This window comes from Saccopteryx bilineata, chromosome 1 (assembly GCF_036850765.1).
Source record: "Saccopteryx bilineata isolate mSacBil1 chromosome 1, mSacBil1_pri_phased_curated, whole genome shotgun sequence".
In the NCBI taxonomy this organism is placed as follows: Eukaryota; Metazoa; Chordata; class Mammalia; order Chiroptera; family Emballonuridae; genus Saccopteryx; species Saccopteryx bilineata.
In genome coordinates, this window is record NC_089490.1 from 294,747,770 (window position 1) to 294,819,858 (window position 72,089).

A 72,089-nucleotide genomic window follows, 5' to 3' on the forward strand; every position below is an offset into this window, starting at 1 on the left:
AGTGTTGGAGAGGTTGGAGAGAAAAAGAAATTTGTTCATTGCTGGTGGGAAGGTAAACTGGTATTGCCGCTATAGAAAACAGTATGAGGCTCCTCAAAAACATTAAGAATAGAGCTACTATATGACTCAGCATGCTCTTTTCTGGGTATGTACCTGAAAAATTTGAAAACTTTTATTTATAAAGATATATGTACTTTTATGTCCAGTACAGCATTATTCACAGAGGGTAAGACGTGGAAACAACCAAGGTGTCCTTTGCTAGATGACTGAATAAGGAAGATGTGTGCATATATATAATGGACTACTCAACCATAGGAAAAGGTAAAATACTGATATTTGTGACAACATGTATGATATTCTTGAGAATATTATCATGCTAATTGAAGTAAGTCAGAAAAAATCAAGAACCCTATGATTTCACTCATATTTGTTGAATATAAAACTGAAAGCAACAAATGAACAAATAAGAAAAAGCAAACAAAAAGCTCAGAGACGCAGACAACAAACAGTATACTGGTTATTGGAGGGAAGGGAGTGGGGGAGAAAGGTAGTAAAGGGTGTCAAATATATGCTGACAGAAAGAGGTTGGACTTTGAGCAGTGAACACACAATGCCGTTTATAGATAATGTATCACAGAATGGTACACTTGAAGCCTATGTAAGCTTATTAACCAAGGTCACTCCAATAAATTTAATTAAGATAAAATAACCAAAAATGAGACTGCCGAAAATTTTAAAACATGACTTGTGTTGGTAAAACTGACACCTATGCTCACGTGGCGCTGTGAGCTTGTTTAAGTCTTCGTCACTTTTATCATGGGAGGCTTACAAACAAAGGGAGAGGGGCATCACCTGCTGCCCATGTGGAGTACAAAACAACACACACAAGGAAGGGGAAGTAAACACAGTAATAGAGGAAGATAGAGGTTGAAGAAAACTTTTGTGTGTGTGGGTGGGTAGTGAATGAAATGGGATTCTTTAAGTTTTAAGAGAAGTAAACTGAAGTAATAACTTATGTATAAAAGTTTTCATTAAGAAATTATACAAATGTGGGAAAATAAGGTATTATTTATCACTATTTACTTAACTGATATTAAATATATATTTCTTATTTCTTTCTGACCAAAATCACAGAAGTCTGAAAAGCAAAACCAATTCTTTCATTGCTAATTTGAAATTCCTAACAATGCTAATGGAGAGTTTCTATTTGATTGAAACACCTAAATTCTGGGAATTGCATAACAACATAATATGTTCTCCAATAGTATTTTCTAACATAGTGTGTGTGTGTGTGTCTGTGTGGGTGTGCCCTTGATGTATATAAATCACTCCACCTTTTGGACGCAGAAAATTGTACCCCTTCATCCCATTTCAGTGTGCCGAGCACTGATTTTGTACTTAGCCACAGCACACAAACAGAGAAAGTATTCCCTGGGCTGTATAAAGCCAGGAAATGTGTAGCTTAAACATCATCTGAATAGGCAAGCATGCAGTCATTCTTTTTCTTTTTATTTGACATCTAGGCTGTCATTGTAAATAACCAATTACTGTGATTTTATGGAAGACAATTCTAATAGTTCTGTGAAAAATAAAATTAATTGAAAAAGTTATTCAGCATTTTTTTTGGAGAACAAAATGGTGGTAGAGATACACTTAAATTTATATAGGAAGATTTTTATTCATGCAACATTTTTATTATCTTTTCTACTCTCTAAACAACTAAACAATTTATGGGTATATTTTATTCTGTCTAATCTTGTTTTGTTCTACTTTATCAGGGTATAGTTTTTGGTGTTTTTATGATATCTATACCATCTTCTAAATTCTCTCAAGAATTATCAAGAGGTAGAGTTGGTGTACCTGAACACTATGTGATTTTGTTGACCAGTGTCACCCCAATAAATTCAATAAAAGAGGGGGAAAAAGAATTGTCTAGATACTCGCTTCAAATCTATTGATTTAAAATTTTGTCTGGAGTGCAGAAATGTTATCCATTCTCTCAAAAATGAATTAAGTATAGTTACTGCCATGTCTCCATGCTCCACGGAACAATAAGGATTCAGAGTAGTGTGCCCTTTATGAAAGAATTGCTCCCCAATGCTAAAAAAGTGTTTTTCAATCACTGGAAACTGTTGATTTTTTTTTTAACTCAGTAGCAAGGCAGTATTTTGTCTCTGGCTTTCTTTATGTCACGGTAATAGCAGTGCTCATTCTCCTTGCTCTATATGAAGTTATCCAGACCAATAAAAAGAAATAATTAAAATTTAATACTACAGTTATGGCTTTTATTATTAAGCATCAAAATTCTGTCAAAACCAAACCCTATCCTTTTATCTTTAATACTTGATCTCAAGGTACAAACTCTGATGTCCTTCATAATCTCGAGAAAGGAACTTGCACTCACTGTCCCAAGGCTCAGTCATAGCAGAACTGAACCAAATAAAGGAAACAGATGCAAATTTGAAGTAAGATAGACCCGGTTCCAAATTCACTTATTGTGTGACAGGACAATTTTCTTACCTTCTCTAAACTACCACATCTTCTTTTTGTCTGAATTATTGCTATAGCTACTTCATAAATCTCTCTGCTGACACCTTTGCCTACCAATAGTGTGTTCTCTACATAGTAACCAGTATGATCCTGTAAAAATGCATAGATAAGTTCATATCAACTCTCTACTCAGAGGTGCGCATGAGGCTACAAGTTCCCACACTCCTTTCATTTCTGACCATGTCTGCTAATACATTTTCCATGTGCATTCCATTTTAGACACAGTCAATTCCAGGATGGTCTTTAAATATCAGGCAAGTTACCATCTTAAAAGCCTTTCTAGGGGTGATTCCTCTGCCTAGGATGATTGCTTTTCTTTGCCTCATTAAACTTTCTCTCAGAAGTCACCTCTTCCTTAAAACCAAACTAACTATAGTATTTAAGATATAGCCCTATCTTCACAGTCATCCTCTCTTATCTGTTACATGTTCTTCATAGCCCTAATCATCTTCTAATTTACTATAGAAATTAGCCATTTTAATCATTTCTTGTGTGTCTCTTCACAACAGAATGCAAACCACACAGAAGTAGGCATTTTTGAGTCTTCTGTTCCGTTTTGTACCGCAGTACCTGATACAGAGCATTCAATAAATATCTTATAAATAAATGAAGGAGCCTGAGTTTTCCTAACTAAACAAATTCAAACAATATTCTTTTTTTATCAGAAAAAAAGTTATGTTGAAAATTAGTTAAAATAGACTATATTTTAGCCCAGCACTGAGCACACAGAGAGTTGTGATGTTGAGCATTAATGTGCTGCTGTCCCTGATGCTGTTGTCATCAATGGAAGATTTACAGGCAGTGTTTGAGAAAATCAGCTGGGCAACCTGCTAACCAACACACATATCCATGACCAAATTCGCATACACACACTTCACACACACACACACACACACACACAACCTTCAAAAGGCATGATCAAGTTTAATTTTAAGGTGAAGTGGTTTATTCTGGTACTGTGCCAGGCCCTGGCAAACAAGATCACTTAATGATTAAAAACCTGTGAAGTGATAACTCTGAATAAATTATCATGCAGAATGTCACTTTAGGAAGCAATGCTCTAAAATCAGAAGCAAATTTCTCTGTCTGTCTGTCTGCTTCTCTCTCTCTCAAACACACACATACATGACAGCATCAGTAAAATATTTTTATACACCTCCAAGGCTGATACATTTTGGAAAAGCTTGCGTCTTTCTTTTGGGAGCCTCTTCTGAAGTGCCAATGAATATGTTTAAAGATGTCTTTTTTATATCTCTATGTAGTTATTATTTATTGGTTCATTCCTTATAAAATTCTTGAATGTTTTCTTCATTTTTCAGGTGATACTCATTGATGTATCCTGCTGCTTCACAAAAAAAAATACATATATTGTAAGAAAAAGTACAATTAAACCTAACCAGGCAGTGGCACAGTGGATAGAGCGTCACACTGGGATGTGGAGGATCCTGATTCGAGACCCTGAGGTTGCCAGCTTGAGCATGGGCTCATCTGGTTTGAGCAAGGCTCACCAGCTTAAGGCCAAGGTTGCTGGCTCAAGCAAGGGGTCACTTGGTCTGCTAGAGTCCCCCGGTCAAGGCACATATAAGAAATCAATCAATGAACAACTAAGGAAATGCAACGAAGAATTGATGTTTCTCATCTCTCCCCATTCCTATCTGTCTGTCCCTCTCTCTGACTCTGTCTCTGCCACAAAAAAAGTACAATTAAATTGTACTAGAAATGGCCATGTCTTTTAAATTACTATTTAGTCTACCTAAGCATTCAATTATTTAATTCAAATAGATTAATTTTACTTTCATTTTAGTATAGAAGATTCATTAATGACATAGAATTAAACTTTCATTTGGTTAATTACTTGAATAAGGATCATTCATATCTCTCATCAGAAGCAACTAGCCAGATTACCAAAGCTTTTAAGTTATGAAAATAAATTCATTCTCTGTGCATGTGAATCAGCTCAGAAGAGCTAGGTTTAAGTACTGGGATACATCAAAATGGAATGAAATACAGATCATGCATAGAACATGCGAGAGAGGATCCAAGCCTAGAAGTTCCCCATGTGACAGCGGGGACATTCAATGTTGTTTTAAAATGGAGAAGTAAGCAGTGGAAATGCCAAATTCATGGACTGAGAATCCTCTGTGATTGTAATTAATAACTTCAGCACAGGGAACATGGAGGTGCCCAGAATTTATTCCATGAATTCTGCAAACTGATATCCTTAATCATCCTTTACATGAAGACTCCTAACTCACTGCCAGGTATAAAGTTTCCCTGATTTGCTCAATTTGGATGGCACTGAGAATACTGTGTGTCTGAAAAGTCATGGTGCACTTTTGACTGGTCACAGGAAAGCAATAAAAGATGATAGAAATGTGAAATCTTCACCAAATTAAAGAAAAACTCTCCCAGTTTAATAACTATTCAGTGCAGTTCGATGTGGGCTCACGCACAGATTTTTTAGGGCTCCTTAGGTAGCTATCCCGTATAGCCTCTACAGACTCGTCACTGACTGATGGCCACCAGAACGGGGTTTTTCCACCAAACTGCCGGTTTCCTTCAACTACTTATCCCACCGAGTAATGTTATTCCTATGTGGTGGCTCTTCATTATAAACGCGCCAATATTCATGTTGCACTTTGGTCATGGATTCGAATTTATTGAGCCACAGAACACACTGAACTTTCCTCTGTACCATCCACATCTCGACTGACATGGCCATGGGATGCTCCGCTGTATACATGGTGTTATGTCATCATCAGCGCATGTGCACATGCTGCCACATCATCCTATAGAAACTGGGAGGGTTTTCCTTTTATTTGGTGCAGATTTCACATTTCTATCATCTTTTGTTGCTTTCCTGTGACCGGTCAAAAGTGCACCATTACTTTACGGACACACGGTAGTACCTCCAGAAAATTTCTGCTTTTGTGCTCCTATAACCAAACTAAAATCAGGAGTCCAAGAATGGGATCTTAGAGGTTATCAACATGAACAAATGCCTTTGAAAATCTAGGGGTAAGCTTTTCTTTTAGTAAAAAGATTATTCAGGTGAGTAAATTGTGTTTTAACCTATGCAGCTTTTGAGCCTACCTACATTTTGGTGGATCTATCAGAGGAAATTGTGCAAAGTATTGGGAGAACAGAGTCAGATGCTTTATTCTTTCTGATCAAAAGTAAGTACAGCAAATTAAAAGAAGTTCTTTTAATCCCAGTCTTAGAATATAATCAAACCCTCCTGTAATAATCACATCAAAGGTACTACATCTAAAACTGAAGGAGTAGCAAAACGAGTATATTGTGTTTTCTTTTGGTTTTTATTAAACTGTGCCAAGCTAAAGAGAAGAGAGGAGCAGGAACTACTTTCTGCATGGTTAAATATTTATTTATTTACCGACTCCGTGGAAAAATGAAGATATCTTGCAAAATGTAGGAGGGGAAATAATTCCCTTCTTAATAAGGATTTTAACTTTTAGGCTCAGAACTAAATCCTGTGGGCATTTGCCAAGCAGGTAATAAAAATAAGCTGGGTGTAAGAAAATCTCATTGCCAAATCATAATCACTATTTCCATTTCATTAAACTAAGGTATGAGCATATTACTATGCACAACTGTACATGGTATAAGGGATTATATTTTAAATTGGAAATCTTAAATAAAAACAATTGAAAATAAAAATACCTAGTTACATTCAAATTCTATGATACTTTCATTAGCAACAGAAAAATCTGATCTCTTTTTACATAGACACTAATGTGTTAAAGTCAGATCTTTTATTTTATGGTGTACAAAGTTTGACTTGAATCTTTCATCTTGTGGTGGCAATGTATATTTAAGGCTTAAAATAAAAAAAGTAAGCTCTTTACATAATAGAATTATTTGAGGGCTTGGAATAAAACTCTGAATGATATTTTTAGGTTATTTTTAGAATGCTGGCAACCCAACATCCTCACATGTAATTGTCAAGAGTCCTTCCTCAATCTTCACAGTAAATATCATTGTAATGTGTCATTTACCTAATCAATATTTATTGAAAAAGACAAACTGATCAATGTTATTTGATTATTTTATAAACTATCTGTGAAATTCAGATTTTTAACTCCATGCTTAAAAAATGCTGTTCAGATAATTCATTCATTCACCAAATCAATGTTGAACATGTGTTTTGTGCCAAACATTATCAGTGAAGGGATCATATGAAGATGAAAAAGTTCCTGCTCTCATAGAACTTAAATTCTAATAAAGAAAAAATATTAGGAATATGATTGTTAAAGGAAAGCCTTTATTAAGAAAACAATGCCAGGCTGAGGAGACACTGCTTCTGGTTACCAAAGTAGATCGGAAAAATCAAAATTTCATAATGAATTTCGCAATGAACCATAACACCCGGAAAGACCAACTCACAGCAGAGAATTAAGAAACAGTATTTATAAAGCCTTTAATTTCAACCTTAGACTTCAGTCCATTCTTTGCTGGTGAATTAAAGTGGGACTTCCCCCATTACTAACATTATTATGATAAATCCTAAATGCTGCTTTAGACATCTGGTACTGGCAGACAATTAACTTTTCCTACACTTTGTAATATTGTAATATATTATTGCCATTTTTTTTAAGCTAAGGTTTCACAGCACAATCTCTAGAAGGTAGTTTACAGGTGTATTATCAGAAAACCAAACCTTAAAATTAAGAAGTTTTTTTCACTTGTGGTTAGTTCATCTCTCTAGATAGGTAGGTTATAATCTTTTTAGCCAAATAAAGAAAATGAAGTTTTAATTGAATGTCAATATTGATCCATATTTTTTTCTGGAAAAAGTAATAAAATCTATCATAATACCTGGCCATTTGCAGAAAGTTACTCAGTTTGTTACATGTGCTTGTCAATAACACTAAATGCCCAGTGAGCTACCCCTGTTTAGTCTGAAGAGTCTTATACCTTCAGATAATAAAACTTCCTACCTTTAGATAAAGAACAGGAAGTAATGTGGGAATGTTTACCTATTATTGAGAGTTTCATTGGGATGTTCTATTTATGAATTCCTTCATTAATGTCCAGAGTGATCTTGTCTGATGTTGGATTTGGCAGAAGTAGGGAGGGACAGGTGTGATCAGGTAATTTTGTTGTTGTTATTGTCTTTATGTCTCTGAACTGAGAGGAGTCATATGCAGACCTTAGAGAAAGCCTGGACTTTACACAAGAGAATGTAAATGGATGGGACAGAGGTACCATCTTCCCTAAGAGGGAATTCAGTGAACTGTATTTAGTGGGGGGAAATTGTCCATTTTGAATCATTCTATATGAAGTTAAATTATTTAACTCTCTTTTTATTAATGTCATATTTTTTATATTCAGTAAAAAATTTATTTTCCTTCATACAGGTATTGGCTGCAACCAACTCCTGAAAATAAGGTGTCTCTCTTCTGCCTTCTAAATTTCTTGTTAGGTTTATTCTCAATTATTAATGTGTTGGTGATCATTGTAAATTTCAGCTTTTTATTCATAATCTTTTCTAAACTATGGTTGGTAAATAAGAAAGCTAATTATTTATTTCTGTTGAGAGAAACTATAATACAAAATTTACCATTTAGACCTTTATAAGGGTACATTTCTGTGATAGTAAGTACATTCATATTTTTGTGCAACCATTACCACTATTTTTAGAACTTCTTCATCTTCTCCAAATGAAACTGTTTCCATTAAACACTTACTCTACTTTGCTCCCTGCTCTCAGCCCCTGACTTTCTCTATGAATTTTATTATCCTAAGTATGGCATATAAATGATATAATATTTTTCTTCTGTGCTGTCTTCAAAGTTTATCCACAGCTCAGCATATGTCAGAACGTTCTTCCTTTTTAAGGATAATATTCTGTTGTTATATACTACATTTTTGTTACCCATTCACCCAAGAGTGGGTACTTGGGTTGCTTCTTTAAATTTTGGCTATTGAAAATAATGCTGCTATGAACACAAGTATACAGATATTTGTTCAAGTCCCTGATTTCAATTCTTTCTGGTTATAGCCCCAGTAGTAGAATTGGATCATATAGTAACATGGTCATTTTAAATTTTATTTTTAAGGAATCACCATACCATTTTCCACTGTGGCAGTACCATTTTAGATTTCTGTCAGCAGTTCACAAGGGTTCCAATTTCTTCACATCGTCTCACACACTTGTTTCTGTACTTTTGTTTTGTTTATAATAAACTTTCTAAAGGATGCAAAGTGGTAACTCATTGTGATTTGATTTGCAATTCCCTAATTATCAGTGATGTTGAGAATATTTAAATGTTCTTTTTGACTTTTGTATATCTTCCTTGGAGAAATGTTGTTTAGGTTCTTTGCCCATTTTAATTGGTTTGTTTGTTTTACTGTTGCTATTATTCAGTTGTACAATTTCGTTATATATTCTAGATATCAATCTCTTATCAGATAAGTGATTTGCAAGTTTCTTAATTCTGTGGTTGTCTTTTTACTCTATTAATAGTGTCCTTGAATTTACAAATTTTAATGTTAATGAAGTCCAATTTACCTATTTTTTTTCTTATGTTGCCAGTGCTTTTGGTGTCATACGTAAGAAATCATTACCAGAAAAGCTATTTATTTTTGCAAATGTTGCTCACTGAGTCCGCCTACTGAGTTATTTAATTTGTTCATAGTTTTGACTAAATTTTTTGGAGTTACTATATAAATGATGTCTTTGTTTACAACATTTATCACTCATTTCCTTTTTTTTTTGCATTGGATAATGTGAAGCCAGTATCCAAGGCCACCATCAAGCCGCCTGGCCCATGCAGGTTCGCATTGGATTCAGACAGATGGTAATGAAACAACGGAGCCGAAAACTGGTGGGCCATCATCTTTAATCCTAGTTTGCACCTGGCAGGCAAGTAAAAACACACACTGGGCTCCAAAACCCACTCGTTCAGTGCTCACAAAGCCGCAGACTTATCCGAGTTTCCTAGAATCAACGATTTCTAGCTCACCAGAATTACTCACCTCTGTTCCCCATCTCCTTCTCTCTGCACAAACTCTGCACAAACTGGCCTTTCCTTCAGCACTCTGCCATCTTGGCTGCCTCTCCTGGCCTCCTCCTCCACGTGGCCTTTTTCTGCTCTCTGCTCTCCTCTCTAATGCTAATCTCAGGAACCAAGAGAGAGCAAGCTCCCATTCTGCTCCACTTTATAGTGCAGAAATCAAAACCTTTTATCCAATACACAGAATAGGGAAATCTCTAATACAAAGTCACTTATCTGAGGCATGATGGAATTGTATCACCCCACATCAAAAAAGGGTGGGAAAGGCTTAGTCCTAAAACCATGCCCCAGGCTACAAGGATCCTGCCTGCCCACAGCCTGCCCCCAACACACATTAATATCACCTAGGCAATGGGCTTTCATGTGGGCAGTGCCATCTTTAACAAAGTGAGCATAATATATTTTATCTGCCCAACAGATAAAATCAAGTAATTTTCAAGCTAAAATGTGAAAAAACTTTTCTTAATGAATTTTGAAATTACATAGGTTGTGGCAGGTTTTGGGAAAAGCTAAAGGATATGAATCATCTGCCCATATATTTGATGAATAATTCTGAGGTGATTTCAGAAAGCTAGTAGACATATGTTGAAAAGGAAGAGAGAAAGGTTAGTTGGGTAATTCATCAGATAATAAGGGGCATGTAAACAAGGAACAAAAATTCAAAAGATAATGTATAGTTATGCAAATTAGGAAGATAGAAATGTTACTCTTACTGGAACATAATGGTTAATAAGAATAATAGGTGATAATATACTCATCTCAAGTATCTTTACAATTTATCATACAATTTATTATAACACCAAAATTGTCTGAAGTTTCCAGACAGTATCTGAATTTGTGAGAGTTGATAATGAATAGCAATTGTCTTTTGTATTTTTATGCTAGTGATTGTGGGAGGAGGCTGCCTTAGTTCTTTTGTTTTATAAATGATAGCAGGAAATCTACCTGGGCAGGGTCTTACACCCCTAGGTTCATGAATAATGTTTCAATAGTTGAAAGATATTTGAATATACTCAATGAAAAAAATGTGATCACAGAAAATTATATGGAATAAGTAAGAAAACACATTATAATGGACACAAAATCCAATCTGCACTGCCACAGTAATTCTACTTTCCTTTAAAGTTAGCAATACCAGGTTGTAATATATACTTCCAGAAGTTTGAAAATCCTATTTAAAATCCATGTATACATACACAGATGTTTTACCTTACTTTTTGTAATATATATGGAATTATGTTAGGCATATTGTTCAGAAAAATTCTTTTTAAATAATACATCACATGTATATTCTATTTCAAAGTGTATTATTAATTTGTGTTTTATTATATAAATAAAATCTGTTTTCTTCTTGATGGACACATATTTAGTTTCCATCTTTATATTTTTATATATGTGGGATAATTATATTTGTTAATAGATATACCTTTGGGCATTTAGTACATATAAAAATAGATATATTTAGAATTGGACATAATTTTATATATATATATATATATATATATATATATATATATATATATATATTTTTTTTTTTTTTTTTTTTTTTTTTTTTTTTTCTTTTCCAAGTGAGAGGAGAGGATAGAGCACCAGACTCCTGCATGCACCCCAACTGGGTGCAAATGTGGTAACTCATTGTGATTTGATTTGCAATTCCCTAATTATCAGTGATGTTGAGAATATTTAAATGTTCTCGGCAATCCCTGCCTAGAGCAGATGCTCTGTCCATTTCAGGCCAGGGTCTGCACCTGAGGCAGAGGCTCCACAGGCCATCTTCAGTGCAGTTGAGACAGATGTGCTGGAACCAATTAACCCATGGCTGCAGGAGGGAAGAGAGAGAGAAAGAGAGAGAGAAAGAGAGGAACACAGAGAGAAGGGGGATGGGGAGGGGTGGAGAAGCAAACCATCACTTCTTCTGTCTGTCCTGACCAGGAATAAAACCTGGGACATCCACACACTGGTCAATGCTCTACAACTGAGCCAATTGGCCAGAGCCAAATTGGGCATAATATTGAAAGAGTATTTCCAAAATTTTCTTTTTAGGTGAGAGGAGGGGAGATAGTGAGGCAAACTCCCACATGCATTCCAGCTGGGATCCACCCAGCAGTCCCATCAGGGGCCCATGCTTGAGTAATAATCTATTTTAAGCATCTGAGGCTGATGTACCCTCAGTGCCTGGGGCCATGCTCGAAGCAATTAAGCCCCTGACTGCAGGAAGAAAAGAGGAAGAGAAGAAGGAGAGAGAGGAGGAGAGATGCAGATGGCCACTTTTCCTTGTGCCTGATCGAGGATTGAACTCAGGATACCTATATGCTGGGCCAACGCTCTATTGACTGAGCCACTGGCCAGGGCCTGGATTTATATTTTAACATGACTTAAAACCTTCTAAATTGGCAAAAAGTTTGTGTAAATTCATAATCTGGCTTGCCTTTTGAAATTCAACTCATCCTTTAAAGCCAAAGTTAATGCCATGGCCTTTTAGACCACCTAAGATTACTTTTACCTCAATTAAACTTTCTGTGTGCTTTCCTTGCAATTTGTTTGTACTTTAAAAATTGCATTACCCTTTATCTTATACCAGAGTTTCTTATTAACATTACTATACTTACATTTTTTTCACATGAGGAAGGCAACATGAGTGGAAATCGCATGAACTTTAGAGTCAAATGGCTCTGTCTACATTCCAGACCCACTTCTACCATTGCCACTTGTGTATTTTGGGTAAATTCCTTAACCATACATAATAATAGCTTCTTTTTCTGTCAAAAAGAATTAATAACATCAACCTAGAATTTCATACCAGAATTCACCCTAAAAATAATTTAAAATTTTAAGTATACTTAAAATGGGTGATTGAAGTCACAAAGTTTACCTGATTAAAGAACATAAATTATTTGCAACATATTTTTTTATCTGGAAAATAATTTAAGATGGTTGAATTAAAGGGGAGTCTTCAGAAATATTAGATTTATTATTAAAATAAAAAAGTTCATAAGACAACTATTGAATTTTGAGCTTTAAGCAACAGGTTTATTGATATACTGTATAAGATATACTCAAATATATGTTCATGTGTATTTTCTTTTTTACCTATGGTTCTTTTAAATTGTGTCTACTGAAAAACAGGAAGCATAAAAATGATGAATATTAGTGAAATAATTGTTAATTTGTTTTGAACATCTAATAGTTTATGTCATTTTCTCATTATGTAAGAATAGCTTGTGGAAAAGGAAAAATGAAGAAAAATAATGTACAATTTGAATGGATAAATTTTGGTTAATGTTTTGATAAATTAAAAAATTATTTATTGAAGAGCTTACATTCCCTTTGTATTTAAGAATAAATCCATATAAATAAATCTTTATGTATTGTATTTTATCTGGCTAATATTTATGCCATAAGGATAAAAAAGAGTAATACAAAATAATGAAACAATAAGATGGAGCTACATAATTTGTAAAGGCGATAAGTAAATAAATATAAAACACGTCACCAGAGAGTTTTAGTCAGGTTAAATTATTCATATAAATATGTGGTTGTGAAGTGGATATAATTTGTGTTGCCTTTGCCAGTCCTAATAATAATTCTTCCTTATGAAGTAAAATCACATTATCCGTACTATGCACACATGCTCATATTTTTTTATTAATAGACATGGATTCACTGAGATCTTTGCAGAAAGATAGATCTTACAGTGTTTTGATTATGGCTTATAATTTAGAGGAACATTTCTCTTCAAACGTGTTAAATCACAGTATTTTAACAGCATGAATAGCGTCTAATGGTTTCCCTGGAGCGGACTGATACAAGGATTCCTATGGAAGTGATTTATTTTAAGAAATGCTCCAAGGAGAATCTGGTAAGGGACAGGGGTAATACAGGATGGAGAAGGAAAAAGAAGCCAATCAGGTAAAGTGCAAGTTTCTGCTGACAAAGCAGGGATCAAGACCAAAAAAATCACTGCAAAATTTGTTCTCATTTGAGCTGAGTGAGCTGGACGTTCACAGTCTTCTATCACCCAGTCAGTCGCTGGGGAAGTAGGGCTGCCATTCCAGGCACAGTTATTTCCTGGGGCATCTGGCCCACAGAACCAGTAAGGAGATGCCAGATGAGCTGAACAAGAGCACTGAATATAGCTGCTGGAATGACATTTCAAAAAAAAATTCTTTCTTGATCAGGAACATGAAAGAAATTAATGCATAACATTGCTAGTGATGAGGTCCTTTTGATATTATTTTTGATAATTATAGAATCACTAGCATAAAGAATTATACATTAATTGATAAAGTGAATAATCAATGAATAATAATTATGATCCCAATATTAAGTGAGTAGAAGCCATGGAGAAATGCATGGATCCATAAATGCATATGGAAATGGAGTTCCTCTCAAGAGGCCTGAACAGCGCTTTGTCATTGATGGAAAGTATGGTTGTATACAAGCATACTAAAATTTGTTTTCTGAAGAATTAATATACATGGGGCAACCAATGTATATCATGCATTTTATAACCCATATCTTTTTTCTTTTTCTTTTTCTTTCTTTTTTTTTTTACAGAGACAGAGAGTCAGAGAGAGGGATAGATAGGGACAGACAGGAATGGAGAGAGATGAGAAGCATCAATCATCAGTTTTTTGTTGTGACACCTAGCTGTTCATTGATTGCTTTTTTATATGTGCCTTGACCGTGGGCCTTCAGCAGACCGAGTAACCCCTTGCCAGCGACCTTGGGTCCAAGCTGGTGAGCTTTGTTCAAACCAGATGAGCCCGCGCTCAAGCTGGCAACCTCGGGATCTCGAACCTGGGTCCTCCGCATCCCAGACCGTGGCTCTATGCACTGTGCCACCGCCTGGTCAGGCCTCATTCTATTTTTACCATTATCTGTTGTAGATGTTATTTTTCTAGTTTGAATAGAGAAACTGAGGCTTTAGAAAATTAAATATTTTGTCCATGTTAACACAGTAATGGAGTGAATTTTGATTTCACATCTCTGAGTGCTAAGATCTGCATTATTTTCAATATTACTTTAGATATATTCTACAGATCTACTTTGGATTGCCAGAGCTTTTAGATTAGAATTAAAAACTAAATGAAGCTGATTTAATTTTCAGAATACAAACATTCCCTAGGAATTTTGATCATTTTCCTTAAATAATGGAGACTAATCAATTTTTAGTTTTTAGAATTTAAATAATAAATGAGTTAATAGTTGATATATCCTTCTGTCTTCTGCATGGTTCTTAAAAGAAAATAAGGAAATAAAAATTATGTCTTGTTAGCCTTCCCCATTTGGCTTCATATTCTTATTTTATAAAAATTCAAATTTAAAACAACAAATTGAGTTGGCCTTTGTGGATATAGATAAAATAGGGAAAAATATTGTCAAAAGCTATTGTTTCAATTAATCCATAGATATTTTTCAAGTGTCAAGTACTGTGTGTGTGTGTGTGTGTGTGTGTGAATTCTGTAGAGTTAATTCACTGCCTTAGAGAAAACATTCATCTACAACCTATACTTGAGCTAGGCATGTTCAATGTACCGAAAGATTATTTAGTGCTGCCTTTCAGCAGTACTTTGAAAAGGTTAAACAACAACAACAAAAGGTTGGGAATGTGTATGTCCACATTATCTTTTATCACCATCCTAGTTTCTTTATCTTGTTTTCAGAGGTTGCTTTTTAACTAGTTGTCATGAAGCCCTTTATCTGTGTTCCAGGGAATGGAAAGGAGAAGCATAGAATGGTCATGGGGGAGAGGGGGTGAAAGGGGGGTGGAAGTCAAGCATTTTAAAGAATATCAAGTTGTCCTAACTTTCAGGGATCCCTGAGAAATGTATTCTGGATGATCACAACTTTCAGGTCAACACTAAGAAGAGGGCTGTATTTCTGAAACGTGTTAGTTTCTTAGGGCTGCTGTTACTAATATCATAAACTCGGTGGCTAAAAACAACAGAAATGTATTGTTTCACAGTCCTGAACTGTGAAACAGTTCAAAACAAAGCTATTATCAAGGCCATGCTCACTCTGAAACCTGTAGCAGAAAATGCTTCATTGCTTCTTCTTAGCTTCTGATAGTGGTGAACAATCACTGGTATTCCTTAGTTTGTACATGTATCATTTTAATCTCTGCCTTTATGTACACATGGTGTTTCCCTGTGTGTCTCTGTCTTCACATGGAGATTCTTGATAGACACAAATCAGATTTGATTAAGGGCCCACGCTACTCCAGTATTACCAAATCTTATCTAGTAGCATCTATGACAACCTTATTTTCAAATAAGATTATATTTTGGAGGACTGGGCATTAGGACTTCAATATATCCTTTGTAAGGGACCTACAATTCAATCTACTACATAAAGGGAAGGTGGGAAAAAGACATACTGGTGGTAGATCATCACATTTCTTGTTGTCCTAATGAGGCCCAAAGAGACTAAAGAGACCATGTTTTCTTTCTTACTTTTTTTTTTAAATTAAAAGCAGATTTTAATTTTTGAAGAAGAAAAATATATGGTTGAAAATTAATTAAGCAAGATAGCTGAATCTTTTTTAAATATAAAGTGATATGTAACTTATAATCTTATATGTAATAAAATAATATATTATGCTCATTGAAATGTAGGTTATGAAAATAACATTTTTCATACTTCATTTATTCCAATAGGCTCCACATTAAAAACCAATATGTACTTATTGACTTCAAATTTATAAATTCTCAAGGGTAATAGATTATTTAATTAGGGATGGTTCTACTTCAGATTCATTAAGATAATTAGGACAATATGACACTTCAATAAATTGATTAATCATCAAAACTTTTGTGAAGCTAATAATTTAATTAATTTTTATTTGTCCAGTTTGGGAGGTAATTCTTTTATGTTTCTTCTGCTGACAAAGGCTTCTTTTTCTTATGAGAGACTATTTTAAAGTGTGATCTGAGAAACTTAAAAAAAAAGAACAGTTCTGCCTTGTCAAATATTAAGAAGAAAAAATGAAAAATGATTCATTTTTATGCAGTAGCACCAGTGACAATGATCTGTGAAAAGTTTTATTTTTGTAATAGAGCTAATTCAAGAAGTAACTATGGAAAGTTGAAACCCCATGAGCTTATAAAACATACTGCTGTAATTATCTGTGCTTTCTCCTCTTTCACAGAAACAAAATCATTTCAAACAAAACTATTTTAAAAAGAGACAAAGCCCCCACATATCTTCAAACTCAGGAAAAGTCAGTTATTTTAATGAATATAAAGTAAAGTCTAATGAAATGAATGACATTGAGTAGTATGAGCATAATTTCCATTTTTTCCATCTTTGAGGAAAATGTCTTAATGCTTCACTCTAAATAATAATCTAAAAGTAAAACAAGCTTTAACAATGGTTACTGGCACTGTGAGTAAACTGCTGATTTTTGTTCCCACATATGAAAATTATTTCTGCTTGTTCTGTAGGAAAACACACATAACATCATAAATGCAACACATTTCTAATATTTTGCTTGTAATCATCCAAAAGTTAACTTTTGAGAGTAACTAATACAGTCTTTAAATGTCATTCTGTTGCACTATAATTATCGACAATTTTTACCAAATATTTGTGAACTTGCTTAAAGCAAAAAGAACGTTTCTTACAATTAAAGCAAATAATATGGGGTCAAAAGAGAAAACTTGATGATTAAATTACATATATATTTAATAGGTTTATTGAGCTATAATGTACATATAGAAATGTTCACTTATTTTATATATAGCTTTATGCTTTGAAATTATATGCAATTGCATATTTATCACCATAATTAAAATGTAGAAAAAGTTCATTGCCCAAATGATTTCCTCATACTATCATTTCGCAGTTATTCCTTCCTTCTTCATTTAGCACCGTGCTACCACTGATAAGTTTCCTACCTATATACATTTACCTTATCTAGAATGTCATATAAATGGAATTATATAAAATGTAGCTTTTTTCTGTGACAGAGAGAGAGAGAGACAGAGATAGGGACAGATAAGGACAGACAGACAGACTGGGAGGGAGAGAGATGAGAACCATCAACTCTTTGTTGCAGCACCTTAGTTGTTCATTGACTGCTTTCTCATATGTGCCTTGACTGAGCGGGGGGGGCGCTACAACAGAGTGAGTGACTCCTTGCTTAAGCCAGCTACCTTTGGGCTCAAGCCAGTGACTATGGGTCATGTCTATGATCCCACACTCAGGCCAGCAATCCTGCGTTCAAACTGGTGAGCCTGCATTCAAGCCAGTGACCTCTGGGTTTTGAACCTGGGTCCTCTGCATCCCAGTCTGACACTCTATCCACAGCACCACTGCCTGGTCAGGCTAAAATGTAGCTTTTTGAGTAAAAATTCTTTTATTTGAGATTTATTCATATTATTGCACATTGTCAGTGGTTTAATCCGTTTCATTGTGGAACAGTGTTCCATTCTGAGACTGTACCACAGTTTGTCTGCCCGTTTACCAGATACACATTTGCATTGTATCCATTTTTTGGTCATTGGAAATAAAGTGACTTATAAATATTCATATACAAGCTTTTGTGTGAACATAGATTTTGGATTTTAAGGAGAGCTACCTGTGACTGGGATAGCCAGGTAATACAAATGCATAGTCAGCTTTATAAGAAACTACTAACCTGTTTTCTGAAGTAGCTGTGATACCAGGAATGTATGAGTCCCAGTTGGCCCGTATTTTGTGACAGAATTTGTAATTGCGACTTTAAATTTTTTAATATTCTACTAGGTTTATAGGATATACCTTTTTAAAACTAAAAAATCAAAAGAAAAAATCTATCATTAAAATGGAGCTATTTAGTTGAGCATAAATAATAATGTCTGGAAAAGTACCTGTCTTATATTCTTAAAAGTAAAGCTAGTCCCTCTATAATAAATTAATATTCTCATTATTCATTGTAAAGTAATAATTCAAGATACTTTACCATTATATGAACTGACAAATTTTGTTATCAGGGTATCAGAACAGATTAGAACAACTAGGTCACTGGGTATAACTATCTAAACACATCCATTGTCATTTCAGAAATATCACATCTGCCTAAAACAAGATTTGTTTTGATTTTTCAAGTGGAAAAATTTATTGAAAATCCATTTTTAATTGAATTTCCATAAGCAAGTTAAAGAGAATTAAATTGAAAAGAAGTTCATACACTTCTTAAGCATTGTAACATTTGAAATGATGAGTGAATAGTTTTACCCATACAGTAAGATTTAAATTATAAACAAAATTATTGCAAGTTTTCAACTACAATGTTTAAAAGCAAGCAAATGAAACAAAATCTCTCTAGAAACTAAGGTAAGTAAAAATTAGCCTGACCTACAGCTGTGTTTCTAATTTCAATTAGTAAGCAGAGGGCAACATTTCTGAAGAGTATTATCTAATTCTAATTTTTGGCAAAATTTTATCATCTTAATTTCATCAGGAATGGTGTCATTCCCATATCATGATTTCAGCAGATACTTCATGAATGTAGCACTCAGAGGAAGCATCAGCAATTCAAAGTTAGGAAACTGCTATCTCAAGTTTGTTCTAGAAATTCAGGAATCTGGAACTTTGCAAAAGTCCCCCCCCCCCCAATCTGATAATTCTGTTTTTCTAAGGTTTAGGTTTTGATTCCATGTATGAAAATTAGTTAATTGAACAAAGAAAAAGAAAAAATATATATATAATAGAGCTCTTTATTGGGAAACACATTTGAAAAGAGCTTCCATTGGACTCAGTTGCTCTTCTTGGGATTCATTAATTATTGTGTGAGCTTTTCACTAAAATTACATAGACATTTTTGAGACAAATGACAATAACAATGACAAAACTAATAATAGAGCTTGATCAACAATACTTAAGGTTAGTCTTAACTTTATGCTTTCTTTGATTAATTTCCACATAAAAATATTCTCTATATATAAAATATATATTTAAAATTTTAAATAATTAATTTAAATAATTCAGTTAATTAACATAATTTTATAGAAATATTAAAATACATTTATTACTGAAGATTACTTTTCAATTTTAAATAGTTATGTTCATACCCAGTCTATGCAAAGAGATGCACAGAAATGGGGTTTATATCTATACGTTTTCTTTCTTTTTATACTGCATGGCCATAAAGATAAAAGTATATAAGCATTATATTGAAATTATTAGAATATGTTTTCATGGAGTTAGTAGATTGTTCATGCAAAAATATTCAATGAAAAATTGATTAAATTTTCACATTTTCATTCTCTAAGTATCTTCTTAATGAAGGAGACTGTGACTGTCATGTTAGTCCTCCAGAGTGCCTTGAGTTTACCAGAGACATGGTAGAATGTTTTATGTTTTAAGACTAAAGTTAATGTGCCAGAATATAACAATGGCACAGAGATGAGATGCTGATACCTGTCAAACCGAACCAAGTTAATTAGGATAAATTGACATGCAGGAAGCTTGTTGTGTCAGATAAAATATCACACTTTAATTATGAATTTAAGAGAAGTAATACTAACTTCAACCCAATCATTTATTATTTTAAAAGTTCTAGCAATTTCCATATGTGGAATTTGAATTTATTCTTTGGATGTTTTAAAAAGAGGTATAAAATTTAAAAATTATATTTTGATAAATAAAACCACAAGTTTATGCCTTTGCTCATAGATTCATAAGCTAACAAACAAGGGTAATGTATATACTTCCAAAAATTAGCCCTCACCCCAATATTTACCTTAAAGAGAAAAAAAAATGAGAAATTGTTTATAATTATAACTGACATTAGAAATAATTAATATAAAAAAATAGAACAACAGTTTTGCCTTCAATGGGTATTCAATAATATTGTGTTAAATGTTATTTTATTATTTTCTTATTAAATCTGACATGAAACATGTAGCCACATAGTTAGTTTCATACAATTGAAACAGAATTCAAAATTAACTCGAAAGCAAATATCCACTGAGAATTCTTCATCAAAAATTATCAGAGATATATTCTCAGAGAAGAAATCTTCTCAATAAGCAAAAATGACTGAAGTTAGTTACGTTTTGCTGACATGGCTAACAATGTAGAAATAGTTAAGGCGTAAAAGAAAAACTGACATTAAAATTAATACTATTTCAACTTTTCAATGTTGTCATTAGCTTTGTCATTCCTTTTACCCAATAAACATATTGCTCTTGAAACAAGCAATTTTATAGAAAAAAAAAATAGAATTTGTGACTAGAAAGGTTAAATTAGTGAACTGAGATTGCATATTTATTGGGTTATAGAAGAATTAATATAGTTTAAACTAGATCTAAACCTGAAACCCGCTTTGCCGTCATATAGCTATACGCTATAGGACAAGTTACTAGACCATATTTCTCTCTCTAAAGTGTTAGCTCAAGCTTTATTATTAACTATTCCAGAATAGCAAGCAGAGATCAAGACTATACCAGAAAAACAGGATATTAATGATCTTCTCATTTATAACTTCTTGGCTTCACTTTCTTCATTGGTACAGTCACCATCTATTGGTTTGTCTACCTAATCAAAACAATTTATGGAAATAAAGGCTACTTCTAAAAGTTGTATCTACTACAGATCTTGTTCTTTCCATGTGTGGACATTAAAGAATTCAGAAAAGTCAAGATGCAAAATAGAATATTTACTTATAAGGGCTATAGTACCATCATGGAAAAGAAAGTCTGCTGTCAGCTGGCCAGTGGGAAAGTTCAGACATGGCTTTCAGTCGCACACACATCTCAGTGCCTTCTCTGCCTCTAGACACAATGAGGACCATGATCAGTATGTCAAAAACCTAAGCAAACAGAAGAATCAGATATTTTTGATATCCTATAATTTGTGTGTCATTTAGGAAACTGCAGCAGGGATAACTGTAGAGTAACATAATTAGGAAGCCTGATGCGGCCCTGGCTGGTTGGCTCAGTGGTAGAGCATCAGCCTGGCTGCAGGAGTCCCGGGTTCAATTCCTGGCCAGGGCACACAGGAGAAGCATCCATCTGCTTCTCCACCCCTCCCCCTTTCCTTCCTCTCTCTCTCTCTCTCTCTCTTCCCCTCCTGCAGCTGAGGCTTCATTGGAGCAAAGTTGGCCCAGGCACTGAGGATGGCTCCATGGCCTCTGCCTCAGGTGCTAGAATGGCTCTGTTTGCAACAAGCAACACCCCAGATGGGCAGAACATCGCCCTCTGATGGGCATGCTGGGTGGATCCCGGTCGGGCGCATGCGGGAGTCTGTCTGACTGCCTTCCCGTTTCCAACTTCAGAAAAAAAAAAGAAAAAAAAAAAGAAAGCCTGATCCTTCTGACCACTCACACATATTGTCTGCTAATGGTGTCTCAGTTGAATTGGCTCTGACCATCACGGTGAACTTGGTGGAAGATATTTTTAAAGAAAAATGCATTTGGTCCTCCTGTTACCTTTTTGTTACTTATTTCAAAATAAATATTTAAATTGCACTGCTAATTTGCCCGGCTTAGGGTAAGTGAATTACCATATTAGGATTCTTAATTAGTCCTATGGATACTCACTACCAATATTAACTCTCTGAGAAGATGGAGTAAGATATGTCAGGTCACTCAGATACCGCCAGCAATGAGTTTGTAAAATAGCCTTTGGGTCAAAATTACTTGGTGTATCTGCTGCAGCCTGTCTGGAAATGATAGCCTATCAAAACAATTAAAAGCTTTATTTTATTTTACTTTTTTTTACAAATAGCTAGCATATCCTTGGCAGAGCAAGATAGCCTGGCAGTTGGCTTTTCAGTCTTTTCTCTCAGTAGACATGCACAACATTGGATCAGGAAGTTATCTCCAAATGCCAACCATTCCATATTCCATTAGTGACAATCATCACGAACCCTGTGTTCATGCATCCACACTCACAGCCTCTTTTCTCTCTTATTTAAGTGAAAGGAGTGTCCCTGTGCCTCTGAAGACAAGGATTTATACTTGGATTGAGTAAACTTTTAACGGTGTGGCTTCTAGTCTTCACTTCTCTCTCCCACATCGTTATCTCTGCCAATTGGAAAATAAACACTGGAATAAAAATATAATCTGTTCTAGTGTCTTTTATTATTTTAAACAGAGATAGATATGTCTAAATTCCCTTGTGGCCTCTGTTACCTGTCTCTGTACCATTTCTCTGAAGGTTTGTTTGCAGGGATTGTCTCCCCATCTCTACCTGCATTCATTATTCCACACCCTTCATCATCTAGCTCCTACTAGTAGCAACATTCTCCTTGTTTTCTCCTTACTACCCCAAGTCTCTTTTCAACTACTAGCTATCGTGACCTAAATTTTTTTTTTTGTTAGAAAGTTGAGATTTTTAAAAATGAAATTTATTAGGGTGACATTGGTTAATAAGATTATATAGGTTTCAACTGTACATGTCCATAATATTATATATAATCTATATATTGTATTGTGTGCCCACCATCCAAAGTCAAATCATCTTCCATCACCATATATTTGATCCCTTTACCCTTTACTACTCCTATCTCACCCCTTTCCTTTACTGTTGTCTGTGTTTGTGAGTTTCAGTTTTATGTCCTACATATGAGTGAAATATGGTTCTTAGCTCTTTCTGACATTGTTAATTTTGCTTAACTTAATACTCTCAAGATCCATCCATGCTGTTGCACATGACAGTATTACATCTTTTCTTATGGCTGCATAATATTCTATAGTATATTTGTACCACATTTTATTCAATTATTTGCCAGAGGACATTTAGGTTGTTTCCATGTCTCGGCCACTGTGAATAATACTGCAATGAACATAGGGGTGCAATATCTTTGTGAATAAATGTTTCCAAACTTTTCAGATAGATATCAGAATTAGGATTGCTGGTTCATATGGTAACTCTATTTTCAATTTTTGAGGAATCTTCATACTGGTTTACATAGTGGCTATACCAGTTTAAATTTCAACCAACAGTGAGTATTCCCTTTTATCCACAACCTTTCCAAAATCGTAATTATTTGTCTTTTGATGATAGCCGTTCTAACAGGTGTGAGGTGTTATGTCATTGTAGTTTTGTCTTCTATTTCTCTAATAGCTATCGAAAATGGGGATCTTTCCATTCATCTATTGAACATTTGTATGTATTCTTGGGAGAAGTGTTTGTTCAAGTTCTCTGCTCATTTTTTAATTATATTTTTGTTTGGTATTGAATTATATCAGTTTTTATTTAGTTCAGATATTAAGCTTTTATCATTAATATTATTTGCAAATATCTTCTCTTACGCAGTTAGTGGACTTTTTGTTTTGTTGATGGTTTCTTTTGCTGTGCAGAAGCTCTTTAGTTTGATATAGTCCTATGCATTTATTATCACCTTTACTTTCCTTGCCTTTGGGTTCAAATTCATAAAATGTTCTCATGGCCAAGGTCCATATATTTAGTACCCATGTTTCTTCTATGTAATTTATTGTTTCAGATCTTATATATAGGTCTTTGATCCATTTTGAATTAATTTTTGTGCATGAAGACAAACTTTAGTCTAGTTTCATTCTTTTGCATGTGGCTTTCCAATTTTTTCAGCACCATTTATTGAAGAGGCTTTCTTTTCTACAATGTATGTTATTGGATTCTTTGTTAAAAGTTACTAGCACATTACATTTAGTTTGATTTCTAGGCTATCTGTTTTGTTCATTTGGTCTGTGTGACCATTTTTCTGCCAATATCATGTTGTTTTGATTATAATTTTTCTGTTGTATAATTTGAAGTCAGATCGTGCAATACCTCCAGCTTCACTCATTCTTCTGAAGATTGCCTTGGCTATCCAAGGTCTTTGGTGGTTCCACACAAACTTGATGCTTTTTTGTTTTATTTTTTTTAAAAATGTCATTGGGAATTTGATTGGGATTGCATTAAATTTGTATATTGCTTTGGGCATTTTAACTATGTTGATTCTTCCAATCCATGCACACAGTATATCTTTCCATTTCATTGTGTCTTTTTAAATATCTTTTAATAATGCTTTGTTGTTTTTAGTATACAGGTCTTTCCACAACTTTTGTTAAGATTATTTCTAGGTATTTTATTCTTTTTGCCATAATTACAAAAGAAATTTTCTATTGATTTTTATGAAATTTCAGTTTTAGTATATAGGGAGGAAAGCAGTAATTTTTTATACATTGAGTTGTATCCTGCAACATTACTGTATTTGTTGTTTTGTTTCAAATAGATTTGATGAGTCTTTAGAGTTTTCTATATAAAGAATTATGTCATCTGTAAAAAGTGACACCTTTACTTCTTTCTTCCCAATTTGGATACTTTTTATTTCTTCTTTTTGACTGATTGATCTTGTTAGCATTTCCAGTACTATGTTGAATAAGACTGGTGAGTGTGAGCACCCTCATCTCATCTTGTTCCTGATTTTAGAGGAAAAGCTTTCAGCTTTCACCATTGAGTATAATAATAACTGAGGGATTGTCATATATGGTGTTTATGGTTATTATTCTGAGGTACTTTCTATATCTATTTTATTGAGTGGATAAATCATAAGGAATGTTATATCTTATCAAATGCTTAATTCTGCATCAATTGATAACATTATATGATTTCTATCCTTTGTACTCTTAATATGCTTTATTGCATTGGTCAAATTGAAAAGGTTGAACCTTTGTTGTGCTTCTGGATTGAACCCCATTTGATCACAATGTATTATTTTTCAATGTATTATTGTATTTGATTTGTCAATATTTTGTTTAAGATTTTTACACACCTGTATTTATTTTACTTTATTTCTTTAGGGAAAGGAGATGAGGCAGAGAGACAAACTTCCACATGTGCTCCTACTGGGACCCACCCAGAAAGCCCACTAGGGGGCAATGCTGTGTCCATTGGGTGCTGTTGCTCTGTTGCTTAGCAACTGAGCCATTTTTTTAAAGGACACAAAGCCATACTCAGCGGCCAAGGCCAACTTGCTGGAATCAATTGAACCATAGCTGTGGGAGGGGAAGACAGAGGGGATAGGGTGGAGAAGCAGATCATCACATCTCCTATGTGCCCTGACTGGGAATCAAACCCAGGACATCCACATACCAGGACGACGCTATAACACTGAGTCAACTGGCTAGGGCTTTTTACAGCTGTATTTATCAAAATATTGGTCTGTAGTTTTTTTGTTTGTTTGTTTGTTTTGTTTGTGTGTGTGTGTATATATATGTGTATGTGTGTGTATGTTATTCTTATGAGGTTTTGGTATCAGGGTTATGTTAGCTTCATAAAATGTATTAGAAAGTATTGCCTCTTTTTCAGTTTTTTGGAAGAGTTTGAGAAGGATTGGTATCAAAACCATCTTTGAATGTTTGGTAGAATTGACTAGTGAAGCACTTTTAATCCCATTATTGCTTCCCTGCAATTGCTCTACTCAACACCTCCCATTAAGCTTTTAGTGGACCCCATGATTCTTTGTGATTCAAATCTGCTTTCTCCATCATTTTTTCCCTTTCTCATAATCCTCAAATACACTACTCTGTTTTTCCCTACAACATCTCACACTGCTAACATCAAAATGTTGCACTTGTTCTCTCTACTTAAGACTTCATAACTCTTAGCATCACCCTCTTTCACCAGTCAGATCTCAAATATTTCCTCTGAAAAAACTTGCTCACTTTAAAGAACTAAACACCTTCAGTTTCTATTATTTTACCTGTTTCAATTATTCATGCCATTTGCTACTGTTTTATATTATTATGCATACCCATTATTAATTTGCCTGCTCCTATGAAATAAGTTTCAAATAGAGAGGGGGGACTCTTATTTATTCTCACAATTGTCCCCCAAGTGTTTATAACAGAGCCTGACATCTTATCAATGCCAGTCAATATTTGTTTAAAGAAGCCATTGTTATGTATAACTATCAGTTAAATATTGCATTATTACTTTAAGATCATACCTGAAGATATCTGTCTAAATTAGGTATCTTTAAGGATTTTCCTTTGTCAAAATTAAACAATGGGAAAGAAATATCTTTTAAATTGTTAAATTTTAAATGTTATAGATTAATCAAGTGATTTCTCTCTACAACCTAAAACATATTTCATACTTTATCTCACATAATCTCCTAGGAAATGAAATCAAAGAAAAAACTAAAGAATACAAGGCTACTATTCCTTGATAATTAATGCACCATTTGCCTTCACTTTGTGACACACTGCCTATTGTATTTACCTAAACCCAAATAAATTATTATATATTTTGAGGTTGAATATGTTTTTTAGAAAGGATAGACCTATTCGGAGATGAACAGTGATGCAGATGTACTTCCCTGGCTGCAGACTTTGTAGATTGTTTTTAAAAGAAACTTTCAAAAGTCATGGAGTAAATGATAAAGTAAAGATAAATAAGTCTTCCAAAATGAGTATGGCTCTTTGGAGACATACTAAGTATTTTGCTTAGGAACATATGATGTATCCACAAATGTCCTTTTGATGACAGAAAGCAGACACATTTAACTCCCAAGCTGATGTGTGAATCAGTGTCAACCCTAACATTTTGGGTGAAATTAACTGAAATTAAATTCAGGAGGTGTTAGTGAAATGGAGAAGTTACAATGCCTCAAGTTAGCCATTTGGAATTGCACTGAAAACAAACAAAAACAAACCTAATGGCTGTTAAATAGCTAGTTGCATAGGGAGAAGAAACTATATTATCAAACAACAAGAGCATTTAACAGAGGATAATTTATAATAAAATATGTCAGTTTGTTATTTCAAAAGTACTCACAGAGATGAATAAACAATTAGTTATGAAACATGTTTCCATTTTTTAAGCACCCAGAGAAAATAATTTGAACTTCTGAACATGGAAGTTTTAAAACTGAATTTATTAACTGTAATGGAAACAAATGATTTAATATCCTGCTCTCTCTTGCCATCAAATGTTAGAATACAAAGTGAAAACATAATAATGGTATAGGAAGAGATGGAAATGTTTCAGTGATCAATAGAGACAGGGTTAATTTAATATTGGGCTATCCATCACATATATTAACAAATTTGTGCTGCCAATGTCAATTAATTGACAATGAAAATATTGAACATTTAACCATTTCATGATAGTAAGAATTTTCTTCTTTTGTCATTTATTGCCTTGAATTAATAGCACTGACATTTAAATTTACCAAGAAAAAGTTATCTCTCTGGCCTTCTACATATGGATCATGGGTGTTATTCATTAGTTGTTCCATGGAGGAGAAAGAGTCAATATCCTGGAATATTGATGTTTGCTATAGCAATGTTTGCTGGTTAGGCATTTATGACAGATGATGTAAATATGTGTTATACAAGGTTTACCAAAAGATAATTAAAAATGAAAAGATAACAATATGCCTGGCCTGTCATGGCGCAGTGGATCGAGCGTCGACCTGGAATGCTGAGGTCACCGGTTCAAATCCCTGGGCTTGCCTGGTCAAGGCACATATGGGAGTTGATGGTTCCTGCTCCTCCCCCTTCTCTCTCTCTCTCTCTCTCTCTTTCTCTCTCTCTCTCACACCTCTAAAATGAATAATTAAAAAAAGATAACAATGTTTTTGTTTACGTTGTTTATGGAAGGGGAAAGGAAGGGAGGTAACACTAAATGACCAGCCACCACATTACTGTTGCCTGGCAACATGTTAGGCCTGTTATCTTATTAAATTTTCTTCACAACTATGTGCATTATATGTTATCTCTATCTTATGGTTGATAAAAAGTTCAAAAGACTATGTAATTTGTCTGAAGCCACACTACTGGTTAATGCCCCAGTTATGGTTTCTATGCAGTTTGTCCCAAGTGAGAAGTACACAGTACAACATCACAAAAGCTGGTGATCTTACTCTGGGACTAGCAGGGAGGTGAGGTTGTACTACTCTACATTCCCACCCACAGTGAATGAGGATTCCTTTTTCTCCACAGCCTCTCCAACATTTGCTATTACCTGTCTTGTTAATAATAGCTAATCTAACAGGTGTGAGGTGGTATCTCATTGCAGTTTTGATTTGCATTTCTCTAGTAACTAATGAAGATGATCATCTTTTCATATATTTGTTGGCCATTTGTATTTCTTCCTGGGAGAAGTGTCTGTTCATGTCCTCTGCCCATTTTTTTATTGGATTGTTTGTTTGTCTGTTGTTGAGTTTTATGAGTTCTTTATATATTTTGGATATTAGGCCCCTATCGGGGCTGTTGTTTGAAAATATCATCTCCCATTTAGTTGGCTGTCTGTTTATTTTGTTGTCAGTTTCTCTTGCTGAGCAAAAACTTCTTAGTCTGATGTAGTCCCATTCATTTATTTTTGCCTTCACTTCCCTTGTCTTTGGAGTCAAATTCATAAAATGCTCTTTAAAACCAAGGTCCATGAGTTTAGAACCTATGTCTTCTTCCATGTACTTTATTATTTCAGGTCTTATATTTAGTTCTTTGATCCATTTTGAATTAATTTTAGTATAAGGGGACAAACTGTAGTCCAGTTTCATTCTTTTGCATGAAAAAAAAGCTTTCCAGTTTTCCCAGCACCATTGTTGAAGAGGATATCTTTTCTCCATTGTGTGTTGTTGGCCCCTTTATCAAAAATTATTTGACCATACATATGTGGCTTTATTTCTGGACTTTCTATTCTGTTCCATTGGCCTGAGTGTCTATTTTTCTGCCAATACCATGCTGTTTTGATTGTTGTGGCTCTATAATATATAATAGTTTGAAGTCAGGTGTAGTAATGCCCCCAGCTTTGTTCTTTTTCTTTAGGATTACTTTGGCTATTCGGGGTTTTTTATAGTTCCATATAAATCTGATTTTTTGTTCCATTTCCTTAAAAAATGTCATTGGAATTTTGATGGGAATTGCATTAAATTTGTATCTTGCTTTGGGTAATATGACCATTTTGAATATATTTATTCTTCCTATCCAAAAGCAAGGAATATTCTTCCATCTCATTGTATCTTTTTCGATTTCCCTTAACAATGCTTTGTAGTTTTCATTATATAGGTCCTTTACATTTTTTGTTATGTTTATTCGTAGGTATTTTGTTGTTGTTGTTGCAATCATGAAGGGGATTATTTTTTTAAGTTTGTTCTCAAATGTTTTATTGTTGGCATATAGAAAGGCTATGCCCTTTGTATGTTAATTTTATATCCTGCAACCTTACTGTATTGGCTTATTGTTTCTAGTAGTCTTTTTGTAGATTCTTTGGAGTTTTCGATGTATAGGATCATATCATCTGCAAAAAGTGATACCTTTACTTCTTCTTTTCTGATATGGATGCCATTTATTTTTTTGTCTTGTGTGATTGCTCTGGCTGGAACCTCTAGCAATTAAATAAGAGTGGAGAGAGTGGATAACCCTGTCTTGCTCCTGATTTAAGAGGGAAAGCCTTCAGTTTTGTGCCATTAATATGATGTTAGCTGATGTTTTATTATATATGGCCTTTATCATGTTGAGATATTTTCCTTCTATACCCATTTTGTTGAGAGGTTAAACATAAAATTGTGTTGTATTTTATCGAATGCCTTTTCTGCATCTACTGATAAAATCATGTGGTTTTTGTTCTTTGTTTTGTTGATATGGTGTATTATGTTAACTGTTTTACGTATGTTGAACCATCCTTGAGATTCTGGGATGAATCCCACTTGATCATGATGTATTATTTTTTTAATATGTTGTTGTATTCGATTTGCTAATATTTTGTTTAGTATTTTAGCATCTGTATTCATTAGAGATATTGGTCTGTAGTTTTCTTTTCTTGTGCTGTTCTTGCATGGTTTTGGTATGAGGGTTATGTTGGCCTCATAAAATGTGTTTGAAAGTATTGCTTCTTCTTCAATTTTTTGGAAGACTTTGAGTAGAATAGGAACCAAGTCTTTGAATGTTTGATAGAATTCACTAGTATAACCGTTTGGGCCCAGACTTTTATTTTTGGGGAGATTTTTAATAGTTTTTTCTATTTCTTCCCTACTAATTGGTCTGTTTAGGCTTTCTGCTTCTTCTTGACTCAGTCTAGGAAGGTTGTATTGTTCTAGGAATTTATCCATTTCTTCTAGATTGTTGAATTTAGTGGCATATAGTTTTCCATAGTATTCTATAATAATTCTTTGTATATCTATAATATCCATGGTGATTTCTCCTCTTTCATTTTGGATTTTGTTTATGAGTTATTTCTCTTTTTCCCTTGGTAAGTCTTGCCAAGGGTTTGTCAATTTTGTTGATCTTTTCAAAGAACCAGCTCTTTGTTCTATTAATTTTTTCTATAGTTTTTCTGTTCTCTATTTCATTTATTTCTGTTCTGATTTCTATTATTTCCTTTCTTCGGCTAGTTTTGGGTTGTCTTTGTTCTTCTTCTTCTAGTTCTTTAAGGTGTGAATTTAAGTGTTTCACTTGGGCTCTCTCTTGTTTGTTCATATAGGCCTGAAGTGATATGAACTTCCCTCTTATCTCTGCTTTTGCTGCATCCCATAGATTCTGATATGTCGTATTGTCATTTTCATTTGTCTGTACATATCTTTTGATATCTGTGCTTATTTCTACTTTGACCCATTCATTTTTTAAAAGTATGTTGTTTAGTTTCTACATTTTTGTGGGGTTTTTTTTCCTCTTTTTTTTCAGTTGAATTCTAGTTTCAAGGCTTTATGATCAGAAAATATGCTAGGTACAACTTTGATTTTTCTAAATTTGCTGATGTTATTTTTGTGGCCCAACATATGGTCAATTCTTGAGAATGATCCATGTACACTGGAGAAAAATGTATACTCTGTCACTTTGGGATGAAATGTCCTGTTGATGTCTGTCATATCCAGGTGCTCTAGTGTTTTAAGGCCAATATATCTTTATTGATTCTCTGTTTGGATGACCGATCTAGAGCTGTCAGCGGTGTACTGAGGTCTCCAAGTATGATTGTATTTTTGTCGGTTTTTGTTTTAAGGTCAATAAGTAGCTGTCTCCTATTTATTTTTCTTGTTATACATATAGATACTTGATGTGTAATTCATTCCATCATTTTAAACATGTGTTGACTTATTTCAGAAGCCACTCTTATGCAAATTTTATAATAAGACTCTATACATGTATTTAAATATGTTTGTCTTTCTCTTTGGATTCATTCTTTTTGGAGAATTTTCAAGTTATTCTAAGTTTGATAATAGAAACCTTATTTAAATTGATTTATGTCTAATAGAAAATAGAAATCTACTGCTTGTTTGGTTACATTGTGGTCAAACTAAAAATAAACAGGTAAATAAGTAAATAAAAGCCTTTTTCTAGTTAAGGTTAAATATATAATTCAATTTCAACTTGTGAATCTATCTTTTAAAGATTTGGTGGGTTTTATATTCTAATATACAGTGATACCTTGAGATAAAAACCAGCCAACATACAATTTTTTTTTTAATATATGAGCTGCAACTCGTTCCGTATTTTTGTTATTAGAGATCCGAGTGAAATTCAGAAATACAAGTCGTGATTTGGGAAGCTGCTGCTAGTTGGTGCATTGGTGCACGGGTCCAGTATCGGCAGTTTGACGTATGAGTTGACTGACTTACGAGCTCAGTTACAGAACAAATTAAATTTGTATCTCAAGGTACCACGGTAGTGCCAAGTAGAAGAAAATTAGGATATGGTTAACTTCTTGGTATATATTTCCAATTGCTGAGTTATTTTCAGTAGCTACATATCTAACTTTAAGGATTTAATTATATTGTGAATATCTAACAAGAATATGTAAAAGCAAAAACTTTTACTATATTTCCAATTCTGTATGCACATTACAAATGTATGCACAGGGAATACATTATGGCCCTCACTGAAATTGCATATTCTCATCCCTTGTTTCTCCTATATGAGCATCTACCACATTGACACCTATTATCTTGAAACTCTTAGCTATTTACAGAATGATTGCACTGTCAGTCACTTATTTTTTTAAATTAGTTTTGCATTTGTTGGCTTTTCCTCTTTGTTATACTTGCAATTTGAACTCTTCTCTGGGCTACAGCTTTCTTTCAACATAAAAGTGTTGATCCAATGTGTATATGTATGGGCACACACCATGTACACATAATGTATTTGGCATTTCATTTATAATCATGTAAAACTAACAAGTGAAATATTATTTTTGTCAATTATTTTTAGGGCATACCGTACTTTATAGAACTAAAGCCTCATTAGAATATTCTTCTCCAGAAGTAAGCAAGTAAGACAACACAAACACACATACAGACACACACATGGAAACATACACCCCCAAATGAAGCTTATTTTGATGTAAAACAATTTCTTAACCATTATCTATTTATGTAAATGACACCACAGAATGCTATTACTTCCATAGTTCATATTTCTAATTTCAATCTGTTCATAAGAAAGTCAATTATTTAAATTTTAGCAGAATAAAAATATCATAGTAGGTTTAGTAGTCTTAACAGGAAAGAACTGAATTTAAAATCAAGAAGGGTCAGGAAGTAGAAGGTAGGTGAAAGGTTTCGTTTTTCCTAATTAAGTTACTTAATTAAAGAAAATGACTCAAGACTAAACATTTATTCTAAGTGCTTTGTGTTTCAATGACAGGTGAACAGAGGGGTTGAAACTGTGCTTGCTTATTGATTGCTTCACCTCATGGCTTCCACCTGGGCTGTGTAACTGCAACCCAGTTTTTATAGACAGCAAGAAAGCAAAAAATCATTTCTAAGTATTCAGGGTTGCCTTTGTTATTTTACTTCTCTCCCACTCTCCAGTGATATCTGTTGTGATTACAAACTTGTGAAGTATTCAATTGTTTGATAATTTATTTAAAGAGCCACATGGACTTGAAGGAAAAACAAAGTACATTAAATAGTGTTAGTTAAACTGCAAAAAGTAGTCATGTAAATGTTTACAAAAATATGCTTTTATAATACATCATGATAAACATTTGTGAATATCATTGCAGTCAATAATATGGTGTTTTCCCACAAGCATAATATGAAAAAATGCATAGCATACATGATTAAAAGTATTATCAATTTTCAATCAATTTTATGCTAGCATAATTTATACACAATAAAATTTGGTAAAGTATACACTGTAAAATCTTCACCATAATTAAGAAACAGAATATTGTTCTTGCCTCTTTAAAGTCTATTCTCTTTACATGGTGACATTAGGCTATTTGGGATCTGATTTTTTTTGTTCTGTAGATTAGTTTGAACTTTTTTGTTTGTTTAATCTTACATAAATGAAATCACACTTTGTTTTCTCTCTGGCTTCATTTTTATTCAATAATGCTTTTGTGTGCACCATTACCTTGTTATTTCTTTTAATTTTATTTACTGATTTTTAGAGAGAGAGGCAGAGAGAAAGAAACATCAACTTGTCATTCCACTTATTTATACATTCATTGGTTGTTTCCTGTATGTGCCCTGACTGGGAATCAAATTGACAACCTTGGTGTATCACAGTGGTAGTCAGCTTGGTCCCTACCGCCCACTAGTGGTCATTTCAGCTTTCATGGAGGGCAGTAGTGGAGCAACCAAAGTATAAACACAAAGATAGATTTAACTATAGTAAGTTGTTTTATAAAAATTTATTCTGCCAAATTTAGCAAAAATCTGACAAAAAGTACTTGGTAAGTAATTATTATTATATGTTTTAACTTGCTGTAACTCTGCTTTATAAATTTTATAAAGTAAAGTTACTTCTCTACTTTATAAATCATCATTACTATGGAACCGGTGGGGGTTAGAAAATTTTACTACTAACCAAAATACAAAAGTGGGCGGTTGGTATAAAAAAGTTGACTTCCCCTGGTGTATCGGGACAATGCTCCATCCAACTGAGCAACCCAGCCAGGGCAGCTTGTCTTTTTTTTATTGCTGAGTATATACTATTATATTTATGGGTCACAATTTGTTTATTAATTCATAGTTGATGGATACTTGGTTTGAATTCAAGTCTATTGTGAAAAATATAAACATCCATCTACATATGTTTTTATTTCCTTTAAATAAATAATTATGGATTGAATCAAATTACTGGGCCATATAATAAGTCCATGTTATAGTAAAATGTCAAACTTTTCTTTTTTTTTCTTTTTTTATTAAGTGAGAGGCAGGGAGGCAGAGACAGACTCCCACATGTGCCCCAGTGGGGATCCACCCAGCAAGTCCACCAGGGGGTGTGCTCTGCCCATCTGGGGCTGTTGCTCCCTTGCTCTATTGCAGTGTTAGTCATTTTTTAGTGCCTGAGGTGAAGCCTTGGAGCCATCCTCAGGACCTGAGGCAAACTCACTCAAGCCAATGGAGCCATAGCTACCGGAGGAGAATGGGGCAGGGGGAGTGAAGAAGCAGATGGTCACTTCTCCTGTGTGCCCTGAATGGGAATCGAATCCAAGTCTTCCACATGCCAGGTGGTGCTCTACCACTGAGCCAACCAGCCAGGGCCCAAACTTTTCTAAAGTGATATGTAAATTGCCATTTCTATAGTCGAAGTATGAGTGTGTCTGTTTCTCCAAATTTACTTCACTACTTATCAATTTATTTTAGCCACAAAAGATCTGTGATAGTTGTAATTAACATTTCCCCAATGACCCCAATGACTAATGATGTTGACAGTTTTGTTTTGTTTTTAAACAAGAGAGACAGAGAGAGAGAGAGAGAGAGACAAAGAGAGGAACAGATAGGGACAGACAGGTAGGAAGGGAAAGAGATGAGAAGCATCAATTATTTGTTACGTCACCTTAGTTGTTCACTGATTGCTTTCTCATATGTGCCTTGACTGGGGTGGAGGGGGCATCAGAGTTTTTGTTGGTTCCCAGCAGTTCTTAAATTCTTGTCCATCTCTCCTCTATCTTCACATGACTTCTTCTGTTTTTCTTCCCTTTGTGTGCTTGCCCTCTGGGCCATTTATGAGGACACCAGTTATTGGATTGGAGGCTTCATATAAAATCCAGGATTATCTAAACTCAAGATACTTAAATTTATTACAACCCCAAAGACCTTTTGTATAAATAAGCTCATATTCACAAGCTGAAGCGAGTAGGGCATGAACATATCTTTCAGAGATCTACCATTAAGTCCACTACAGTTCTGTTGGTTTTCTTTCAGTTTATTATTTTTCTGTGTGTTTCAGCTTGAATAGTTCCTATTATATGTTATTCATCTTATTGATATTCCTTCAACATAGTCTAATTGGATTTAAGTTTCATTTGTGAATTTTTCCTATGGTTTTGCAGAGTTTCTCTATGGTCTTATGTGCTATATTACATTTATCTCCTCTTTATTTTTATTTTAAATTCTTCATCATATTTCTAAAAGCTGTATTAAAGTCCTTGTCTGATGATTCTTACATATGGTCATAGTGCCCAACGTAGAAGTCTGTAGAAGCTCATGTAGCATTTCCCTTTGCTCAGTAGACACAGTGGTATGCTATCTGTTATACTATGTCTAAAAACTTTTGTTTCATGATTGATGTTCCATTTTTCTTAGCTCTTTATAGAATACAAGTTTATTCCAAGTTACTCAGTCAAGGATACATATCTATTTTCTATATTTCTATCTGGACCTATATCTAGATATATACATCATATATAGCTATAGATGTCAATATAGACATAACTATAGATACATATGTAGATATAGACAAAGTGAAAATATTCCTTTTCTTGATATTTTGGAGTTGAAGTGATTATACCATAATGAAAGATTTTTGTTTTATCAATGTAGCGGTATTTGAAGGAACAAATTTTATATGGGAATTTAAGCAATTAAATAGAAAAAAATCCAATCTATGAGTAAATCACCAGCAAAATATGTAATGATGCCCATATGCATCAGTCCACTCAGCGAAATACAAATACTATAGGCTGCCTGAAGGAAAATAGGAAGCAAAATAAATATGTGCTACCTATTTCCATCCATATATAATTAGAAACAAAGTACATGGGATACTTGGTACAACTGATTAGAATACACCTGTATGCATCATCATGAAGTTTGGGGACTTTATATGAAAGTGTACTATTAGCTAAGCAATTAAATACACTTTAAAAATATAACTTTTGGCAAATATAAGAATTTAAATAATCAGAAGTTAACACTGAGTGATTGTGCAATTTGTTAGAGTCAAATACTAAGTGAAACCCCTCATCCATCTATCTCCCTCTATTAGTTAAGATTAGGTTTGATGGTAGAAGAAAGCACACAGTATTTGTGTGGTAAAGACAGCATATGAGCTAGCTCAAAAATTACATTTGAAGAATCAAATCTTGGACATTATGGAAACTTGTAGCTATCATTAAGGATTCTGGCTCCCTCTTTTCTGATCTAATTTTGTCCAGTACTCCTTTTTGTTCAGATTGGTTGCCAGAGCTACAGTCATTACCACAGGCTTCTAGGCTGCAGAGTGGAAAAATAATGTTACTGCACAAAGATTTCCTGATAACACTTCTACCACTTATTCCCATTTCTCTGTCAACATTAACACACAAGAACACTGGCTTGCAAAGGATTCTGGGAAATGTAGTCTTTTGTTCTGGCCAGCTATATGCTGGATTAAAATTCGGATTTCTGTGACTAATTGAAGAGGACTATGGATATTAATAGTGTTTATGTCAATTAATATTTTTCAATTTATTATATATATATTTCTCTTCAAGAAAGCAGCACATAATCTAATGAAATATGTATATTTGCAATGCTGATTTTATGACCTAGGATGAAAATGTTAAAAAAAAAATTATAACAGTATTAAATCTGAAGAAATCCAGAGAAGCATGCTGAAGTGGATATAAATTCAGGTGTTTTTTTGAAGGATGGATTAAAACTCTGGAATTTCTTCATTCAGAATTCTTTAAAAGTGTTCAGGAATAGCAGAGTGAAATCTAATCTAGATGACATCATTAGGCAGTTTAATAAAGAAATAGCATTCCTATTTCAAGATCTGTGGGCTTTTAAAATCTTTTAGTTTTTTATGGTTATAACATGTCTAAATTTTATTCTATCAGTAAATGGAATGTGTTTTTTAATTAAAAAATAAACGGATACCAGTTGTATATGTGGCCAGGTTTTTAAATGTTACCACTAATTAAGAAATTGGAAATAAAGAAAAATCATTTCAGTTTAGTTAGGTACCAATAGGAAGAGGGTACGTGTTATGAAATAGGATCTAAAAGAAACTGAGGACTGCTCGTTTTCAGCCACAGTTTTCATTGCACTGCTCTTCAGATTTATGAGTTTATGAATGAAGGAATGATTCTAATTCCATGTTTGGTAGAAAGCTTATGGCAGTTGTTTTAATACTGCACTAAAGTGTCAGAATATAGTACATCCAAAAATAAAAGACAACTCCTTTGCCTTCTACCTGCTTCTTCAAATCTTGTATTCTGTTCATTTCAGGGTGTTTTTTCTTTTATCTTAGGAGCCCACACAACAATGTCATTGGCAGTTAGAGCATGTTGACACACTTGCTATCCACTGTAGTTAAAACTCGGTCAGTGTGGGAGATGCAGAACTACTCTCAATGCAGCAGAGAGGGGATGTGTGACCCCTAAGGGATGCCCTCTGATTCCCAGGATACTTGTTAAACAATTTTGATGTCAGAATATCAGCAAGAAAACTCTAACAATCAGTGTCAATAAAATACATTGGTAACAGATTGTTTTGAGAGTCAATGGGATTAAAACATACTTCCAATTTTTTTCTTCCTTTCTGAAATGGATTCTTTCCATAGAGCTTACATTTAAAGATTCAGAGAGACAACAAATGCCTTTACATAGTATTATTGGAATAACATTGCACTCATTATTTTTTGACACACTGTAGTATTTATTTAAGCTTTGTCTATATCACAGTATAATTCATCTGGTACCTGTCAACTTTCACAAGAACTAACTTGCACAGTGGAGTTAGTTATTGCATTGACAAATATATAATTAAAACACAATGATGCACCCTGTCAATGCAAATTATTATCAAGAGAATAGCAAAGTGCAACCTACATGTTAATATTTGTGTATGATGGAAAAAACTGGTGATTTTTTGTTGTTGTTTCAAACTATGGATTCATCCTTAATATTTCTAAACTTATAACATTTGAGTTACAACAATATACCAAACACTGTAGTAGGTAATGGGGAGAGAGAGATTTTTCAGGCACATTCTACTTTAGAAAGTGGTCTGATGCTTACAAATAGAATGGGAGTTAGCTTTCACTCAAAGGTTGGTAACAATGGCATCAAAAAATAAAAAGAAAAAAAGAAAATGTTTAAAAAATTTTAAATAAACTTTTATTTTAGAACCCTTCTAAATTTACCCCCAAATCTACAAAGGTGGAACAGTAAGTTCCCACATACCCACACATAGTTTCCCCTGTGTTTGCCAAGTTTTACTGGTATGGTATATGTGTGTGTGTGTGTGTGTGTGTGTGTGTGTGTGTGTGTGTCTATATATATATATTTATCTTTCTGAAGCTGGAAACGGGGAGAGACAGTCAGACAGACTCCTGCATGTGCCCGACGGGGATCCACCTGGCACGCCCACCATGGGGCGACCCTCTGCCCACCAGGGGGCGATGCTCTGCCCCTCCGGGGCATGCTCTGCTGCGACCAGAGCCACTCTAGCGCCTGGGGCAGAGGCCAAGGAGCCATCCCCAGCGCCCGGGCCATCCTTGCTCCAATGGAGCCTCGCTGCGGGAGGGGAAGAGAGAGACAGAGAGGAAGGAGAGGGGGAGGGGTGGAGAAGCAGATGGGCGCTTCTCCTGTGTGCCCTGGCCGGAATCGAACCCGGGATCCCTGCACGCCAGGCTGATGCTCTACCACTGAGCCAACCGGCCAGGGCGGTATGGTATATAATTTACCATTAGTAAACCTATATCGATACATTATTATTAACTAAAGGCCATACTTTATGCAGATTTCTTCAGTGTTTACCTAATATACTTTTTTCTGTTCCAGGAACCCATCCAAAATACTGTATTTAGGTTCTTCTTGGCTGAGAGAGTTACTCACTTTTTCTTTCTTCCTTTTCTACTTCTTTTTTTTGATCCCCTTGACATGTGGGGGCAGTATTATTCAGGAATTCTGTGGATTCCCCCAACTGGGATTTGGCTCCTGTTTTTTTTCTTATGATTGAACTGCATGCTGTATTATTGTTCTCTGGATTTTGGTTAGATTTGGCTAATGGAAAACCCAAGTCAGAAGTCCCAGGGGGATGAGGTTGTGTTTTGTATTTACACAGTTCTCTTCATGTTGAGGAACTTGGATTAACTGTATCCATTGAACGTAGTGCACAGCTCCATGGAAACTGTCTCTATCCACACTTCTCTGGTTCTTGTAGTCACTCCTTCTCCTTACTGCATCTTCATACTTATTTATTTTATTACCCCTCATGAGTTTCTTACCTCTCAGATGTCTTTGTGAACAGTCCATTCATTAAATCTTTCTTAAATCATCATCATGAATGAGTGTCATGTTTCCCATTGGAACACTGGCTAGTACATTTTGAATCAATTTTTCTTTCTCTGGACATTGAGACAGAATTGCTTTTAGAGTGTATCTTTGTAGTATCATGATACATATAATAGGAAGTATTTGTTGATGGTTATTGCTATTCTTGGATTAGCACTTTCATTTCTTTGAAGTCTTCCTAATAGTACAAAAATTTATTTATTTTTCTATCTCTTTTCCCTTTTCAACTGACTATAATTCCAAATAATTCAATTTTATGACATTACTTTCCCATACCCAATATTGTTAACCAAATTCTTGCTTACAAAGACAGAGTGACTGTTCTATGGCTGTAGTCACAAGTAATCATAGGCTGTTACTTCATAACCCTCCCTTTGGTTTTCTAGCTGTCATATAAGAAATCTAAGTACCCTGGATCTACCATGATCATATAGGTATCTCTCTGTCAGTTCCAGCTAAGCCCAGCCTTCCAGACATTCTCTCTAAGCCACTAGATATATAAGTGAAGATATTATGTAAATTACAATTAAGTCCACATGCCTGGTGAATACCGCATGTGATGTCATTGCATCTCCTATAATGTCACATGGTACAGAAGAATTAATCAGCCAAAATCTACCAAATGATTGACCTACACAGACATGAAGTATAGCCTGACCAGGTGGTAGCACAGTGGATAGAGCATCGACCTGAGACCCCGAGGACCCAGATTTGAAACCCTGGTCAAGGCACATGTGAGAGGGCAATCAATGAACAACTAAAATGATGCAACTGCGAGTTGAAGTTACTTATCTGTCTCTCTCTTCTTGTCTCTCCTTGTCTGTCTGTTTCTCTCTCTCTAAAAAAATATAAAACAAAAACATAAAATATAACGAGGAGTGACGTCACGGAAATGGCGCCGTGAGAAGCGCGTCCGACAGCTCTCCCCTAAATCACAACAAATTTATCAACTAGAAACAGAAAAATTTATCATCGGAGCATTCCGGAGTTCCACACAAACTGAAAGCAAAAGGACTGTTATCACTTGAATCTGAGAGACGAGGGTGTGGAGGGAGCTACCGCAGCAACGCTCATTCAAGCCGCCAGGGAGTGCGCCTGCGTGCTATCAATAAGACCACCCTCAGATGCCGATAAGAAAGAGGAAATCGAATATTATGGATACAAAAGAAAGAGAGGTAACACAAATAGATGTGGAAAAATCTATGGAGAAAAGACTTAACATATTGGAAGCCTTGGAGCTAAATGACAGAGAATTTAAAATAGAAATCTTAAAAATACTCAGAGATATACAAGAAAACACAGAAAGGCAATATAGGGAGATCAGAAAACAACTCAATGAACACAAAGAATATATTACCAAGGAAATTGAAACTATAAAAACAAATCAAACAGAAATGAAAAACTCAATTCACGAGCTGAAAAACGAGGTAACAAGCTTAGCTAACAGAACAGCCCAGATTGAAGATAGGATTAGTGAAATAGAAGACAAACAACTTGAGGCACAACAGAGAGAAGAAGAAAGAGACTCAAAAATAATAAAAAATGAGAAAGCCCTACAGGAATTGTCTGACTCCATCAGAAAGAATAACATAAGAATAATAGGTATATCAGAGGGAGAAGAGAAAGAAAATGGAATGGAGAATATACTCAAACAAATAATAGACGAGAACTTCCCAAGCCTGTGGAAGGAACTAAAGCCTCAAATTCAAGAAGCAAACAGAACACCGAGTTTTCTTAACCCCAACAAACCCACTCCAAGGCACATCATAATAAAGATGACACAAACCAATGACAAAGAAAAAATTCTCAAGGCAGCCAGGGAAAAGAAGAGTACAACATATAAAGGAAGGCCTATTAGATTATCATCAGATTTCTCAGCAGAAACTCTACAAGCTAGAAGAGAGTGGACCCCAATATTTAAAGCCCTGAAAGAGAGGAACTTTCAGCCAAGAATACTATACCCATCAAAGCTATCCTTCAAGTATGAAGGAGATATAAAAACATTCACAAATACAGAAAAGATGAGAGAATTTATCAACAGAAAGCCCCCACTCCAGGAAATACTAAGGGGGGTTTTCCAACCAGATTCAAAGAACAAAAGAAAACAACACCACAAGTAACAGCTCCACCAAGAACACAATAAAACCAAACTTAAACTATGACAACAAAGGAAAAAAAGGGGGGAGAGGATGGAGATTAACAGTAGCAAAGGATGACGAAGTGCAGAAATACTTATAAGATAGGGTACTACAATGAATATGGTAGGTACCCTTTTCATTACTTAATGGTAACCACCCTTAAAAAAACCACCACAAAAACACTTGACTTAAAAAAGGTAGCAACAGAGGAAAGAAGTATGGAACACAAACAAACAAAAACAAATGATAGAAAAACAAAAGAGAAGAATCAAACTAGATACAAAACTAACAGAAAGCAATTTATAAAATGGCAGTAGGGAACCCACAAGTGTCAATAATTACACTAAATGTAAATGGATTAAACTTACCAATAAAAAGACACAGAGTAGCAGAATGGATTAAAAAAGAAAATCCAACTATATGCTGCCTACAAGAAACACATCTAAGCAACAAGGATAAAAACAAATTCAAAGTGAAAGGCTGGAAAACAATACTCCAAGCAAACAACACCCAAAAAAAAGCAGGTGTAGCAATACTCATATCTAATAATGCTGACTACAAGACAGAAAAAGTACTCAGAGACAAAAATGGTCATTTCTTAATGATTAAGGGGAAGTTGAATCAAGAAGACATAACAATCCTTAATATATATGCACCAAACCAAGGAGCACCAAAATATATAAGACAGCTACTTATTGACCTTAAAACAAAAACTGACAAAAATAAAAACATACTTGGAGACCTCAATACACCACTGACGGCTCTAGATCGGTCATCCAAACAGAGAATCAATAAAGATATAGTGGCCTTAAATGAAATACTAGAACACCTGGATATGATAGACATCTACAGGACACTTCATCCCAAAGCGACAGAGTATACATTTTTCTCTAGTGTACATGGAACATTCTCAAGAATTGACCATATGTTGGGCCACAAAGACAATATCAGCAAATTTAGAAAAATTGAAATTGTAACAAGCATATTTTCTGATCATAAAGCCTTGAAACTAGAATTCTACTGCAAAAAAGAGGGGGAAAAACCCACAAAAATGTGGAAACTAAACAACATACTTCTAAAAAATGAATGGGTCAAAGAAGAAATAAGTGCAGAAATCAAAAGATATATACAGACAAATGAAAATGAAAATACGACATATCAGAATCTCTGGGATGCAGCAAAAGCAGTAATAAGAGGAAAGTTCATATCACTTCAGGCCTATATGAACAAACAAGAGAGAGCCGAAGTAAACCACTTAACTTCACACCTTAAGGAACTAGAAAAAGAAGAACAAAGACAACCCAAAACCAGCCGAAGAAAGGAGATAATAAAAATCAGAGCAGAAATAAATGAAATAGAGAACAGAAAAACTATAGAAAAAATCAATAAAACAAGGAGCTGGTTCTTTGAAAAGATCAACAAAATTGACAAACCCTTGGCAAGACTCACCAAGGAAAAAAGACACAGGACTCAAATAAATAAAATCCAAAATGAAAGAGGAGAGATCACCACAGACATCATAGAAATACAAAGAATTATTGTAGAATACTATGAAAAATTATATGCCACCAAATACAACAATCTAGAAGAAATGGATAAATTCCTAGAACAATACAACCTTCCTAGACTGAGTCATGAAGAAGCAGAAAGCCTAAACAGACCAATCAGCAGGGAGGAAATAGAAAAAACTATTAAAAATCTCCCCAAAAATAAAAGTCCAGGCCCAGACGGTTATACTAGTGAATTCTATCAAACATTCAAAGAAGACTTGGTTCCTATTCTACTCAAAGTCTTCCAAAAAATTGAAGAAGAAGCAATACTTCCAAACACATTTTATGAGGCCAACATAACCCTCATACCAAAACCTGGCAAGGATGGCACAAAAAAAGAAAACTACAGACCAATATCTCTAATGAATAAAGATGCTAAAATACTAAACAAAATACTGGCAAACCGAATACAACAACATATTAAAAAAATAATACATCATGATCAAGTGGGATTCATCCCAGAATCTCAAGGATGGTTCAACATACGCAAAACGGTTAACGTAATACACCATATCAACAAAACAAAGAACAAAAACCACATGATCTTATCAATAGATGCAGAAAAGGCTTTTGATAAAATACAACACAATTTTATGTTTAAGACTCTCAACAAAATGGGTATAGAAGGAAAATATCTCAACATGATAAAGGCCATATATGATAAACCATCAGCCAACATCCTATTAAACGGCATAAAACTGAGGACTTTCTACCTTAAATCAGGAACAAGACAGGGTTGTCCACTCTCTCCACTCTTATTCAACGTGGTGCTAGAAGTTCTGGCCAGAGCAATCAGACAAGACAAAGAAATAAAAGGCATCCATATCGGAAAAGAAGAAGTAAAGCTATCACTTTTTGCTGATGATATGATCCTATACATCGAAAACCCGAAGAACTCCACAAAAAGATTATTAGAAACAATAAACCAATACAGTAAGGTCGCAGGATACAAAATTAACATACAAAAGTCCATAGCCTTTCTATATGCCAACAATGAAATATTAGAAAACGAACTCAAAAAAATAATCCCCTTCACGATTGCAACAAAAAAAATAAAATACCTAGGAATAAACATAACAAAGAACGTAAAGGACCTATATAATGAAAATTACAAAGCATTGTTAAGGGAAATCGAAAAAGATACAATGAGATGGAAAAATATTCCTTGTTCTTGGATAGGAAGAATAAATATAATCAAAATAGCCATATTACCCAAAGCAATATACAAATTTAATGCAATTCCCATCAAAATCCCTATGAGATTTTTTAAAGAAATGGAACAAAAAATCATCAGATTTATATGGAACTATAAAAAACCCCGAATAGCCAAAACAATCCTAAGGAAAAAGAATGAAGCTGGGGGCATTACAATACCCGACTTTAAACTATATTATAGGGCCACGATAATCAAAACAGCATGGTATTGGCAAAAAAATAGACACTCAGACCAATGGAACAGAATAGAAAGCCCAGAAATAAAACCACATATATATGGTCAAATAATCTTTGATAAAGGGGCCAACAACACACAATGGAGAAAAGAAAGCCTCTTCAACAAATGGTGTTGGGAAAACTGGAAAGCCACATGCAAAAGAATGAAACTCGACTACAGCCTGTCCCCGTGTACTAAAATTAATTCAAAATGGATCAAAGACCTAAATATAATACCTGAAACAATAAAGTACATAGAAGAAGACATAGGTACTAAAATCATGGACCTGGGTTTTAAAGAACATTTTATGAACTTGACTCCAATGGCAAGAGAAGTGAAGGCAAAGATAAATGAATGGGACTACATCAGAATTAAAAGTTTTTGCTCAGCAAGAGAAACTGATATCAAAATAAACAGACAGCCAACTATATGGGAACTGATATTTTCAAACGACAGCTCAGATAAGGGCCTAATATCCAAAATTTACAAAGAACTCATAAAACTCAACAACAAACAAACAAACAATCCAATAAAAAAATGGGAAGAGGACATGAACAGACACTTCTCCCAGGAAGAGATACAAATGGCCAACAGATATATGAAAAGATGCTCAGCTTCATTAGTTATTAGAGAAATGCAAATCAAAACTACAATGAGATACCACCTCACTCCTGTTAGATTAGCTATTATCAACAAGACGGGTAATAGCAAATGTTGGAGAGGCTGTGGAGAAAAAGGAACCCTCATTCACTGTTGGTGGGACTGTAAAGTAGTACAACCATTATGGAGGAAAGTATGGTGGTTCCTCAAAAAACTGAAAATAGAACTACCTTATGACCCAGCAATCCCTCTACTGGGTATATACCCCAAAACCTCAGAAACATTGATACGTGAAGACACATGTAGCCCCATGTTCATTGCAGCACTGTTCACAGTGGCGAAGACATGGAAACAACCAAAAAGCCCTTCAATAGAAGACTGGATAAAGAAGATGTGGCACATATACACTATGGAATACTACTCAGCCATAAGAAATGATGACATCAGATCATTTACAGCAAAATGGTGGGATCTTGATAACATTATAAGGAGTGAAATAAGCAAATCAGAAAAAAACAAGAACTACATGATTCCATACATTGGTGGAACATAAAAATGAGACTAAGAGACATGGACAAGAGTGTGGTGGTTACCAAGGGTGGGGGGGGAGGGAGGACATGGGAGGGAGGGAGAGAGAGAGTTAGGGGGAGGGGGAGGGGCACAGAGAACTAGATAGAGGGTGACGGAGGACAATCTGACTTTGGGCGAGGGGTTTGCAACATAATTTGATGACAAAATAACCTAGACATGTTTTCTTTGAATATATGTACCCTGATTTATTAATGTCATCCCATTACCATTAATAAAAATTTATTAAAAAAAATTAAAAAATAATAATAATAAAAAATAAAAAATAAATAAAAATTAAGACTTAATAAAAAAAAACATAAAATATAATTTTAAATGTTAATCTGAAAAGCTTTCAGGTTGGGTAGTTTGCTATGCAGAAATAGTATCTAGTACTTTGTCTAAACTCCTCAGCACATGGCATTGTTTTGGGGATGGAGTAGGGGCTGAAGTTAGAAAGGCCTCAAGAGAATAGTGAAAGCTGGAAAAGACACAGGAAAACTTGATAAGGGTTTTCCTTCAATTTTTCAATCAATAAGAAAAATGTTATTGGAGCCTAGAGAAAAGGGAACCTCTGTTATGTGAGAAAAAGTTTGGTGATACTGTCATCTGTAGAAAACTAGAAAAATGGTAAATGTTCATTGTACAATGTGATCTAGGTTTTGCTAGAAGGTTTTTTTTAACAGTCTGTCTTTTGATATAATACAGGGGTCACTAAAAGTGATAGCATTGTTATATTTGTGGGATTTTACTATAAAATGTATTTAACAATAAAAATATACACATGTGAATTAAAAATAGCTACAACTGTGAATGTGTGTTATAATGGTATTTTATCAGTCTAATAAAAATTTTTCAAGGCCTCTAGTTGATTTGGGTAATGTTAAGCTCCTGTGACTTCATACGACTTAATTCCCTTTGTGTTGATCTTCAACTTTTTAAAAATTATTTTCCAGTATATCTTTATTATGTCATTTATATATACAAATCAGTAACTGCAATTATCAAAGACTTTATGCATTCAATCTCTTTGTGTTGTTTTGTTTTATTTTAGAGAGAGGCAGGGAAAGAGAGGCAGGGAGAGAGAAACATTGAGCTATTCCTGAATGTGCCCTGACTAGGGATCAAACCAGAAACTTCTGTGCTTTGGGATGATGCTCCCACCAACTGAGTTATCTGGTCAGGTCTTAATTATACATTAAATCTAAACAACACACTCCTCTATTGCTTGTACACATTTCTAGAGTTACTAATCATGGGTGTGCCTGACCAGGTGGTTACACAGTGGATAGAGCATCAGACTGGGATGTGGAGGACCCAGGTTTGAAACCCTGAAGTTTCTGGCTTGAGCTCGGGCTCACCAACTTCAGTGTGGGGTTGCTGACTTGAGCATGGGATCATAGAGATTACTCCATGCTCACTGGCTTTAGCCCAAAGGTCACTGGCTTGAAGCCCAAGGTTGCTGGCTTGAGCTCAAGGTTGCTGGCTTAAGCCAGGAGCCACTTGCTCTGCTGTAGCCCCCTAGCCAAAGCACATATGAGAAAGCCATCAATGGAAAACTAATGTGCTGCATCGAAGAACTGATGCGTCTCATCTCTCTCCCTTCTTGTTTGTCCCTATTTGTCCCTCTCTGTCTCTTTCTGTCACTGTCACAAAAAAATTGCATGGATGTTAATTGTCACATAGTTGTGGACTCTGGGTGTAAGAATCACTGAAAATTTTAAAGTGCATTTGTAGGCCAGTCCCCATGTGTAAGAAAAGAAAATGTGCTTAAAATTGTATTAGCATCCCCCCCAGAAGCAATAGAAGTTCTTTATATACAGTGACACAGGATTCAATTCTTTTGAGGAACTTCTGGACAAAAAGGCTTAGTGGCCTGGAGGGCAGCAGGCATTTTCACAGGAATTGAGGACTTATAAATGATTGAGTTTAACACACTGTGTTGACTGAAGATCTCTTAAAGGGGGGGGGATGCATTCAGGGCGACCCTAGAATCTATGTAAACACAATTAAGTAAATAAAAAAAATTGTATTAGCTTTTCTAATAGTGAGACAGTTTCTAAATCGATCTTGAAAATGTTCAATTTAACTGAAATCTTCTTTGTCAAGTAATCAATGTGTTTACTGAATGATAAAAGTGGTATCAAGAAACTAGCGAGACTCAAAAGTTATTTGAAAGATATAATGTGGGTCAGGAAAATTTCACCAACTTGAACTTTACCATCATTACTCAGATTTGGTGACATGAGAAAAAAATAAAGGGAAACATGTTTGCATTTTTGATAAGAGTGAGATAAGTAGTTGACCTCATGAGTAAACATTGAGAAAAAATTTGGTAAAATGTGTATGTACAACAGATGTTGAACAAAGCCTTCATGATAGCTTTGATCCTAATTTGAGAGAGTTTATAAATATTTTAGGAGCTGAATTAAAATACAAAAATTACTAAGAAGTAATTTATCGGTGATCTCTAATTAAATGTAGTTTGTTCTGTTTCTTGGTTCTTGCCTTTCATCTACAATCTTATATACTCACTGAAAAAGATATATGATATAGACTATTATGGCTTAGTATCACCTATTTTTCAGCAAAAACAGATAACTTATACTCCCCCTATTTTGTTATAGCGATCATATTAATCGTCATTTAAATTGTGAAAAATAGACAAGAGGTTATGAAAAGGAGGAATCCTTGAAGAAATGTCCTTGATGCTGAACAAGTCTTATACAAATTGCAACCTATTGAGTGCAGAATAAATGAGGTAATTACCATTCAGTTATACAGATGGAAAAGCTGAGTCACCAGGAGGTTAAGTGGTTTGCCCAAAGTCAGAAGAAGCCATTAGCATTATTATGTAGTTCTCCTTCTTTTCTTTTCTTTCTTCTGTTATATTTTATCTAGTATAGCAAAAGCTGTAAAAAATAAACATTCTCCATGTGTACAGCAGGTTCATTCTTCCAATTCAGTATTGATACAAAAACAATAAAAGCAAATATGGTTTTATTGTTTTGCTTTTTTTCCCCCACATAAATATATTTTCCTCTTCAATTCTTTGTGTTTATCACTGAAGAAATTGACTTGCTCTGTTAATGTCAAAAAGACAGTGGTAATCAACTAGAATACAGAGGTGTTTTTCACATTAGTATTAGAAAGTAAAAGTATGTCAGTGGAAGCCCTTCTCCAAACAAAATCCTTCCTCTTCTGATTGCTGATTTATAAAGAAATCACTTTGTTCTATGTAATTTATAGAAAAGCAGGTGAAGTACAGAATAAATAATTTTGATATTATATTATATAAACCTACTACAGCAAATATATTGCTAAGTGGTTAGTATTCTGATATACAAATTAGATAAAATTTATCAAAAATATTCAGTATGGTGTACATGGGTAAATAATACTAGGATGCCACATAATTTCTCATGGAACTTAAAATTGATTTGTTGTGTGTTTTAACTTAATTTAAATAATAGTTTCACATAATGTTGTGTTTACAGGTGCTGTGGCAACTGGTCTGTGCTACCATGTATGAATTTGGATGAGGATGCAAGTTTAAACTTTTAAATAGAAGCTCATTTCATCTATCTCCAGATAGCTGCATACATAAATATTTTCTCTCTTCTCACATGGTTGTTTACCCTATAATATGTCAAAATTTACCTTCCTGCTATAGTCTCTATAACTAGATATATATCTCTGTAAATAAATTATTTTGTGAGTGTTGCCAAACATGACCATAGGTATCAAATTTATACACATACATACATATCTCCATCAATTTGTCACTCTTTTCTTACCCAGGGGCAGATGGTTTTTCCTCCATGGCATGTCAACACATACCCAGAGGGTCTAGTCATGTATGTCAAAGGCACACAGTATTTTTATAATAACAGTAAAGTTTCTATTATAAGAATCAGATTTATGGCCAAGCAGGATGACTCCACTAACAACATTCTGGCTTGGCCTGGTCAACAGCCAGACTATGCCATAGTTATAGAGTAATCATTGCCCTAGGGCAATAATTTGTAATGAAAGTTAACTTTTCAGCTGTTTTTAATCTTAATAACTAAATATTATTCTCCCTCATTTCTTGAAATATATTTTCTCTTTCCTGGGCTTAAAGTTGATTCCATTCTATTTTAGCTACAGCTAAAATTTGATTGCATAACACTTCTTGGATATTTTACAGATACCCCAAACTCAAAATGGTATTGATGTAACTCAATACCTGTCAATCAAAATATTGTACTTTTCCTATGCAGTTTATCTCAGGGATGAGTCCAACTACTCATATAACTCAGTTTTCACTACATGGTGCTACATCAAAATTGACCTCAAACTAACTTATTCAGATGCCCCAACTAAAAGCCCAGCTGTCATCATTAACCTCTTCTTTTCATACTTACCCCATAGTCAATTAGTGAAAGGGCTTTGTTTATTCTTTTATTTTAATAACAACAACCTGTACTTTCCCTCACCAACTCTGACTCTGTGCAATCTTATTACTCTAGACAACAGAGTGACATTCTTACACATTATATTATTGCATTAAAATGTGTATATTTAAGTTAAACTAAGTTACTATTTCCTCACATTTTTTCTCTCTGTAGGATTATGAATTCCCAGGACTGTGAATTCAGACTTTAGTCAATGAGATATTAAAGAAAAACAGAGACAGGTAGAGAGAAGTGAGTTTAAACACCAGCACATGTTTACAGCATTCTGTCACTTCTGCCACGATTATTGGTATTGTCCTCAAAATGGTTGCACTGTTGCTCTGTCACCTGGGCCTTGAGCAAGAAGACAGTGACAGAGCCCAGTAGAGCCCCTGGCCACTATGAAGAGAAGTAAATTCCCCTATGTTGTTTTCAGCCACTGAGATATTAGGGATTTTTATTCCCACAACTAACCTCTTCTACATTTACAAGTGCAACACCTGGCCTTTGACAATTTGAAGCACTTACTAGTTTTAAGGGCTCCCCTACCTTAAAAGTCTTGATGAGACAGAACATATGGCTCATAGTATTAGTTAGTATTCTCTAGAGATGCATACCAACAGGGAGTAGACAGATAGACAGAAAGATTGATTTTCTATTAAGGTCTTCAATTTATTGGACAAGACATACCCATTCTGAAGCATAATCTAGATACCCAAAGTCTAACAATTTAGAAGTTAATCTCATCTAAAAAAATGCCTTCATAGAAGCATGTAGAGTAATGTTTGACCAGATATCAGGGTACCATCAGCCAAGATGACATACAAAATTAATCATTATACTCACCATGGCAACTGGAATTTCTAGGCTAAAACATGAGATACATATGATCCATATATTGAACTGAGAGTCACTAGTGCATAATAATAGCAAGGGTTGTGTGATGCTGTCAGCAAGATGAAATCTCATTTGTCTAGTTATTCTAGGTCCACTGTGGTGGGTCAAGCTATACTGTTCCAGGCAGAGGAGGAAGTCTCAGTGGTAGGATTGTGGACTTTCCTTCTTGTTTCAATACTCAAGATCTGTTCTCTAGGTTTCCTGGAGCATCTGGGGAAGATACATACCTATACCTTCCTGTTTTAATGAACTATAACTGGTTGCTACTAATAAAAATCTAATACTAAAAGTATTATTAGAAATGCTTACTTATATTATCATAAAAGTGTGTTGCATTGGGGTATGAAGAGACGGCGAGGAAGAACCTTTTCATTTTCTTCTAGAAATTTTAATTAAGTACACATGGATAATTTAAAGAATTATCTGTTTGAAGCAAGCATTAGTAATATTCTTGTAAAATATAAAATTCATTATAGATAAGTCACTGATATTAAAATATTTAGAACCTTCAGTTTTTATTGATCAAGTGAGACTTTATAATTAGCTGTTTCAATAAACCTGTAAGTTATCAGTAAAAGTGATACTGAGGAAAAGGGGGAAGGTGACAAGAAGATAGGGATGGATGAATGGTTAGACCAAACACTCTTTAAGGTGTACTTGAAATCAATTATTATTAATCTTGTTCACTTAGGTGAGCAATTGTTTAACGAGACTGCTCTACTGAACTCGCCACTTGCTTTAGCCATTGTTTCTATGTCTTTATTGATTGCCAATGGCGTTGTCATTTTGACTAATGCATTTATTTAAGGGGATCAAATAGTGATAATCTCGTTCCTTTTGCTTGTGGGAAAGGGATGTTCCTTTGGATTTCTCAGAGGAGGTAAACAGAAGGAAGACATGTCTATAAGGGGCTGGGTACAGAACATGCAAGGACAAGGAAGGAGAAATGGAGATGTACACAAATACAGCACAACACTACAGAAAATATAGTTTTTTTTTCATTTAAAACGTATGTATTATATTCTTAGTTTAATAAAGAAATAAGTTTAAATTATGGAGTACTCATATCATTTTCTGAAATTACATCTTCTTAGCAGATATAGTCAAGCTTCTAACTAGATGATTTAGAAAGGGAAAAGGAGCTGCTAAAATGCAAATTGTATTATTGGCCCACTTTCTGGAAGCTTTCTGCCTCTCATCAGGTTCTTTATCACTATCTCAGAGTGATTATGTCACTGTCACAATGCAAACCTGACTATTACTTCCTTGAAGCCAGAGGCAGATTAAGGTTGGTGGAGGACGGGGGCAGAGAAGAAAATATTGGGCCCCTTAAAAAAAGAGAGAAAAAGAGACAGGAAAAATAAAAATACATGTTAACCATATTTTTAAATAAATAAAAAATATTGTGTACTATTCATATTAAAATTGCACATATAAAACCAAACTTGGTGTCATTAGAAAAAAGTGTAAAGTTGTGGTTTTGCAGGGAGGGCCCTTCAGAAGTTGGGGCCCAGGGAACATGTCCGGTGTGCCTGCCGTTAAATCCACCTCGGCTTGTAGCCAAGCCTCAGTGACATTCTTCATATTTGCTAACTTGGTAAAAGAAAGACTTCTCAAAATCCTAATAAATTATATATCTTCATCTTTTCTCTATGCTTCATCTTTCAGACGTTGTGCTTATAGCTTCTGCAAGCCAACAGCCTCTGATCAGGCCATACCTGAAGCCTTTCTTTTCATCTACTATAAAGCTTTCCTGATCCTTGCTTGACTTTGAGTCGGCTAAAATGCAAGTGATGGTGGCTATTTATAATATAAATGCAAGTAAGCTTACTATAGCAAGCTCTGAATTTACAGCTTTTCTTATTTGGTTATACTTTATTTATTTCTAGGGAGGTATCAGGTTTTAAAATAAGGATTTTGTGTGTGGTCGCCTAGGAGTGATCATTTATGTATAAAACAGGGCTCTAAGATAAAATGGCTTTGATCAGGTGGAGGACCAATAGGCTATGTAGATGTAGGAGGTCAGAGATTGATTTTTACCCTGAACTGTAGCTTTGATAAAATATCATCAGGGAAGTTCTTATTCTTTAGATACCTCACTAACGAAATAGAGAGGCTGGACTACATGATTGCTCACATACCTCCAGATCAGAAATGTTCATCTCAATGCCCAGATTTTGTAGAAAACAAATAACTCTGGGTTATATTTGAGAAAAATAAGTTATCTCAAGAGAGTGAAAGAAAAATATATTTTAAATATCCTACTGCAATTATCTCTAAAGATTGCTTTCCTGACATCTACAATATTAACAAGATATTAAGGTAAGACAAATAATAGGAAAGTTAATATAACAATAAGAGGAAGAGAGTTATTAATGTATCCTTTTTAAAGTTTAGGAAACTGCAAAATGCTTACATATAAAAGGAAAGATAACTTTTGTAAGGATTATGCAAGGGTGATAAAAAAGAATTTTATAAAATACTAGTACCAAGATAATAATTTCCTTGGAACTATCTTAACTAAATAATAACTTCTACTGTGATAAGATTTAGAAATTGGCATTTGGGATCACAGTAAAAATACAGTTTGTGAAAAGGACACAGATAAACAGAATCTAGAGTTTCAAAACGGAGATAGGACACTTGCTGGATATCATGCACACAGTATACATATTAGTATTTAACCTGGTATGTGCACATATGCTTTTAATTGAAGAGGGCCAATTCATTAAAGACAAGGCAGGCAAAGGCTTTATTTTTGCTATGACTGACCCATGTATGATATATAGGTTCACCCCCTGCCCATTTGTCTCAGAGAGATGCTCACTCCCTTAATATTTCAGTTTACTTGCCCATTTCCTTAGTCATCCACCATTATTAATCAGTCATTTTTTAAATCATTTAGGACTTTAGGAAAACTACAATCTCATTCCATGTAAAGCTCCTCTCTCTACAGGCTAAGGCTACACTACTGCCTTTTGAGTCTTGGAGCAGATGAGATCATACGGTCTGCTTTTCAACAGCAACTTTCTCCCTCATTTCCTCCATGCGCTCCCCCTCAGGCAGGGAGGTGGGACAGGTACAAGACAGACTCCTTACTGCTACATAGCACATAGTGCCTTCTTGTGGGATATTGCTACTATTCTAGGACATTTTCTGTGTGCTCCTATCCTAGGACATATTCTCTTTTCCACCTTCTTCTTCTGAGCAGGCTAGGCTATTCCTAGAAAGAAATGTCAGTCTATTAATATGCACTTACTGTCTTGGGAACCACCTTTTTCTTCAAACACTGCACTCTCCTAAAAGGTGCGTCTCCCCAGATATAGTTTCATGTCAATTGAAGAGGGTAGGAGTGAAAATAATGGAAGAGTGGTTCTTAGTGAAATAATGATTATCAGAGAATCCTTAGGAATATAGTTGGCTCCAACTAATGAAATTTCTCTGAATTTAGAAGAAAGGAGATTTAGATCTTTAGGCCTTTAATATAAAGTTAGTCAAAACTCTGGGTGAACAAAAATAAACTCACCCTCCATGTAACAATTGCAACTAACTAAAGTATTTATAAAGTAGAAAACACAATATGAAATATATGCTGATAGGATTATAACTGTTCAGTTTAATATGTTTGTCTAAACCAGGAGTAGTCAACCTTTTTATACCTACCGCCCACTTTTGTATCCCTGTTAGTAGTAAAATTTTCTAACAGCCCAATGGTTCCACAGTAATGGTGATTTATAAAGTAGGGAAGTAACTACTTTATAAAATTTATAAAGCAGAGTTACAGCAAGTTAAACATATAATAATAATTACTTACCAAGTACTTTATGTTGGATTTTCGCTAAATTTGGCAGAATAAATCTTTATAAAACAACTTACTATAGTTAAATCTATCTTTGTGGTTATACTTTGGTTGCTCCACTACTGCCCACCATGAAAGCTGGAATGCCCACTAGTGGGCAGTAGGGACCAGGTTGACTACCACTGGTCTAAACTTTCATAGAGGTTCTATAAATGTTTCCAACACACTAAAAGTGCACTTCTCACAGGGAGGAAGATTAAACATTACAAAATGTAAAGTTTTGGGAGCAAGTATTATATTTTATGTAATTCAACATGCCTTGAATTTAAAAACTTAACAAAAATATTAGATACCTAGTGTAAAATAATTACTAACTTACTCTCTCTCCTATAAAACTATGTCAGAAATAAATATAAGCTGATGTTATTTATAACATGTGTATATCCTAGTAAAACATATTAAATTGGGCCTAAAAGATGAAAAACAAAGATATAATTTGAAAAAATAACATACCATGCATGTTCTTTCTTTTGTTATTATTTCTAAATATCAAAAACTTTTGTGATAAAACTCTTAATTAAAAAACTAATTCATTTTAAGTCATAAAATGTTTAAAATTAACCAATTAGAGAAGTGAATTTATTTAATTAATTAAATGTTAGCCATAGAAAAAGTCAAGGGTTTTATTCTAATGTGTGTAAACTTTTAAGTATATTTTTCCATATTCACTGAAAAATTATGTTATTTTTAATTTATTAACCTATAAATTTGAGCAATGAATCTCAAACTAGCAGTGAGAAACTATGTGCAAATATTTGTTTGAGAGTCAAATCACCTTATTAATCAATTTGACTATAACTTATTTTCTCATACTCCTTTCATCCTCTCAAATTAAAAAAAGAAAAGAAAGGAAAAAAAACACGTTGGAAGCATAGATACATTAGAGTGCATTAGGATAACTTACAGATACACTAGGTGAGAAAAAAACTTTCTTTCTTTCAATTTAACTTCCATGTACATAAATAAGCATTTATATATTAGACAGTTGGCATTTCCAGAGTTTCTAACTTAAGAACCACTATTAAAACATGCAGCTTTTCCTAGATATGTCAATAAACAATATCTTCCTCTTTGAATTTATTAGTTTAATTATTCAGAAAATAGATAAAAAATATTTACCGTAAGCATGTTGTTGGCTGGATAATAATGACCAAAGCCTACAAGCATTCTACTATATTTGTTGATAAGTTAGAGAAGGCAGCATTGCCCATGGAGACCAAGAGATTCGTACTTTGCAAGTGTTTATTCTATCAAGGACAAAAACCACAACTTTGGGACCCGATAGCAACACATGAAGAAAATGCTCATGTGTATCAGCATATAATGGCAGGAATCTGAATTAAATTAATGGTAATCAGAGTTTTAAAAATGATGTAGGAGATCCTGGAACCACTACTAAGGAGGGCTTTAATAGCTGAGCTTTAATAGCTATTTTGTTATAGCATTATTATAGAATGTGGATAATATTATAATAAAATATGAAATGAAGAGAAGAATTTGGCTGGGTGATAATAAAGAATTTATCTCTGACCACACTGGAACAAACCATTTAAAAAAGACTAGGATCTTGGATGAGCACATTAATGCTTTGATTTATGAGAAGCTTATTGTTGGCATCCAGGAAATGCTTGTTGGATGAATGTGAATTCTTTAATGAATAAAAGCAGTAGGTCATAGCACAGACTTAATATTGAGGTGTTATCAGATAGCCAGATATTATTATCTTGAGAAATAAAAGTTTTGAAGGTATTACTGGATATCACCACTAGTTTATCATGCCCAGAAAGACAGCTAAGCCAGGTCTCAGTCTATGGAGCTATATCTCAACCCTGAGAGGTTGAGAAAGTATGAAATTTGAATTCCTACACTGGTGATGCTTGGTTAATCTGTGACTTTATAGTTGACTTTGCTTGCTCTTTAATCTGCTTTTTTCTTGCTGAGTCTGAGGCATTCCTGTTTCTGGACATTATTTGTTGTCAGAAGGAAGCTGGGCAGCTATAGTTAAGTATTGATCCTCGTGCAAAAAGCGCAGAGAAAATGCTGAATATGATGTGACAGGCTGGTACTCAGGTGGAAATAGCGAAGAGATTTCCAAAGGATGCTAGCCTGAGTAGAGGCAGCCGTGTAGGGTGATGGATAGTCTAAGTTTTTAACCTTTCATATAAGAGGGGTAGACCCATACTGTTCTATTAAAAATAATTTAATAATTAAAAGAAAATTGAATACTCGATAACTCTTCAACCAAAACCAAGCTAATTCAATAATAATAGTTTTCAGTTATTAATTATATACTCTTTCAATAACCTATTCAATTCTCACAGCAGCCATGTGGGGTACAGTTGATTCCCAAATCATCTAACTGAAACAAAAAATGAGAGGTTAAGTGCCGTTTCCCACATCATTCCAGATATAGCTGGCAGAAGCAGGGATCCAAATTTATGTCTGCCCATCCCTATACCCAGTGATTTAATTTCTAAGCTATTTTGCCTTCCCACCTGGAGAAGCAACCTCAGAGAATATAATTTCTGAGAAGCAGAAAAAGAATTTCTTTACAAAAAACATACCCCTGCCTGCCAAGTGATGCTTAAAATCCCCTTAACAGGGTGTTAAATTCTTTGCTTTCACAGTCTGAGATAAGGTTTAAAATAAAATGCAAATAAACTTTAGAGAGATAACATTTGGGAGTAAATTCTTGAAAAAAAAATCTTTTTGTGAGCAGATTTGTTGAGGGAATAACAATTATGCACCACATGGCACAGAAGGGGGGGCACATGCGGGGAACGGGAGGCGGGCTGTGGAAGGCAGGGGCGTTCATGCCCGTCCCTGCTGTTCTGTCAGAGTCTGCCCTGGATTCTTTCCTGGCATGACAATAGGATCTTTAGGAAATGATAACAACAGGTAAAGCAAACAAACAAACAAAAACATTATTTTTGAAAAACTTTTATGTTTTTGAACTCTGAGAAGTAAAAACAACAATACTTTAAAGGATATATATAAGTCCCCAATTTGATTTCTGAAAACTGCTACTAAGCCATAATGCTTCCCTCTGCTTTCCCCCACCTCTCTATTCTTCTTTGGAAAAGCTGTTCGTTCAGTTGTACTCAGAGAGCCATTTCTACCTACTAATGTTGTCTCTGGGAAAGGAGGCAAGTTAAAAAAGGACCATTTGCTGCTCCTATAATATTAGAAAATGTGCACAGCTGTTACAAATACACTACAAGGGTAAGATCTGGAAAGAGAGTTCCCAATTGATTAAGGTATTGTCATTTAGCTGCAAATACAAATCTTTTCTTATAGGTTTCCTTCTCCCTTTTTCAATCCCACCCCAAAAATCATACTTTAAATATATCTGCATTTCTTCTAAATTTGGAATTACTTTGAAGTTTGTTTGATTTGAAACACCCATGTACTACAGTGTTTAATATTAAAACTGAAATAGTTTTGATAAATTTTCATAGTGATTTATTTTAATATTAAATAATTAACTGACCTTATATTAAAATACATTCAGGCCTGGCTGGTTGGTTCAGTGGATACAGCATCAGGCTCAGTGTACAGATGTCCTGGGTTCAATCCCCAGTCACAGCACATGTAAGATGTGACCATCTTCTTCTTTTCCCCTTCTATTCCCCCTTCTCTCCCTCTTTCCCTCCTGCAGCCAGTGGCTTGGTTACTCCAAGTGTCAGCCCCAAGAACTAAGGATAGCTCAATTGAAGCAGCAGCCTCAGATGCTAAAAATAGCTCCATACTCCAGCATTGGCCCCAGACAGGGGTTGCTGGGTGGATCCCATTCTGGGCGCATGTGAGTGATTGTCTCTCAATTCCCTTCCTCACATTAAAAAAAAAAAGTGGTACATTGAATAACCTAAGAAAGTATTACTAAGAAATTCCCAATATAAAAACATTAAAATTTGGTAAATGCATAATAAATGACTATGGAAATTTATATGATAAAATAGAGAGAGCTAAAGAGATGCAGTTTATAGTTAAAAAACCTTAGTGTTTTCAGATAAAGTTGGAAAAAATCCTTAAGATTTTATTTTTTTGCTATACACATGTCTCATCAACTACTAGGTAGCTCAGTTGGTTAGAATGTCACCCAGATATGCCAAGATTGTAGTGTTAATCCCTGGTCAGGGCAAGTACAAGAAACAACCAATGAATATATAAATGCCTGAAATAATAAGTAAATGGCTTTCTCTGTTTTTTCGTCTCTCTCTGTCTCTCTTTCTCCTTTCCTCTCTCTCTAAAGTCAGTAAATAAAAATTAAAAAAACAAAACACCACACTTCCCTATGATGAAAAAAGTAAAATAAAATTTCTGTCTATAGATTTTCAAGAAATGCTTTAATTGACAAAAATACTTTTATATGCAATTTTAACTCTTCCAATTCAAATTAATATATATCATTACAGACGATATAACAGAAAGATCTTATTTACGATGATGGAAAGGCAAAGTAGAAATAAAACAATAGAGCAGTTTATTTCACAATAAAAGTAAAATAAAACATTAATCTCTCTCTCTCTCTCTCTCTCCACACACACACACACACACACACACACACACACACACGCTCCCTATCAAATAACTGACATACTATTAGGCTTAAATGAATACAGAACAGAGATCATAAGTTCTTCCAGATCATCTCATTAACAATAGTGCATTGTGAGTTCTCAAAAGAGATATAAAGTATTGAATATTGCCCCAAAACACTGGATTATGGAACTATTTCTCAAGGAACTAAAAGCATAATCATTTGTTAAATATGTATTATATGCTAGGCACTGCATTAAGCACTTCACGTATCTCACTCTATCCTCTAACCACTGTATCACTTTATAAACAATGTCTTTTTTATTGTAAGCAATGTCTTCTTATTATTTCAGTTTACAGAAATAGAATCAAGTCCTAAATGATTAGGTAATTTCAAGATAGCTATGGATGGCACACATTGAACTACATCCCCCATATTTCCACAGCTCCTCTCTTGTCTACTGTGTTCTATTACCTCCAACAATATAATTTGAATCCTAGCTCAACAGTATATCAATAGCTGAAAGAAATATTCACAGACCCTTGTAATCATTTTGAAACATCTAGAAAAATTTCATGAAGGAGTTATGGACGTTAGACACCATTTAGTACATATAGCCTATTACAATTTGGTTATTAGCAATGCCCCTATTTTCAGGTGGATAAACTTGTTATTTATATAAGGAATTTTACTATAAAGTAGAGGACTACATTAATTGTATTCAAATGCAAATAGTTTTTCATGTAGTATAAGACTACTATTAACTCTTACTTACCATTGGACTTTTCATCCAACATCCATTCTAATAGGAATAAAACAACTGAAGGTCATCCAGTGCTTGGAATACAATGCAGCTGCCTTTGTTCAGAGCTCTATATTTGGGCAGAAGAAAATGGAAAGAAGGAAGGCAGGCAGGAAGAGAGTGAGGGAGAGAGGGAGGCAGATGACAGGATGGAACAAAGGAGGGAGGAATCAAAGGAGGGAAGAAAAGAAATCTGAAGAGAGCATTTTGTTTCTTGTATTTTAAAATGTTTCAAGTTTGTAATAAAAGTAGCAAATAAATGTTAAGTTTTATTTATAGTCTAGGATTATATCTTGGTTGAAAAAATTGTTTGAATAATCACTTGCCTAAATTATTATTTAATATTTGCAAGGGGCTTACACATGCATTATACACAGCCACTGCTAGCTTTGCACTGATACTATTAGCAAAATTCTTATAAAATGAATATTTTCATTATCCTTTACATATGTTTGAATGTCATAGTATTTGATTGTAATTAGTTTGAAATATTACCACTGCATTAAGACGGTTTTTATGGTGTATTTTATGCAGAATTGTGTCTCACTAAAAAACTGAGGTAATATCTGCAATATATGTAGATATATTTCAACACTCATAGCAGTTCATTTTTTAACAAATACATTAATTATGCCTCAAACTCATGAGTTTACTACTTGAATTTTATAACTATGAAACTGAAAGGTTTTAAAAAGCTTAACTTTCTCAAGGTTCCATGTTCTAATTTAATGCCAGTATAATACAATTAATAGAACTTCAAAATAGATAAAATTTCTATTGAAGCAGATGCATTTGAGAAAGAATGCAATGTACATTTCCTTGTGACTTTTATAAAATTTTAAGAGCTACTGACAATGTATTTCAATATAAGTGACCCACTCATTACTTAGTTTTCTGCTTTTTGTGTTAAATGAACTTATTTTTTTTGTCTTTTCCTTATGTATCTGATAGTTCAGTGGCCCCCAACCTTTATTGGGCCATGGAACAGTTTAGATCAGAAAATATTTTCATGGACTGTCCTTTGGGGTGGGATGGATAAATGTATCATGTGACCGAGACAAGCATCAAGAATGAGTCTTAGATGGATGTAACAGAAGGAATCTGGTCATTTTTTAGAAATAAAACATCGTTCAGACTTAAATATAAATAAAAAGGAAATAATGTAAGATATTTATTCTTTCTCTGCGGACCGGTACCAAATGGCCCACGGACGGGTACTGGTCCGCAGCCTGGGGGTTGGGGACCACTGTGATAGTTCAAACTGACCATATCTAAAAATTATCAAGTTTTATAAGGTGTTATAAAACAGAACCCATAAAATTAAAGATTGTTGCACATCAGATTTCTACAAATTATTAAAGGTAAAAAAAAGTTTAATGATCTGGCAGCTTTCTCTTGAACTAAATTATCCTTATTTTGTGTTCTGTTTAATAATTGGATGTTTATAGGATTGTTCTAAAATGATCAGTGTTATTTTGATTTACTCCTTTAGGCTCAGATATGAAAGGTCAATGTGAAATATATTTCATTAAGAGTTAGCAGAAATGTATATATTTTTAAGTGATTGTTAAGAGGTTTGGAAAGGTAGACCTGAGATTCCCGAGGAGAATGTGACCAAAAGAAGAAAAATCTACCATATGGAGGCATAATTATGTTATTATTAGGGACTTTATTATTTATAGCCTTTTGATTCTTTGTAATTAAATTATATAGTCTCATAAATCCATCTGCTCTGAATTCACAAGAAATAAGCAAGAAAAGTAAATTATTGTTTCCTTATTAATTATTTTAAGGTGCTAATACTTGCCCTAGGACCAAATTTCTGTCAAAAGGCTTCCTTAAATTACTCACTGGTCTTTAATTCTTGTCCATTTTAATTTACATTTGGAAGGACTTAAACTTTAACAGTCTACATCTTAAATTATTATTAGATGATGTCAAAATTGCTATTTACTCTTTATTGACCACATTATTGAACATTTATAATTAATGCAGTGCATATTTTAACTTATTTTATGCTGTGCAGCACTATAACATTCTAATATGACCCCTTACTATACCTGCCCGATGTAATTACCTAGCCATAGTGTGAGTGGGATTTTTGAATGTAATGGGATATCACTGTGATGATTATGTTATATAGCAGAAAGAATTATGGACTCTAATCAGTTAACTCTGAATTAATTGAAAAGGATATTATACTGGGTGGGTAATAGTCTTAGAAGGAGTAACAGAGATTCTCGTGTCAGTCTTCAGCAGCAAGATGTTACATTTTAGAGACAGTCAAATGGCAGGGAATGGCGGGAAGCCTCTAGGAGTTAAGAACAGCCCCTGGTAACAGCCCCTGGTAAAGGGAGTGGTTACCTCAATCCTACAACCACAAGGTAATAAATTTTGCCAAGAACTCATGAGATTAGAGATCTCTTAGCCTCATGTGATATCAAAGACCTGACTAAAACTTTCATTGCAGTCTATGACACCCTGAGTGGAGTCAGAGAGTACCTAACATTCCAATTTATAGACTGAAAGACAGTAAGAGCTGCTAAATGCATGTTGATATGTTATTCAACAATGGAAAACAAACACAACATTCTCCTTACTTGGGAGGAATCTGCCAAATTTTAAGTCTTGGTGAAAATTTGAAAATTCAGAAAAAGATTGTATGAGGAGTGTTATGTAGGAAATTGTGTACAATTTTAGCACACAGAGGAGCAAATCCCTGCTGATGGCAGAACATCCTTATTCCAAGAGACCATTCAAACTTTATTGAATGGGTGCATTTTAGGACATGGGGGGAATTAAGATAGGTCCTGACTAGATTCTAACCTGATTCTATTTCCTATGAAGATACTAAAGTTAGCATTACTTTTAGTTCCCTCCTCAAAAAGTCAATGCCTGGAGGAATTATAGAAAAGAACAAGAAACAGATAATGGTGAGATAATGGTTAAGTGACAGAGGGTGTGGCAGGAATGATGATGTTAGATTGAAGCAGGAGACATCAGGCACCAGAATGGCAGAAAAACATAACATTATAAAGGATAGAGGGCTCTCTCATTTACTACTTCTATTTTGGATCATAAACATTCACCCACTACACACCTGTTCATTCTCCACCATCTCAGTGACACCCCACCATTAGCTTTGGACAGGTTAGTACCAACCACAATCAACCTGGTAGTGACGTAATGCTCTGGTCCATGTATCCTCATGAGTAACAAGAAGACATGCCCTATCTTCTGTGATTTGGGTAGCAGAAAAAAAATGGGTAGGGCTCAGTTAACTCTAGGTAAATGTGCTTACTGTTATCCTCCAAACTATTATGAATGCTATTTAAAATGCAAAGTCTAGTTCTTATAGTCACTTCTTTACTGGGGGCAAAGGATGAAATTTTGATGTGAGTAGTTAGAGTGAGAGATGACATTGTGCTTTTTGATACTTGGGGCTTTTTAAGTTGAGTCCAGTGACCTTCAGCACAAAACTTAGAAGTGACAGGTACAGTGATATGGCCTTCTCCCTTATGTACTGACTGACAAGTAGCCAGCAGTACCTATGCACTTCCTGAATTACTTTATCTAATCCTTCGAATTGGCAAGCAAAGTTGTTAACATTATAATGCCCATATTACAGAAAGGGAAACTAAGACTTAAAGTGGTTAAATAGCTCACTTGGTACAGTACAGAAATGTGAACTAACACTGCCTTATTTCACCACCTGGAATTTTAAATTCTCCTTGCTATTCTCCAAATGACAGTGTTTATAAACTGAAGAATAAAAGAAAAGGCTGAAGAATCTGGGGGAGATAAAATGAGTTCTGTTTGGTCATATTGAGTTTTAGACTTCCATATAGCATTCATATGCAGATTTCTAACAGGCACATTAGAGGAATAGGTACATCCTAATATGCAATAGTAGAGGAATTAGTGTTCTGGGTAAGATTGATAATTACCAGTAAACAAGTGACAGAGGAAGCATGGTGTGCAACAGGTAATTCCAAGAATGCAGTTTCAACACATATCAAGTTTTAGAGGAAATCAAGAAAGATTGACATCTCAGTGACAGGTAGAAAAGGAGCAAAGAACCAAAACTCTGAGAAAAGTGAAAGCGATAAATAGGAGAAAAGCTGGACTGTTGTTACCAAGTATGTAGAAATCAAAAGTTGAAATATTTTTAGCATTGAAAGAAAATGAGTACTTAAGAGTGACTTTTGGGTTTGGCACTTACATGGGCACTAACAACCTCAGAATAAACAGCGTGGGAGGAGTTAGGTGGGCAAGTAACTGTACTAATGAGGTTTTAGGAGATGAGTACGTGGCAGCTACTCTATTAAAAAAATTGGTCTGTGAATGGAAGGAGAGGGAGTGACCATGCAATTCTAGAGGGAAATGGAGTTAAAGAATGGCTTTGTTTTAAAGGATCCAGTGAGTTAGTTGTGTCCTCATTGAGAGGGAATGCATTAGTAGAGAGGTAAGACTGAATATACAGAAAAAAGAGTTGGTTGATGGAGAAAAGTCCTGAAGAAAAAGCTATGCATCCAGGGCACATGCAGGACAAGCACTGGATAGGATGGACAAGACATAATAGAGACTTGCAGTGAGAGAGGCATAGGGTAGGTATAAATAGGATTTAGGTGGAGGATAAGAAATATGAAGGATTCTTACCCAACAATCTCCAGCTATCCGTGGAAGAAAAATGGTCACGTTCTTTAGCGAGAGTGCAGAGAGATTCACAGCAATGGGACAGATACCCTGTGAAAACATAAAGATTTGAAATAACATTTCAGAAGAAGAAGACAAAAGTTAGGGACAAAAAACCAAAAGCATTGGCAGATATAACAGAACAGAAGATGCCATGGTTAGCAAAGTTTTAGGACCCACCAAAGCTAAATGAAACCTGCAGGGGGCACTTTTTGGTGAAGGAGAAGGTACATGCAAACTAATCCTAAATGATGCGTATTTTATAAATAATGAATGCAAATGAATGGGAAGGGTCACATTACTAAGAGTAGTTTTAGGTCCAGACAGTTTTCAGTGTGAGGCTTGAAAGTGAGTTGCAGAAGAGGAGTAGCAGTGAAGGCTTTAAAGTCAAGCATGCAATGAACCTTGAGGCTCTAAAATTCGTATTATGGTCATCTGAACTGATGCTATAATCTTCCAGGGATATAATACATCTTGAGTTAAAAATCAAGCTGCCAAAGACTTGGTGAAATGAGTTGTCTAGCAGAGGATGATACCGCAGGATTTCACAAGGCTAAAGGAAAAATATTTTTGCATTAAGGTAGAAGAATAATATTTTTGGGTTTGGCATTTTGATCTCACTGCCTCATCTTGTCAGTTGATATTTTAAGAAGAAATATTCATTGTTGTTTATATTTGGGGCTCTCTTAAGTTAAATGCTGGGTGACAAACTACAAAGTCTAAGACATCAGTGGAAAAGGACAGGCCTCCACTGGGGCACATTAAAGATGTGTGCCCTAGGAATCACAAGTGCATTACTTGGGCTGATAAAGAAAACTTTCTCTACCTCAAAAACTTTTCTCAGAAATGTTTCTCAATGTTGGCACAGATATAAAATTCTTAAGCTACTCTATTTAAAACATTTTTAGAATTTTATCATGATTTATTCTTCAGTATCTAAATTTAAATTTTGGGATAATGCTCATCTCAGCAACTTATTATCTACAGGCAACATACATAAATTAGAACACAAAAGCTCATACAGCTATTTATTGGATGGGAAAATCCACCAGGTGGAAAAGACCCAGAATAGAATGATTGTAAATTATATATTTGTGTGCAAAAACTTAAGTTGCGCAAAATATGCTGTTGTATCAGCAAAACTCATAGTATTTATAGATCAGTAAAACATCTTTGAACATTCTTCAGATATGTGGCTTAGCAAAAACTTGAAAAAGCACTCCCTCATGTATTTTTGTGCTGGATAGTAAAGCCTATGAATACTTCACAAGGCAAATTTAATCTCTATTTTTTATATCATCTATGTCAGCCCCATCCATGTTGAATTTGTAGAAAATATTACTACTTCAATCTTATATTTATTTTGAGAGGAAAGATTATGGGATGTCAAGGCTGCAAGAGACCTTGGAGGTCAGAAGCTCACCTGCACAACTGGGCAAACTTTTTTATGTGTATGGTTGTCATAATTACCCAGAGTTCTCTAGTGGAACACTAGTCCTAGTGTTGTTTGTGTGAGCCACAGGCCAGGTGGCCTTTAGCTCTGCTGCTCTATCACAGTCAGCCATGAGGTTGTGTTAAGATTATTCTCTGGTAATGAGAAAGATTGTTCAGTGTGTTATTGTTGAACTGTGTCTCCCACCTAAACTTGGGTATAGAAATCCTAACCCTGAGTACCTCAGAATGTGACCATATTTGGAGAAGGGGTCTTTAAATGGGTAACTAAATTAAAATGAGGTCATTATGATGGCCCCTAATCCAATAGGACTAGTGTCCTTTCTAGCAGAAAAAGAATTATGACATAGATATGCAAAGAGGGAAGGGTATGTGAAGACACACAACCCAAAAAGTGAAGCCTCAGAAGAAACCAACCCTGCTTTACCTTGAGCTCAGACTTGTGAGAAAGTAAGTTTCTGTTGTTCAAGATACTGATTTATGGCAGCCTTTGTAAACCAGTACAGAAGGTAAAATGAAAGCAACACCTTAAAAAAAATCTTCTTTGCAGATTGTTTTTGAGACTATTTCTGCTTTACCAATGATATCCCAGTACTTCTAACACAGAAGATTGCTATGAAGAGTTCAAATAGAGAGATAAAGGATGCCAAAAAGTCTCCATGTGTCTTTAAATCCCCTTTGTACTATTTTTTCCCCTCATATTTCAGGAGGGTTTGAGAAACAGGCTTAGCATTCCCTGGGTTAAAGGGGTGGAGAAAAGAATTTAAATTACCTACTAATGAATAAAACTCTTTGGGGTATAAAGCTAAACTTTAAGTTACTAATTCAAAGATTTTCTGTTTTATGCATGATTTTGGAATACACTCCAATTTAGTGTTTAGGGCATTAGGAAAACACAGAAGCACAGCTTGAATGCATTCTAATTACAAAATTAAAAGATGGGATATTGAACTACTTAGTATGCCACTTACATACTTTCAAACAATAATGAGTGTTTCAAAATAAGCAGGAGTCTAATAAAATCCAAATGAATGATTGTTAGGCTATGGTAAATATGAGAGAAATGTGATTTCCTTATCTGAAGAGCAGTACATAGAATGTGAGCATACCAAATATTTGTCTGCAAAGGTCAACAATACAGTAAATCCCAGCAGTCTTTTGAGGGATTATAAAACAGATAGAAAATGACTCAGCAGTAAAACAAATAGTTTATATTGGTAATTTTTTAATGGAGAAGACATTCTGGTAGCTAAATACTAACTTTTCCTCCTTCTCTGCATGATGTGGTGTAATCCTCCTATATTGCCACTCAAACTGTGAGAAATTTGATCATCTTGTTGTAAGGTTAGAGGGTATGTCCATTTACCAAAGATGTGGGATAAAACTATTCTGTGAGTGTTCCTCACTAGAAATCCTTGAACTACTAATAAATTAATAGTAAGTAACGTCTATTAAGTGTGGAAATATATATGCAACCTCTCAGTTGGAAAACCTAAGTCAGTAAGATGTTTTATGGTGCTATTGCTTCTTAACTGAGTCCCTGAATCCAAGTGAAGAAGGCAATGTAAGTCAACCACAATAAAGGAAGGAAAAAATAGTCTAAGACAGTGATTTTCAACCATTTTTATCTCATAGCATATATAAACTAATTACTAAAATTACGTAGCACAAAAAAAACCCAAAAAAATAGGTATAATTTTGATTCATTCACACCAGACAGCTATTGCTGTGTTGGCTCTTGTCATTTTTTGAAAATCTAAGGTAAAAGAAGTCAGTGTCTCTGACTAAATAATCAGGTATTGTATATTTTAAAAATTCATGCAGCATACCTGTTGAAAGTCGCTGGTAAGACATAGGGAAGGATGGGAAATAAGAGAAATTGTGGACCTGTCTCTATTGATTTCAAGCATCAACCAATAAAACCATAATTAAAGTGTGAAATAATATCCAAAATTAATTCTTTTGTTTAAAAACTCTAACTTTCATATTTTTGTTGAATAAATTAAGAATTGATTATAAGACATACCAAGACAGTACTTCAAAGAGTTTGGTTGACAGTTAACTTTTGACTTTATGACATACTATAAAATTATCTAAATATTTAAAAAATATGTGCTAGCATTCATGACTGTCTTCACAATGCAGTTATTGAACCTATTTAATATCACTGTTTTAGTTCAAATACATGTGCTTTTTATTTTTATCTTTCTCTTTTACAACTTTTAGTTCAAGACATCAGTGTGGTGATTGCTGGGGGGTGGAAAGTGGGGTGAGGTAGAGGGGGGTATAAGGAGGTTAAATAGAGATAAATGGAGACTTGACTTGTGGTGGTGAACACATAAGACTGTGTATAGATGATGTGTTGTAGAATTGGGCACCTAAAACCTATATGATTGTGTTAACCAGTGTCACCTCAATACATTCAATTATAAAACCTAAAATATTATACTTTTTAAAAAGTAACTCAACAAATAGGGCTTATGAGTCAGTGACCTTCTTTCTCAAATCTCTACAAAATGTAATATGGCAGTACAGATTTTGCTAAAATTCTCATCCACTTCCTGGTCCAAGGATTTTTTAAACACCTCCCGAGGCTTTGGTTCACACCAAGCTAGGAAAATAGAAAGTGATAGTCTTTGTTAAGATGGAAAAACAAAGGCAATGCAAATTTTTTAATCATGAACAAAATAAAAGCAACATTAACAATAAACATAGGTTTGACATTAACAACATAGATACTTGGTTTATCTGTTTACATTGATTCAAGTTTGGATGGATAGTTTTTTTGTAGCCTCACCTCACTGTTCAAACCCCCAGTGACAGTTCTGAAAAACCTGAAGCCATTTTCTCTTGTATTTTAAGGGAAGATCAGTTAAATCTTATTGACGGACAGCTTAACTCCAAGCTGAGATGAAGAAGTGGGACCCCAAAGGGACAGGAGAAATGTGAAATATCTAAAAGACTGTGTATTCTGCATTAAGGGAAGAATGATAGGGTACAGAGACAGGGAACTCCATGATGTCAGAAGTAGATCACTCAGCACAGACTGGTGGGGACTGATAGGTGCACTGAGAGAAGTCATTAAAAACAAACAAGCCAAATAAAACTTCTACACTCATATTCTGGACCTCATGCATACATTTAACTTTATTCAGTTCTTTTTTCTTTCTGTTATGGAAATAAACTGTTATCAGTTAGGCCATGAGGGGTTACACTGAGAAGAAGTACAAAACAAACAAACAAACAAACAAACAAAAACTTGATATCAGAGTTGGAAAATAAAAAGTCATATGCACAAGAAATAAGGACAAATAATGATTTCTGGAAAAAGGAAAGCATATTGTAACCAGTTGGTGGTAATACCCATCAGGGCTGAGAAACCTACAATCACAAAGATAACATGGTCATGAGAGTGCTTGTCCATCAGAATCCACAACTAATTATACAATCAGAAACAAAAGCACCGGAGGCAAGAGGAGACTGTGTGTCAGCTTAATACAGAACACATCAAAGCCATCCACTCCCCTGCCCTACAGCTACCTGAGCAGAGTGGACCTGGGACCAGACCAGCAAAGGAGTGACTCTGGAAACAGCAGAGCACCAGGAGATGCAGTAAACTACCACATCCTCAGATGGTTAGTTCCTATAACCAGAATTGCACTTACTACAAATATAGGAAGAGACATTATTCCATTTGGACTGAGAGTTACTAATTGTTAATTTTGCTTTAAATTAATTTTAAAATATAAACAACAAATTATCACCAAACTGCTGAAGAAAATAAGTAACATTTAAAAGTGGCATAAAAAAATAAAAGAATGCCTTATAGTTTTATAAAAAACAAACAAACAGGTGTAGGCAAAACTAAGTAAGAACTCTATGCCAAAGTGTGCTTAAGTATCACAAGTAGTCTACAAGAATATGTAAACAATAAAGACTGGCAATTTGCACACTAATGAGATTGTATCTAAGTGCACTGTGACATTCTTTTGAGTTAATAAAGCTAAAATAATCATAATCTGCATGTCTTTTGCCATATGAACTGTATACCTAATTTTGCTTACCCCTTTTCTTAAAAATTAAAATTAGTACAATCCATATTGAAAAGAATATTAAAGTTAATACATCAGGTTCATCCTTTAGAAATCATAGGTTTCTAAGAAAATGTAAATATTTTAGGGAAAAGATAAGCAAAATTAAATTAATTATTATTTGACAATAATAATTAAAATGGCTATGGATAAAATTAGGGCATTTGGAATCTTTAATACAAAAACATATGTAGATTTGTGAAATTGATGCTACCTACACTATTTCTTCACTTATCAACCATGTGAGAAATACATGGCAAACTTATTTTCCAACTATTAAGTATCAGTCATGTTTAGACAGTTTATGTATATTTTTATAGCACTTTGCAAGATTATATCACTCTTTAACAGATGAAAATTCAGAGGTTTGGAAAGACTAATAATCATCTTTAAGTCATTAGAAAATGAGTTACCATCCTTTCAGAATTCTAATTTAGTCAGGGATTTGTGTATTTTAACCTGAATCAGGCATACATTCTGGGTTTCTAGATGCAAGTAACTATCAGAGATCCAAATAAGTATACAATATTGTACTGAATTACAATTAATATATTGCTGTAAAATTTTTAAGGAAGAGAATCCAAATCTCTCAAACATATAAATGTAATACACTAACATGCATTTCAGAATTTTCTCTAACTGTTGGTTTAATAGCACCTTGATATCCACTATAGTTGCATCTGCCAGAATTGGGAGTCATAATGAATCGTACAAATAAGACAGCATCTGTTATTTTGCTAATGACTGTAAAACTTCTATTTCTATCAGTTGTAATGTCAAAGTCATACATTCTCTATGAAAAATCTTAATTTTATATGTTTTTATGAAGTACTTGACATAATTTTTGAATTTGACAATGGTAATATTACTTTTCTTTATTTTTTTTAAATATTCTATCTCCTGTTGATTTTGTAGCCACAACTTAGAGTGGCAGTATGAATATAGTGTATATATTAATATTTTCTTAATAATATAATTTCTGTTCCAATATTAACTTCTCATATTTTTCCATTATCTTTCCATTAAACAACAAAAA